The 72,089-nt window shown below is 35.3% G+C and overlaps 2 protein-coding genes and 1 non-coding gene across 3 annotated transcripts in view; all 3 read left to right on the top strand.

The window, feature by feature from the left end:
* LOC140854105 (uncharacterized) overlaps positions 1–153 on the top strand; it is a gene marked incomplete at its 5' end in the record, with an annotated part of 4,758 nt that extends 4,605 nt beyond the window's left edge. Inside the window, 1 exon segment of the mRNA XM_073249535.1 lies at positions 1–153. This exon segment is cut by the window's left edge and continues 94 nt beyond it. Coding sequence (XP_073105636.1) covers positions 1–153 — 153 coding nt within the window.
* Positions 154–28,652: 28,499 nt separating this feature from the next.
* Positions 28,653–30,774, top strand: LOC105035362 (cytokinin riboside 5'-monophosphate phosphoribohydrolase LOG8). The gene is made up of 7 exons (XM_010910908.4): positions 28,653–29,003; positions 29,399–29,496; positions 29,630–29,660; positions 29,734–29,833; positions 29,918–29,988; positions 30,084–30,289; positions 30,452–30,774. Exons 1-6 carry the CDS (start codon positions 28,869–28,871, stop codon positions 30,285–30,287), a joined length of 639 nt encoding a protein of 212 aa, XP_010909210.1. The 5' UTR covers positions 28,653–28,868; the 3' UTR covers positions 30,288–30,289; positions 30,452–30,774.
* A 10,714-nt stretch (positions 30,775–41,488) lies between these two features.
* On the top strand, positions 41,489–41,595 carry LOC114913297 (small nucleolar RNA R71). Its single transcript, XR_003799305.1, has one exon. It is a non-coding gene; the product is annotated as a small nucleolar RNA R71 (small nucleolar RNA).
* The last annotated feature ends 30,494 nt before the right edge of the window (positions 41,596–72,089 follow it).

Below are 72,089 nucleotides of genomic sequence, written 5' to 3'. Positions count from 1 at the left end.
GTAAAAACTTATCCACGTGATGCTTATGATGTGCCATCTGTAGATAATGATGCAGATGATGATGATGATGATGATGATGATGATAGTTTGATCGAAGATGATGTCTACCAACAAGAGGAACAAGAACAAAATTTCAATATGGCCAAGTCATGAACAATGATGAGTTGATAGGAGTGCTACATCGAGATGATCTTCAACCACAAAGCTTTTCACCCAATAATGACACAAATAGAGAGAATCTGACATTAGATGATTTTATTAATGATGATGAGATAGAAGAAGAAGCTGAAAGCAAAATAGATGATGATCAAAACAACCATGATGAATACAATTCTGATGAATATAGTCCTGATGATTAGCCTATTTGTAATTAGAATTTTATTTTTTGTCATGTTGGAAGAAGAAACATTATGTGATGACCAACAGGTATTTTAATTTAAATCATTTTATTGTGTTCATGTTATTTTTGTATCTTCTGATGGCATATTCATATTTTTTTGTGCATTTAGTAGATGTTGCTGATAATTAGTTGAACTTTTACTAAAAAGCTTGCTTATTATTTTTATTAGGAAATGGTTAGATGTAGAGGAAGAGGTGCACGAATTGGTAGACGAGGACAACGCCCTGTTATTGATATAAGATTTCAAACAAATGAAGTTACATCACCTCATCGAGAAAGGCTGCAGCGAAATCAATCACAAGAAGAGGCACAACTTTGGAACCAACAAAATCAGCAGACAAATGAACACCAAGATCAGATGCAGATGCTTGAATTGCAGCAAAGTCAATCCCATGGACAGCAACTTCAAACTCAACCAAGAGTTTCTAGTCATTGTAGTAATGCTGGTATAATAATATTTTATTTATAGCTGAAACTTTTAATTTATTCTACTTAAATTTAGTTATACTAATTGTAATTTATTTTCTATAGCAACTGTTTCAAGTAAGAATGTGCGTCGGCGTTACAAATGTATTAAGGTTGATATGAGAACAAAGAATGGACCATTGAAAGTTAGCATCCCTCATGATATACTGAGAGCAGTAGGAGAAAATGCTAGAGATATTGTCAATTTTTGTGGTTATGTTGTCAGGACACAAGCTCCATTAACTGCAAAAAATTGGCCAGATGTGGCAAATAGAGTAGGTGAGCGAATGTGGCTACAAGTAAAGATAAATTAAATATTTATGATTAATTTTAGTATCTTGTTTATTTCTATTTATATATATTAACATACAATTTACATTGTTTGTGTCTTCTAGGAGAAGTTTAAGATGGAAGATGATAGGAATGAATATCGTTTATGTGCTTTTATCTTGGCCACCATGCAACGACTTTATAGAGGTTGGAGAAATCGCTTGCATGATTTATATAAAAAATTTAGAACTGATGAGGAGAGGTTGGCTAATATTCTTGAAGATGTTACTCCAGAAGATTGGAAATATATGATGGCATACTTCAGCTCTGATGCTTTTCAGGTTTTTGCAAATTAAAATTTAATTTATATTTAAAATATATACATCATCATTTTGGATTTATAGATGATGTTAGTTGCATGTATCAATTGTTTGTAGAAAGTAAGCAAGCGAAATGCAGCAAATAGGGCAAAGCTAGTTACTAAGCATACATGTGGCACCCGATCTTATGCTGAAGTTGAAGAATCAACTATAAGTTTTTAGAATAAATTGAAGATTTAACATAGTTTTAGGAACTTCTAAATAAAATACTTATTTTTTTATGATTCATTTCAGAGGGACCCAGAAACAGGTGAAAAAGCACCACCAGATCAGGTTTGGTTGATTCAGCACACTAAGAAAAATAAAGAAGGAGAATTAGTATGGTCTGACCCTAAATCCAAGGAGATCCATGTTAGTTAAAAAACTTTTCTTATTGTTCTTAAATTCATTTTGCATTATTTTGGCATCTAATCTTTGATAATCTATTGCAGGAACAACTTGAGGAGGTTGTTCAACAAACACAAGAGAATGAATCCCAAATGACTCGTGATGACATATTACTGCAAGTACTTGGCCAAAAGTCTGATTATTTTCGTGGCAAAGGTGCTGGAAAGAAGGCACCATCTAAGAGAGTTAGGTATAATAAAAATATGCAAGAAGAGGTACAAAGAGCTGTCGAACAAGCTAAGGAATCATTGGTGGATAGCATTAGAGAAGACGTTCGAGCTCAATTGCAAGATGAGGTTAGAGCTGAGATTCAAGCTCAAATGGAGGAACAAGTTAATGAAAAAGTTAATGCTATGATCCAAGCTCGCTTTGCTGCCTTTTTTGAAACTTTCTCCCAATCAAGAGCTTCATCTTCCTCAATGCATGAACCTTGACCAAGTAAGAATTTTTTACTTTTAAGAAAGTAGAAAAGTTAAATATGATATTTTTTTTTTCTTATTTTCAATGATCTATAAGAGAGGAATATAAACAACAACCAATCAGCTATAGTATACTTAGGTACAGTGCTGCATTCTAAGAGTGTGAGATCCATAATTTTTTATAATTCTAGGAATGGCAACTTTGAATTGAGATTCTTAATATATAGTCAATTCTTTTTTTTTTAATTTTTTATTTTAGAAGTTTAATTGCTAACATGCCTGAGCTCATTTCTTGTGTAATCCATTGAAAACATGGATTGAAAACCTTTCTTGTTGTCTCAACTTTTCAATATGAGATATAAATTTACAAATTATATACAAAAAAAGTTGCTTTATTTTTTTTTTTTAATTTTTAGTGGATAATCTGTTGCTTATTGTTGGTGCAAAAATCCGCTTGCGTCGGAGAAGCTGGAGTCGGGGAAGCCGTGGTCGCCGTCGGGACCTGCAAGGGAAGTCTAAACCGGAGGTGGGGTTGCTCCTGCAAGACCCTCCGACGCTCAAGTCAGTTTTCTGCCTCAACAAGAATGGAGTGCTCGAACGGAGAATTTAGCAGAGTTTTGAGATAAGGAAAAGGAGCTTGGAGAATAACGTATCTGGGTCCCCCTTTTATAGACGGGGGAGGCAACGGATTGATGGCGACGTTTGTAACCGCTTGGTAGTGGGCCACCCATGGTCAGGGGAATTGATTGCGAAAGATAATGGAGCAGACACGTGGCCATCACCTCGACCCGTCACGTGGAACCTGTTACGAGGGGTGGAGCAGCGTCCGTTGTCAGCGGACAGGAGAATCGCATGGTATCCATCGCAGGAGGTGGAGCAGGTTCGTGGCCGTCACTGTGGCCTGCCAGGGGATAGTGGAGCTGTGCGGAGTCCGCCACAGGAAGTGGAGCAGGGTCGCGGCCGTTTTGAGGGCCTGTCAGGGGGCGTGGATCTGTCGATTGAAGCTCGGCAACGGCCGGAGCCCAGTTTCTGTTGAGGTCCGGGTGAGGTCCTCCTGGCGGTAGGGGTCGTGAGCGGAGCCCGACTCCCGGGGGAGTCCGGGCGGAACCCTCTCGGAGCTGAAGTTGTGGGTGGAGCCCGGCTCTCGTAGGAGTCCGGGCGGAGTCTGCTTGCGGCTGTAGTCGCTGGCGTCAGAGATGAGGCTCGGCTCCCTTAAGGCTCGGCTCCTCCAGCAGTTGGTACCGAGAGCGGAGCCCGGTACTGAGAGCGGAGCCCGGCTCCCGTAGGAGTCCGGGTGGAGCCGTTCTGATGTTGGCGGTGGAGTCTGACTCCCGTAGGAGTCCGGGCGGAGCTGCGCTGATGTCGTCGGTGGAGCCTGGCTCCCGTAGGAGTCCGGGCGGAGCTACGCTGCAATCAAAGTTAAGGGTGAAGTCCAGCTCTGGCAGGAGTCCGGATGGAGCTTACCAGCAGTTGATACTGAGAGCGGAGCCCGGCTCCCGTGGGAGTTCGGGCGGAGCTGTTCTGATGTTGGCGGCGGAGCCCGGCTCCCGTGGGAGTCCGGGGGGAGCTGTTCTGATGTTGGCGGCGGAGCCCGGCTCCCGTAGGAGTCCGGGCGGAGCTGCGCTGATGTCGTCGGTGGAGCCCGGCTCCCGTAGGAGTCCGGGCGGAGCTGCGCTGCTGTCGACGGTGGAGCCCGGCTCCCGTAGGTGTCCGGGCGGAGCTGCAACTGCTGTCGGCGGTGGAGCCCGGCTCCCGTAGGAGTCCGGGCGGAGCTGCACTGATGTCGATTCCGTTGAGGGTTTCGGCTGTGGGTATTTTATACCCAACACTTATCTAGAGGTTGCTAGACTTTAATTACTCAAAACTTTATTCTAGCCAATCATTTACTAATCCAAACCTTGTTTATATGCAGGAATAATATGGGCAGCTACTTCTGTTGGCATTATGGGAGTACATCAACTAGCTTCAACTTGAAAATATGGATGTCATAGGCTGTTAGTTTTGATTAGTTAAGTAGAATGTAGGGTGCTTATGAACTATAGGTACTAGTCAGTGTTTTTTTTAATTAATTTTGGATGTCCTGTCGAATTTCAAACAGTGAAATTGAAAATTCCTTGGATGTCTTGGATCATGTACTGTTGGTTTTGATCAATTAAATAGCATATGGAGTGCTTATGAACTACTGGTACTATCTTGTGATTTTTATTTTGGATATCTACTGAAATGCAAACATTGAGAAAGATGTATTTGGATTCTTAGTTTGCTTGTGAATGAGATGAATTTCTGTAGTCATATACACTAAATTTTAGTGACAATAACAAGTTGTCACATATCAGATTTTTCATGACAATAAAAGTTCTTGTCACTTTAAGCTATTTCAGTGATAAGAAACTTTATCACTAAACAGAGTCATTATTGTCCCAAAACCAATTTACGTTATTGCATTGTGACAAGAATGATTTGTTTCTGTGACAAGTTAAGTTGTCACAAATTTTATTTTCAGTGACAACAAAAGTTCTTGTCACTTTAAGCTATTTCAGTGACAAGAAACTTTATCACTAAACAGAGTCATTATTGTCCCAAAACTAATTTACGTAATTGCATTGTGACAAGAATGATTTATTTCTGTGACAAGTTAAGTTGTCACAAATTTTATTTTCAGTGACAAGTGAAACTCTTGTCTCTGTAAGATTTTTCTGCAATAAGAGAACTCATCTCTAAATAGATTTACTATTGTCACAAGATCCTTCAAGGCATGCCTATTTCATTGTATTGGCGACAGCAAAAAGTACATTAAGTGACAAGCTCTATTGTCACAGAAAAGAAATGATTCAGTGACAAGAAATTTAAGTTGTCATAAATGGTTTTAGCGATGAAGCAATTGCGACCGGCTAGTGACAATAGTTTGTTGTCAGAGAAATTCATCAGTGACAATATTTCAAGTTTCAGTGACAACATTGCTTGTCACAAAAAACTAAATTTCTTGTAGTGTGTCCTACTGCAGCCTTTTTGTAGATCTGTTGATGGAGATCTCACCCGTATCTCAAACGACCTCAGATCAACTCCAGATCTGAGATAAACTTGTACCAACCTCTTCTCAAGAGATTTTAGATCTTGGACCTGGTGTTTGGGCACCTGCAATAGAGGGGAGAGAAGAAATGGCTGGCGGCTGCAAAGGGGGGAAGGGGCTAGCGCCTCCCTTCCTTTCTTTCCTTTTATGGACTGGCGGCAAGAAACCCTAGGGTTTCTTGCTCCTGGTGCGTGGAAGATTGCTGGAGAGAGAGGGAGAAGAGAGAGAGAGACTTGGAAGAAAGAGTCTTGTATTTTCTTGGCTTCATCAAACCTATACAAGTACATGTATATATAAACATCGGGTCAAGTGACCCAAACCCAAAACTCCCTTGACCAACTCTATGGGAGATTAGGTTAACCCAAGCCCATGTACACCCATGACTCGACCTAATCTCACCTCTCCTGGGCCCAGACCTGGCCCATAAAGAGTTGGTCCCTTGAGGCCCACATAACCTAGACCTCAAGAACCCGAAAGGCCCACAGCCTTTCAACCTAGGGCCCAACTAGCCCTAGAGTCTCCATGAAGCCCTCATGAATGATGGACCTTGGCCTTAGCCTTGATCCCCTGGGCCTTGGGCACACCACCTGGATCATAACAGCTCGTGCAAGAGAAAGCCCAGTTTACTTAGGCACTCAATCATTTCGATCATGTACAGTACATGATCAGTGATTGAGGCCCCATCCCTCATCCGAGCATTGAAAATGGCACAACTAGTTTTGTGCCTTTCAACGTCATCAGGTGTGCTAAAGGAGTCGTTCAACATTTGAAGCATCTCCTGTGGTTGGGCGTTCTCGAACCTGCGGCTGAACTCATCATTCATTGCTGCTAGCATTATGCACCGAACGGTGGTGCGGTCGTTGAGCCACTTCTGATAAGTGTCTCAGACCATCTCTCTAGCATTCGGGGCTGGCTCCTCAGGTGTCGGATCCGTTACTACATAAAGGACCCATTCATGTTCAAGAATGATTTTCAATTTTTGATACCAGCTATCGAAATTAGATCTCATGAGCTTGTCATTATCTAATAATGACCGGAGCAACAGGGTAGTGGCCATAGCTGCATAAAGAAAAATCAAACCTTTATTAGTATATAAATTATTAATACTAAAGACTTGGACTTTAGTCTAAAGTTTCTTCCAGTATTTTTACGAACTGGTAGCCTCAACCTTCAATTCAAGGAATTACTTTAATTTCTTAGTGGGTACTAGAATCCACACAGAGTACACACGAGCCCAACTTTGGTTGGTCAACCCATGTGCATCTATGGATAGGTTCATAACCAGTTGTTTCTCTAAACAACTTATAGTAATTAATTTTATCCCATAACCTAATCAGTAGGCTTTGGCCTCCACTGAAAAGATCTGGTTAGGTCCAACCATTAACATAACTTGATTTGGTGAATCTGACCAATAAATGATCAGACCCGACTTTAGCCGGCCAACTTGACCACCATCAGAAAGACTCAACCAAATTATCATATTATGAATGATAATTCCATTAGTCAATAAGCACCAGGCCTTTGGGCCTCTAGTGATTATTAAACTAATGAACTCATTATCACTCACTTAATGGGAGGCTATGACTTAGTTATCATATAACATAATCATTTTTAGGGACCTAATAATTTTTGAAGATTTTATTAAAGGATAGAAGAGAAAAAATTGACCAGCCAATTTCAATCCTCTCACTGACTTCACCAAGTCAGATTAAAAAAGATTTAATTAAAGCCGGCATTAGGAGCACCTAAATCAGTCACACTGATTTATCTAATGACATGGGTGAGCCCTAATCACCAAGTGATCTAATCAAAACCTAACTTACCAGATTGGCCAGATAAGTGAGATCAGTGGAAGGGATATGCCATTAACTCGTCAGAGATCGAATCAATGCGAGTAGCTCCCAGTTAAAAACCACTGGTCAGACTACCGAATTTACCTTAGACACTAACCGATTCATTAGTTTTAATTTGATCAACTTAGTAAATAGGGTTTCACCGCGTAGCCATGAATTAAGTCCATCTTGGTCTAGTTAAAGACATGGACCCATTCAACTACAACTATTGAAGTTGAGTCTAGAGTGTCTTCGACCCAATCTAATTCAATTTTTGATTAGATTTGACCAATTACTCTAATTTAGTCTATTTCTTTAAGCTAACCTTAGGTCTAACCCAATTATGAATCTAATCCATCTAACCCATTGACCCACAAGTTTATGCAATTGTCTTAGGTCTTAATTCATAATTCTAGACCAACTAGACAACACTTAATTCTTTTAATTAAGTATTTGGACTGATGGGTCAGGGTTTGGTATTTCAAAAATAATTTTTAAATTTGAAAGGTTTTATTTTCTGTTCACCAAATATGTTGACTCATTTCACAAACTGATCAGCACATTTCATAAACAGCAATTCTATTGCTAATTACATAACAGAAAATAACTCAATCAAAATAAATCATGAATATTCCTTTAGATCTAATCTAACACATTCTTGATAAATTCTACAATTGAACCTTTATATTTAAGTCCTTTCGCTGCTTTGTCTACATGGGATATAATCACATCGGCACCCCTACCGTCATAGGAGAATCCCATCGAATGGGAGGAGTGGGCCTTTAAACCCTACTTTTCTCCTATGACCGGACGACCATGACAACCAACCCAATTAGACTACTTGCTACTTGGATCAAGTATATCTAAATATACCAATTTTAAAATTTAAATTTTAAATTTTAAATTTCAAATTTTGAATTTCAGATTTCAAATTTTTGAATTTTAAATTTTGAATTTTAAATTTTAAATTTTAAATTTGAAATTTTAAATAAATTTTAAATTTTAAATTTTAAATTTTTGAATTTTGAATTTCGAATTTCAAATTTTAAATTTTAAATTTTAAATTTTAAATTTTAAGTTTTAAATTTAAATTTCAAATTTAAACTTTTAGATTACTACTTAATCTACGCATGCAAATGTATATCATATTTTAGAACCAGCTCTGATACCATTTGAAGTGAAATTTTAGAGCAAGGGTAAAACGGTAATTTTAAATTTTTTTTAAAATTATAATTTTACAGTAGAAATTATTAATTAATTTAATTAATTAATATATATTAATCCTACACAAGGATCTAAATATGATATATATAGCATACATTTAAATTTAAAATTTAAACTTCTATAGTAAACATTTTACTATTATGTGTTCAGAACACATTACCTTCATGCAGGTAGTCGATCGCTGCAATCTGATTACCGTCGGAAAGGTCTGATCATCGTAATACAATCACACAGTATATCTGGCCTCTGTGGATCGTCTACATGAAGCTCTTGGTCTGATCGACTCTTCACGAATGCTAGTTCGTCGTAAAACTTTTTTGACGGCTGATGCTGATCGAACTCCTTCGATCGATGTCTATCGATTTCTCAGATACTTTGGATTGTCAGCAGAGATAGTAAAGAGGTTGATGAAGCTCTCTGTAAAGTTTGGTGGGCTCATGACACTTGTACCTCACCTTCTCACTTCCCGAACCCTAGGCAGAAATCCTAGGGTACTCTCAGGAAAATCTTGCGCCCACTTTCTTTCTTTTCTTTTCTCTCGAAAGTTTTTTGAACTTTGATCTCATGCACAAGGCCTTCTCACGCCACTCATTCTTTCTCAGATAAGATATGTGCATGCCCCACCTTCTCATCTTTTTAAAAATAGTGCAAGATGCATCTTTTCAGCATTTTCACCGCGTGAGAGGATAAAGCTAAGTGGTTGCTCACTTGAATTCAAATCGAATTTGAATTCAAATGCCAACCAACCTATCCTTATCCACTCTTGACGTGAGAAGGGAGGGGCATGGGCTTCTTTGTGCATGGAGAGATTTCATGAGAAACCTTTTCTCGTGTAAAGTAAGTGGCGCACAAGTGGATAAGGTGGCGCATGAGATTAGTTACCCATTCAAATTCAAACTTCATTTGAATTTGAATGGCCAACCAACCATCTTTATCCATCCAAATGGTGCACAAAAGAGGGGTGTGGGAAGACTTCTGCATGGGAGAAAATGCATGAGAACTTGTTTCTCGTGAATTTAAATAGATGCAGGTGAGGTGAGGTGGTGCAGGGAGATTAGTCAAGGTGGTTTCAAATCTAATTGAACCAACCTTATTAAAATAGGTTAGGCACAATTAGACTAAATTAAACCCAACACAATTAGACTTAATTAGGCTCAATACAATCTTAATCAAATCAGGAATTGACTAAGCCCAATCTTTGATCAGATCAAGGATCTAACCACCTTGACGATTAGGTCGACTCTTAACCTAATCGGGTCAAACCCAACTGAATCCAATTCAGTTGGACTTGATCCAAAAATAATTACTCAATCAAATTGAGTTAATTAGTAATCAAATTACTAATTAAATCTCTCATAAATACTGAGTCCAAATTCAATGGGCAATCGGACATCAAAGTCCATCGATATGAAATCTTGATCGAAGAGTCCCAAACCAGTGGGACTCTTGACCCCGGTACCCAAAATGTGTGAAACTCATGATCAGAGAATCTTGATTCTCGATCATAGAGTTTCAGATACATAGGACTTAGAGTTTCCAAGTATTAAGACTCTTGGTCGAAGAGTCTCAGTCCAGTGGGACTCTTCACCAGCCATCAGATCAGATAGGAACCTCTAATGTGTGTGACCCCGCAGGTTCGAACCTAAGCCGGTAGCACAGAAACTAATTTCTGTACTAATTGAAGTGACCATCTAGCAATGGTACCCGACGTCTGAATATAGTCGCAATCGCAACATTCAGAACCTACGCGAATATGGTTACTGTATAATTCATCTCTTTTGACCCCTGTGTATAGGATGACTCAGGATTAAACTGTCAACCCTGATCAGATCATCCGAATCATGCTCAACTCAATCAGTCCTGTGACTCCTCAGTAGGACTACCTTGGCCAAGATTTTGCTAAATTAAAACATGACTGTACACAACTCCTTAAACTAGAGTGGTCAATCCCATCTTGACACACGCACCGACAAGTCAAGTACTTGACTACACCCAGCAGCCTTCCATCACTAAATTTGAAATTCAAGTAGTCCAGTGCCTAAGTACAGTGAGTTGCTTGCAAGTCACTGTGGCTGTCTCAGATCGGAGGGACAGTTATACCCATATTCCATCGGAGCAAATCTTGATAGTAGAAAAAGCTTCAGAGTCAGTCACATTCAGTGCAGATGTACCCTTACATCTCATCTGTATGTCATACCAGTGTCTCCACACTCCTTGATTAAGAGGACAACCAACCCATATGGCACACAACAACCTATACTTGATAAACATTGTTGTCCTTGGTAACAACGTATCATTTGGTCGTGAATAAATTTAAGGACTAAACGACAAATCCTCCTTTGTCGAGTCTAAATAGTCCTAAGGACTTCACCACAACACAGGAGTTCATTAGAAGATGAAATAATTTGTGATGAAAAATACCAAAATAATTTTTATTAATTTATAATTCATATACTAATACAAGAAAGAGCATAACTATCAACAGGCTGATGATTGGCTTTAGGACACTATTCCCAACAACCATGTGATGTAACAGCCTCATCTCAATAGAAAGAATCTTTGCCTCTAATTTATTTAGACTTCTAGTAAAGGTTCTCCCTAAGATAACATTGATTCCTTCTTCTTTAATAGGGAGTTTCATATTGGTATACCCTTCACAAGGCAAATGTAGGATCTGTCCCAAAAGCACTGGATCTAGGCTAATTTCTACATTCTTTAATGTAGATTTTACTGTTTTATTACTATACCCCAAATTTAGGTAAAATTCTCTGACTAGATCAACATATATATTTTCTTTTAAAGAGTAGTAAAATTTTCATCCTTCATCCTTAATCTTTGATCCAATAGTGAACCCTTCTTTTTCAAAAAATTTGAAATCAATATTTTTCTCGGGTTCCACTTTCCTATCAGAGAGGGGTACCTTGTCTGGGCTGATTGGAGACTGAGTTGAAGCTAAAGCAAGATCTGGAGCAGAGATTGGAGCAGGAGAGGGTTCGACTGCTAATCTCTTTCTACGCACACTCTCTTCCAATCCGTGAATGAATTTTCTCCTCTATGGAAGCTTCATCTTGGGAGCCATTTGCACAAGAAGGACTTGCACAGAGCTTAGGAGACTAGATGAGAGGGAGAGAGGAAGAAATTTTAGTGGAAAGGTAGAGATTTTGGAGAGGAGAAGTGCCGATTTGGAGAAGACGGGTAGAGTTTAGGGTAAGCTCGAACCATCCCAAATGAGGAGGGAAGAGAAGAGGAACTTGGTTCCTAAATGGTCAATTTGAGGGATGAAAATGAGTGGGAGAAGAGATTTGAGAGTAATCTAGGTTTGAGGGAGAAGAGATGGAGAGCCTTAGGTTCGGAGGGAGGAAGAAAGTGGAGAGTTGGGTCGGCTCTAGGAGAAATTTCCAACAAAAAGAGAAGCGTCCGAAGGATTTTGACATAATTATAAGTTTGCCCTAGGATCGACCCTGGGGTTCGACTCATGGCATACAGAAATTCAGAAAAATGATGAAATAATTTCGAAAAAAAAATTTAAAATTTTTAGGAGAAAGATGTTTACCCAAATATTGATCATGTGAATGATAATTTGAGCTTTTGAGCTCAAAACAAAAAGAAATTTGAGCTCTCAAAAATTGGTTCAATGAATTTTTATCATTAAGAATTTGGAATTAGAAAAATACTTAAGCTGATGGATCAAGGATTCCTAATTCTCTTCTAATTTCACAGAATCTATCTTCACTTAAGGCCTTGGTAAAGATGTTAGCCAATTATTTTTTAGTATAAACATAATCAAAAATTATATCTTTATTTTGGACATGTTCGCTTATGAAATGATGTCTTATCTCAATATATTTTGATCTAGAATGCTGAATTAAATTTTTAATTAAGTTCATAGCACTAGTGTTATCACATCTTATGGGAGTTTCATTGAGTTTGATGCTAAAGTCCTCAAGTTGTTGCTTAATCCATAAGATTTGAGCACAACAACTTTCGACTGCAATGTACTCAACCTCAGCCGTAGACAGTGCTACTGAGTTTTGTTTCTTGCTAAACCAAGAGATTAAGTTAACTCCAAAAAATTGACAAGTTTCGCTAGTACTTTTTCTATCTAATCTATATCCAGCAAAATCTGCATCTGAATAACTTATTAAGTCAATTAATGAGTCCTTAGAATATCATAATCCTAGAGTTTGTGTACCATTTAAATATCTAAGGATTCTTTTAACTGCATTCAAGTGAGATTCTTTCGGATTTGATTGAAAGCGAGTACAAAGACAAACACTAAACATAATATCTGGTCTACTAGTAGTTAAATATAATAGAGAACCAATCATGCCTCTATAAAATTTAAGTCTACATTTTTACCTCCTTTATCCTTATTAAGCTTACATGATGGACTCATGGGTGTACCAATTGTTTTGGAGTTCTTCATTCCAAATCTTTTGAGTAGTTTTCTTATGTACTTGCTTTGGATGATGAAGATTCCTTCCTTTGTTTGTTTGATTTGGAGTCTGAGGAAGAATGTAAGTTCTCCCATCATGCTCATCTCGAACTCCCCCTGCATGAGCTTAGCAAAATCTTGACAAAGAGTTCCATTAATAGACCCAAAAATAATGTCATCAACATATATTTGTATAACTAATATATCATTTTGATTTTTTTTAATGAAAAAGGTTGTGTCTATATTTTCTCTAGAAAAATTATTATTAAGCAGAAATTTGCTTAGCCTTTCATACCAAGCCCTAGGTGCTTGTTTCAAACCATATAATGCTTTGTTTAATTTAAAAATATGATTAGGAAAAGTATGATTTTCAAAACTTGGAGGTTATTTTACATAAACTTCTTCAGCAATATATCCATTTAGAAAAGTACTTTTGACATCAATTTGGAATAACTTAAAATTCATAAAGCAAGCATATGCAAGTAGAAGTCTAATTGCTTCTAATCTAGCAACAGGTGCAAAGGTCTCATCAAAATCAATTTCTTCTTCTTGATTATAATTTTTTGCAACTAATCTCGCTTTATTTCTTATCACATTTTCATGTTCATCCAATTTATTTCTATATACCTATTTTGTGTCAATTATTGAATAATTTTTAGGTCTTGAAACTAAAGTCCATACATTATTTCTTTCAAATTGATTAAGTTCTTCTTGCATTGCATTTATCCAATTATAATCTTTTTCAGCTTCATCTATGATTTTAGGTTCAAAATGAGAGACAAAAGCAAAATGATTGAATGCACCTTTAAGTGAAGAACGAATTCTTACATCATGTGTAGGATCATCAATGCTTAGTTCTTTGGGGTGATTGTGATCATACCTCCATTCTTTGGGTAGATCATTTGTACTTAGAGGTTGTTCTTGTATTTCTTCACCTTTCTCATCCTGTTTGTCTTCATGTTCTTCATCATCTTGAATGGTTGAGTCTTTTAGAGTGATCTTCTTCATCCCTTCTATAAGAGGATCTGCATCATCAATACCTTCATTCTTCCTCGAAGGAAGATCATTAATTTTATCAAAAACAACATGTATTGACTCCTTTACTATTAAAGTTCTTTTATTGAAAACTCTAAAAGCTTTGCTAGAAGAGGAGTAACCAAGAAAAATTGCTTCATCGAATTTTGCATCAAATTTTTCTAGTCTTTCTTTATCATTATTCAAAATAAAACATCGACAATCAAAAATATAAAAATATGTAATGTTTGATTTTCTTTCTTTCCAAAGCTCATAAGGGGTTTTCTTTAAAATTGGTCTAATTAAAGTATGGTTTAATATGTAACATACCGTGTTAATTACTTTTGTCCAAAAATATCTTAGAATGTTGCTTTCACATAGTATGGTACGGGCCATTTCTTCAAGGATTTTATTTTTTCTTTCTACTACCCCATTTTGTTGGGGTGTCCTAGGTGCTGAAAAGTTGTGGTCAATACCTTTTTCATCACAAAATTTTTTCAAATCTTAATTTTCAAATTTGGTTCCATGATCACTTTGAATATTTTGAATTAAAATTTTTTTTTCATTTGTGACTTTTCGATAAAATTTTGAGAAAACATGAAAAGTTTCATCCTTATGTGCCAAAAGAAGACCCATATAAAATGAAAGAAATCATTAATAATTATAAAATCATATCATTTTTTACCTAGACTAGTAGTTCTAGTAGGTCCAAATAAATCCATGTGCAATAGTTCTAATGGCCTAGAAGTTGAAACAATATTTTTAGATTTGAATAAGACTTGTATTTGTTTATCCATTTGGCATACATCACAAATTCTATTCTTTTCAAAATTCAATTTGGGTAAGCCGATAACCAATTTCTTTTTAATAAATTTTGAAAGTGAATGCATGCTAATATGTGCAAGCCTACGATGCCAAAGCCAACTAGTCTCATTAATCTTGGCATTCAAGGCTACTAGGCATTGCATGTTTATTTTAAAAAGATTATTCAAATTTATCATATAAATATTATCATGTCTATGCCCAATAAATTTAATGCCTTCATTAATAGGACTAATTACAATGCAAACTAGTTTCATATATCAAATATTTGTAGTTTCAGATCTAAATAAAAATGCATCACATATACATCAAATTTTAGATCTAAAACTAAATTTACACATATCAAATATATATATTATTAAATCTAAAATAATAATTAAAATATTTTAAAAATATCTTTTTAAAAATTGATTCACATCAAACTAGGACAACCTTTACAATATAGGAGGTAAACCCTATATCAGGATAACTTTATATCAGTTTGATGTGAATTTTTAATCATTCTAATTTTAGAACTAAACTTAAATTAAACATATCATATATGCTAATTTTTAGATCTAAAAGATTTGATTTAATTATAAAGATTCAAAAATGACTTTGTATCCTTTATCACAAATTTGACTGATACTTAATAAATTATGTTTTAAACCATCTACTAATAAAATATTTTTAATATATTTGGAGGAAGTGATATCAATGTTACCTATACCGATGATCTTTTCTTTGCCATTGTCTCCAAAGGTGACCATCCCTCTATTTTTAGCAACAAGTGTGATGAATTGAGATTCATCACCAGTCATGTATCTTGAGCACCCGCTATCAAGATACCATCTCCGATTTGCTCCTTGGGATGCAAGACACACCTATACACAAGAATTAAGTTTTGACTTTTGGTACCCAAGTTTTTTTGGGTCTTTTTTGGTTAGTCATAATGGTTCCTTTTGGAACCCATATTTTCTTCACATTAAAATTTTTAGATTTGTTAAAAAAATATGAATAGGATTTTTGTCCTATTCTACCATATTTAAAGCAAGTTATATTTGAAAATTTATTGTATGATGAGTTTACAAAGATATTTTTCAAAAGTTTTTGTTTCTTTAAAGGGTTATATCCAAGACCGACTTTATCATAAATGGCTTTTTGATTGTCAAGTATCATGTGAAGTTTATTTGAGATTAAAGTAAATTTTTCAACCATTGATTTCAACTTGGCAATCTCATTCTTTAAATTTAGATTTTCTTGAGACAGAGTAAATTTTTCATTTGAAATGCTCTCAATTTCTTTTAGTAAAGATTGATTTCTTGACTTAAATTCTTTATTCTTTACCCCTAGCTTCTTTAGTTCATCAATTAGATCAAAAAAGCTTCATGAAATTCTTCAAAGGTAAAGTCAATAGGAGTTTCAATATTTACCTCATTTTCATGTGCCATAAGGTACAAGTTGGCTTGTTCATTTGATTCTTCTTCTTCGGAACTTGACTCATCACTTCCGCTCCATGTAGCCATCATGGCCTTCTTCTTGTACCTTTTGGGACCCTTCTTCAGCTGTGGGCATTCAGACTTAAAGTGTCCTAATTTTTTGCATTCATAACAAATAAGAGGTTGGTCTTTATCCTTCTCTTTGCTATGTTCTCCTTTTGTAGGTGGCCTCTTCCTCATTCCTTGTCTCTTTTTCTTCAAAAACTTCTTAAACCTTCTAGTAATGAGAGTCATTTCTTCATCTTGCTCTTCATTTTCTGTATCATCAATTTTTTCATCAGGTTGAGCAGTTGATTTGAGAGCGATTATCCTCTTCTTTTTGACATCTTCTTCTTGATGTTGTTTCATGCTCAGCTCGTAAGTCATCAACGATCCTAGAAGCTCTTCCAAAGGTAGGATGTTTAGATCTTTGGCTTCTTGGATTGCAGTCACTTTGGCCTCTCAAGTCTTTGGTAAAGATCTAAGAATCTTTCTCACGAGGTCACTATTAGAATAAGACTTATCAAGAATTTTTAAACCATTAATAATATCAGTAAAATAAGTAAACATTTCAGTTATTGACTCGTCAAGCTCTATTTTAAAAAGTTCATATTTATGCACAAGCATGTTGATTTTTGATTCCTTCACTTGGTTAGTTCCTTCATGAGTTACTTCTAATCTATCCTAGATTTTCTTAGCAGACATGTATGTTGAAATACGATTGAATTCATTAGCATCTAGAGCACAATACAAAATATTCATGGCTTTTGTATTTAGTGGAGCCATTTTCTTATCAACCTCATCCCATTCTCTTTTGGGTTTGATTGATTCCATACCATCAATTATTTTAGTGGGTATATGCGATCCATTTATTATGATACTCCACATATCATAGTCAAGTGCTTGAATAAAGATTTTCATCTGAGCTTTCCAATAGGTATAGTTTGACCTAATAAAAAGTGAAGGTCGGTTAGTGGACTGCCCCTCAGCTAGTGAAGCACCAACTTGAGTTGCCATAGATCTTTAGCTCTTTGATGGCTAAATCAAAATAGGGCTAGAGCATCGAGCTCTGATACCACTTGTTGTCCAACTATGCAACCCAAGAGGGAGGGTGAATTAGATTTTTGAAAATTTTAAACTTAACTTACAACTATGAAGAATATTTAACAATGAGCAAGATAAGTATGGATAGTGTAATTTATGCAAGATGTAGAAGTTGGATGCAAGAATACAAGAGGATAAAGAAATTTAAAAGGAGAGCAAGTAAGCACAACACAAATAAGAAGATTTATAGTAGTTCGGTGCCAACCTTGCATCTACATCACTTCCCAAGCTCCTACTTAGAAATTCAAATTCACTAAACTATATTCAACTCGAATACAACGTTGGAACCTCCGACTCTAGCTATTCTAAGCTAGAATACTTATTTTTTAGATACAAGCCAATCCAATATAATTCGATTCAAGATTCGGATCAATCTTTCCACATTTTGAAATCCTTCCAAAATAAAAATAACAACTCAAAAGGAGTATGACAGTTAATTGCACAGAAATATAGATGTAGCTCTTTTAATGAGTGAATAAAGCTTTAAATACACTTTACATAATAAGAAGTAAGCTTTTCTGATTTTTCTCAAGATGGTTGAAGACTTGAGTGAGCTCTTGAGGGATTGGTGAATTTGAAATAAAAGCTTCTTTAACTTTAAAAGGACTCTTTTGTTAGGGCTGAAATGGATGCTTGAAGAATCTTTTTCAAAACCTCTCTCTTATTCTTGATTTCCTCCTTTAAGTGTCTTTTATAACTTTAAATGATGGTGGAGAGTAATCTGGACTGAAATAGAGCCGTTAGAGCATATTAAATAGGCATTAAATGCAGCCAGAACGAGCAAAAAACTAGCCGTTGCGGAACTTTTCCGTCGCAGGGGTCGACTCATGCTCATGAGTCGACTCATGGGGTCGACTTCTGTGGCACAGAACAGAAAGTGACTTCTATAAATTTGGCTTATACTGCAGTAGAGGTCGACTCATAAGATCGACTTATGCATAGGGATCGACTCATGAGGTCGACCTCTGTGGCACATAACAGAAAATAACTGTTCTGTAAGTTTGGCCTGCACTGCTGCAGAGGTCGACTCATAGGGTCGACTCATGCATAGAGATCGACTCATGGGATCGACTCATAGGGTATGCCAGCCAAAAATTCAGCGTGCTGTTCAGCTTCTTTTGCCATGAGTCGACTCATGGGGTCGACTCAAATTTATAAACATATTTTTTTTCAAAAATATACATCTAAAAATATTGAAATTACCTCCAATAGATTACAAATCTTATGTTCTTGCTCTTGAGACTTCCGAATCAGAACTTGATAAAATTACGATTTTGCCCCTGAAATACAATAAATCTTTTTTCAAGCCAAAATCATTAGTAACCCCCTCAAATACTTTGTAATCATCAAAATCAATTCAAGGAGCAACAAATTGGTTGGTATACATGAAGTCTATTTCGAATTTCATGGCATTGAGCCACTTGTCAGAGTCACTATTCATGACAGCTTCTGAATAGATCGTAGGCTCATCATTCTCAATAATGTGGGTTGTGTTGTCATTCTTAATGACAAATTCATACCTGAGTGGTACACTACATACTTTACTCGACCTTCGGAGAGAATATATGTGTAGTCGCTGTGCCTCAACAATAGACATATCTGGTTGAAAACCATCTGGTGAATCTTAAATGGATTGTAGGTTTTGAACTTTCTTAAGTTCAACAGACCTCCCATTGTCTCCTTCTTGGATAATTTTTTTCTCCAAGAAAATGGCATGCCTACCAACAAACACCCTTTGTTGAGTAGGGTTATAGAAGTAGTATCCTATACTCTCCTTGGGATAACCTATAAACCTGTATTTTTCTGATCTAGCATCCAGCTTATGTCCATCAATATTTTTCACATAAGCTAGATAGCTCCAAATCTTAAGATGCTTCAGATTGGATCTTTTTTCTTTCCATATTTCATATAGAATGCTAGAAACAAATTTTGAAGGTATTTTATTTAAAATATATGTTGTAGTCTCGAGGACGTATCCCCCAAAAGATAATGGAAGATCCGTGAAACACATCATGGACCGTACCATATCTAATAAGGTGCAATTCTTTCTTTCAGTAATTTCATTTAATTGTGGAATATAAGGAGGTGTCCATTGAGAGAGTATACCATTTTGTTTCAAATAATTGAGAAACTCACTAGACAAGTATTCTCTTCCTCGATCCGATTGAAGAGCTTTAATACTTTATCAGTTTGTTTCTCGATCATTCTTTGATACTCTTTAAATTTGTCAAAGGCTTCGGATTTGTATTCCATTAAATACACATATCCAAATCTAGACATATCATCAGTAAATATGATGAAGTAAGAGTATCCACCTCTGGCTTGAATCGATATTAGACCACACACATCAGTATGTACAAGGTCCAAAATATCACTCACCCGATCTCCATGTCCAATAAATGGAGTCTTGATCATTTTTTCCATAAGATAAGATTCACAAGTTCTATATGATTCATAATCATAAAGATCAAAAAAATTATCTTTGTATAACTTATTAATCCTCGACTCATTTATATGATCAAGTCGGCAATGCCAGAGGTATGTGATATTTACATCCTCTCTCTTTTTTTTCTTTATATTATCAACATGAAGCATATTATCATTAAGTGAAAGAAATATAAGACCATTATCCATAAATATGCTTTCATAATATTCATTAAAAAATATATAAAACAATCATTATTTTTTGTAATTATTTCAAAACTTTGTTTCAATAACAATGATAGAGAAATAATATTTCTAACAATATTTGAAATATAATAACAGGCCTTTAATTCTAAAATTTTTTTTGAAGGCAACTTCAAAACTCCGATTCCTACGACTTCGACTTGAATAGACTCTGTACTTGCATCGAACAGCTCGAAGTCACCTTTATTCAGATTTCTTATTTCTTGTAGACCCTGCAATGATTTGCAAAGGTATGAACCACAGGCGGTATCCAATATCCAAGAATCTGATATTAAAGTACTTAATGATAAATTAGTTTGTATCATATACAAATCTTTAGCAACATTTATTAATTTCACGATTGCAAGGTACTCCTTACAATTTCTCTTCCAGTGGCCCTCTTTGCCACAGTGATAACAAATACTTTTGGCGGAGACTTTCTTCACCTTCTTCTTGGAGATGCCAGCCTTAAGGTTCAGCTTTTTCTTAGAATCTTTCTTCGCCTTCTTCTTGCTGATCTTATCAATATGAAGACCTGAGCCTTTTCACCCTTGAAATGGCTCTCTACTATTTTTAACATATTCAGCAGTTCAGACAAGCTGATGTTTAGTTTGTTCATATGATAATTAATGACAAACTGAAAAAAAGAGTCAGGGAGAGACTGCAGGATCAAATCCTAGCTTAGTTCACCATCCATAGCAAAATCCAGCTATCCTGGATGAGTGATCAAATCAATCATCTTTAAGATATGCGTTTGCACGAAAGAGCCTTCAGTCATACATACGGGCACGAAATAACTGCTTCGATATCTCATATCGAGCAGTTTGATTTTGCTTTCCATATATCTCCTTAAGATTAAGAAGAATAGAGAGAATATCCTTGTCCTCATGCTACCTCTGGAGCTCATTGCTCATAGAGGCAAGCATGATATATTTGACAGTCACATTGTCATCTTTCTACATCTTGTATGTGGCCCTTTCCTCCTCGGAAGTATCTTTTCCAAGAGAATCTGGAGCAGGTGTATCTAGAATGTAGGAGATTTTTTTCTAAGTGAGAATAATTTTCAAGTTTCTTAACCAGTCAATATAGTTGGGTCCGATCAACTTGTTAGTATCTAGAATACCTCTAAGGGATAGTGAGGATGCCATAAGTGTACAATGACAAGAATACAATATAAGTGGACAACTTATGAAGACATTCACAACTAGACTAGGACTTTTATCTAATTGTGTCTCTCACTATTTTATCAAACTTCATAGCCCTCAAATATGAAAATTGAGAAATATACTAATGTTTCTTAGTGGGGTTGAGATTTTTATTCCTCACAAACACCTTGTGGATAGCATAATAAGTATTCATAAGTTCAAGAGTAGGTAACTCTTTACTAATTATACCTTTATAATTTTCAATATCTTTCATTCTGACCTCTAGATCACATATAATCTTATGGATAGCACAACAAACTATAGTATTCTAGTTAAGTTGACCCTTCAATCCTATATAGTCATACTTAAATAATGCTGTCCTTATGGATAGCACAACAAAACAACACTATTCAAATATGCCATAAGCATCAATATGCACTTGATCAACATTATGTCAATTTCTATAGTAAGCCTTGTAGATAACACAACAAGCTCACTAAGATCTTGACATACTCTGTCAACCAAGTTTGAAAAAAAGCCCTTGTAGTGTCTACATCACTAATCAATCTAAGTTCAAAATTCAAGAAGACCAAATTGGCCAGGTAAGCAGGTGGGAGGCTTCCCGTAGCTTTTGTAGACACCAACAGAGTTGGTCAGGCTAGCATACGGACTTAATTAAAAAATTATCTTTTACACTTTCTTCGATACCAATTGATCTTAAGAATTTAACTTTTGATTTAAAAGTGAATCCCAACATTACAACTTAATATAATTTTATGAGAGACTTTAAACTGGTCTTGACACATCCTAACTATATAAGTGCATAAAATATACACTACAAATTATGCAAATTTGTATGCTTCTACTATTCAAAATAGCAATCATATTATCATGCCAAAAAATATATCAGGGTGCAATCAAAGTCATAACATATGACAAACAAATTCATATAATATAACATACTCTAATCTAATTAGGCATGCATAACACCCTTATTAGCTATACATCGATTTAATCATCATGCAACCATGATAATAAAATTTTAAATTATCATAAATTTATAATTTAATAATTAAAATTTAAAATTATGATTCATAAAAAGTTAAAAATATATATATTTTTTTGAGTTTGAAGAATCGATGCAATATTTTTAGCAAGATATGAACAAGAATAATTCTAAGCTACTATATTGCACTTGTTTGATCGAATGAGACAAGGATGGCTCTGATATTACTATTGAATTTCGATCATGTAGTGAAAAATAATTTTTAAAATTTTTAAAATACTCAAATCAATAGCTTTATCAAATAAAACTATCGAATCAAACCCAAAAATCCTAGAATCATCTTGTCGAACATGATTAAAGTAAATTCAAGCATGTAAAGAGATAGAATATTATACTTTAATCAAAATAAAAAAAATAACATGTTGGTATTCTCCATAAGATCCTAAGATAGAAGTTCTCTAATGGTGATCCACACAAAAGTTGGCCAAGGTCCTTCCAAATCGGTGCGCAGCCGGAGCCTTGTCTTCTCAAGAATACTACTGACTTCAAACTTGCGTCATAATCGCACTAAAGTTCAGTTGCTTTTGATCTTGCCACCAAAATGACACCAAGAAGACACTCTTTAGATGTCATATAATCTAAGATTTAATTTTTAGCTCTAACATATGAAAAAACCAAATCCTAGGACACTCTAACAACACTTGCTGAAAATCTCACCACCCTTGTAGCAACTTTTGCCACTCAAATTTTTCTCCTTTTAAAAAAAAAATTAGATTTTTTTCTATGATTTTCACATTCTTTTTCTCTAGTTCACCCAAAAATCTCAATCAGAAGCCATCTAAGGTGTCCCCTATAAATAAAGGACCAAGGGATGTTACATGGGATGAAGGGGCGCCAACTTTTGGCGCTCCAACTTCCCACACACCAAATAAATTCATCGAGTGAATTTTTAAAAATTTAGATACTTGAAGTAGAAGGACTCTTCCTTCTCTATGTGTCATAAAAATTTTATTAATTTTTGGTATTAAAACGTAGGATTTCTGATTTATCTTCTAAGGCAACGCGTTTAATAAAGAGCCTTCTTTAAGAAGGACTCTTTATTTCTCTCGTTGATTTGAGGTGGGCGGCAATTATATTTTTGTGTAGCTTTTAGTGAACATGGAGGAGTCCTTCTCTACTTGAAACTGGTCTAAGTTGGATAAGGATCCAATCTAAATTGGCCCAATCCCATAAGGTCAAAGCCAACTGGTCTAGGTTAGCTCAAATACTTTGAACCAAACTAATTTGGGAACTTGGGTTAATACAATGTGCTAACATATCAAATTAACCCATAGAATTTATATTAAACTCTAATTAAATCAGATCAAGATCAAATTTCAAAATGTGTGACCCATTGGGTTTCAAATCTAGCCAGCAATGGATCCAGACTTTTAATGTAACCCTAATCTGATGAGATTAGGTCACCTGAAGAGTCTCAATCAACTTGGACTCTTCCAAATTGATTTCAGAATCAAATTCTTTCAATTTTTGTCAAGTCCACAAGTCAAGATTGATGTCTAACAACATGTTATGACTATCCGAAAGATTTAAAATTTTGATGAAAAATTATCAAAATATCCTTCAGTGGCAAGTTCTGTGTAATTCAATTCTTCAGTCAAATAACATTCCAGATGAGCTATGGACATGAAAATATATCAAACCCAATCACTTATCTTTATGTATTTTAATCTGAAGATGATGATTCAGTTAATGATACATTAAAAATTTTTTTCTAATTATCACCCTACTTTGGCCAAAGACTTCCAGAATCACCGTCCAATGAGATCACATAGGATGTTCGCTCCCTTTATTAGGAGTGACTGATCCTTTATTGATGACTTACAACCTTCATGCACACTTCACTATATCCAGAACACCCCATACAAAGATCAGAGAACCAAGTTAGGTAGTGAACCAAAATATGGATCCATGTACATAAAGTACCATGGTGACCTCAGGTCAAAGGATCACTTATACATCTCCTACTAGAGAATTATCAGTTGACATGTAAATAAAACTCTATCTAATTATTCTCTCGTAAGTCAATTCAGTGAACTCATTCTCTAATAAGCACCCATATCCTTGTATTAGTATCACCACACAAATGGTTGTGAGATCAACTATCCTCATTTCTGAGCATATATAGGACATGCCAGTCTCACCAGTATCATTGATCCCTAACTCAATGTACTAATGACTAGAAATGTTTTAGATCAGGGCTATCAAGGATTTAGATCTCACTGGCGTGATCTCATCATGGTCCTAAAATCATTGTCCAGACCTATGGGGTTCATTATAATCTTAAAATTAATAAGATGCAGCATATAATGAATCAAAAATATCAATTTTATTAATAATATTGATGTCAATTATATGAGTTTGAAAGATAAATTACAATAAACACCCAATTCCATCCCATATCCGATTGGCTTATAGGACATAATTTTTTCAAATAGTTTATTTATGAAAATTTACGCTCGACCTTATTATCATCCCCATAAATTTATATTATTTGAGTTTTCTATTTTTCATGATCAGATTGGCTTGCTGGATCTTGGAATGAATGAAACCATACTCACGAGAAGAAAAAATTTTCAACCTTTTGCTCTAGGAAACAAATAACGGCATAAATAGTTGTAAGGTGCTTGATGCGTAGCAGCAAATTATTAATAAATCCATGCTTACATGATTAATATGGCTTGTTGTATCTAATTGCATGCTTACTAGAATTACTGCACCAAATGCAGATCTGTGTCTAATAAAAATGTATGGCATCCATGCAGACAAATAAGATGATTAAGAGCCTCTTGTGGTCCTGTTGCGTCAAGGTCAATTCAGCTCATGGAAGCAGTGGGACCAGCAATAAAACTTGTGGTTGACTGTTTCCGAAGCATGATAAGGCTTGCCCTAGCTGGCCTTTGTTCGGCACCAATTTGGTGGGTATGGGTGGCACCATAGCCAAACAGCAATTGCTAGGCCGTGTAATTTTATGACTGCATTTGAGCTTTCCCAGGTACTGTTTATGCTTGTGATGGACATGAATAGTCTCAGTTATCGGCATATTCTCAATATAATCTCTCTCTCTCTCTCTCTCTCTCTCTCTCTCCTCCCCCGCCCCGTCAAATAGCTTTATTCTACTGAGTTGGCCTGAGGCCATCTCAGGGAATCATAAAAGCCACTAGCCTTCAAATTTTCAAACTTAGCCTGGTAGGTCCCAACTCCTAAATCATGCATGTGAGTATCTGTGGGGCTATTGAGTGAAACTCTATGGAGAGGCTCCAAGTACTAATTATTGGTTGACCATATCTACCGTTGAGCCGGTGGACCAATCCAAGCAATATGCACAACTGCATGCATATTGCATGCTTTTATATTCTGTTCGACTGTATGCATGTGGTTTCGGATCGATCCATCAGCTCAGTAGTGGATCTAGTCCAATCAATAAGCACTCATCTCTAAGACCTACCACCTCAAGAATTTGTGTTTAAGCCTCTTGGCACTCATTTAAATTAAAAGGATTAATCGATCAATTAGCCTTGACTTCCTAGTCCAAGCATACAGCATAATCCCCTCTTTAACTGCCACACCCTTCTGGAGCCTACCCTTCATTCTCATGTCCTTCCTCCCATGTGTTCCAATGGACTTAGTTAATGCACTTTGTTGCTAAACTGCACCTTTCTCACTGCTTAAATAAGATTGCAGGATCTATGACAACGGATGCTCTTCATAGAGGATGGGACCCCTCACAAATCAGTATCAGTTGTGGTGGGTAGGCCTCAATGGCCGGCCAAGATGACCCCCCCATTAGCACACGCAAATTAAACCACCTTTATGTGGCTCTTGCCACCTATCTCAAGCCACCGCACATCAAATGACACGTAAAATTGTTATCATTATGATCACTATTATAGCTTCATTGGCATAAGAACAACAAATCAAAATTAAGTGATGGCGTATGAGGTGACGCTTATCGTTAAAATATAATAATACATAGTAAATATATCTCCAAATCTTATTCCGTGGCAAATCTTTGCAAAAGATTCTCTTGAATTCTTTAAAGTGATGGCTATTTAATAGTTATAAGGTTGGTATACTAGATGTGTGTAAGGTTTTCTCCAACCTTTAGCTGGGGGAGGGGGATAAAGAAACAAACAGCAGATTAATTGGAAACTAAAGGAATTTAATCAATATAAACATGAGTAAACTGATAAACGAAACAAAGAATGAGTCACAAAATCTACTTGCATTTTGATAATATAAAACAGCATGGGAGGAGCACTCTGTTTTCCTTCATTATCACATGATGCTAGCATTACTTGTTGGTTCTGAGGCAAGCGTACGTTATGGGATAAAGGAAGAACCAGGAGTGCAGCAACACATTCTCTTCTAAGAGACCTACCAACAAGGCAAGGTGGCAATTAGGCATGAATAGGGACTATTGGTCTTTTAAGACTTTTGCTCTAAGACTTTCGCTCAGTCCAGCAAACAACATTTTTTTTATCGTGGTACAGGATGTCTCCGTAAGTAATTTCGCATCATACCTAAGACTCCCGGGAATGTTCGCATGCATGAATTAATTGCAGGCCAGATTGTTTTATGCTGCAGCATTCATCCTAGGAAATCATCCAGTAACAATCTAAGGATACGTTTGGTTAGAGGTAGTTCGGTGCTGGAAGAGGAACGTGAATAAATAATATCCATTTCAGTTGTTTGGTTGAAAAAATTTAATTTTTATTTTAATTTTAAATATAAATAAAAATGTTATAATTTTTAAAACTCAATCATTATTTTAGGATTTAAGTTTTATTTTAATTTTGATTTTGAATTTGATCATAAATTAGATACATCAAAAAAGATATGATCATTTTAATTTTTATTTTAATTAATTTTAATTTTAATTTTAATTTTAATTTTTAAATTTTATCGCAAACCAAACATGCCGTGGGATCCCTTGGCTTTATTAACTAGAGATCAAGACAATCAGTCCTTGCTAATCACCGCTATTCCAAGCACCAGTTATCCAGATTGTCTGTAAAATTCAAAAACCATATTCACATTAAAAGCAAAGAACAATACGAAATAGTTCAAAACTATTTTAAAAAGAATAAAGCATAGTTGATGGAGTGGGTGATTCAGCGATGCAGTACACCTACGCGCTATTTTTAAATAGTTAACTGGTCTGGAGCTGTCGATAACGCCAATTGATCTTTGTAGCAATGGCAGCGGCCGTCATTTTGGGGTGGGACCAGTAGGTATCGATAAATGGGCCTTACCACGGCCTCCGTATTGCATGCACCAGGTGCAATTGGACCGCGCCAATCCCACGGTAATAACACGCCGCACGATCTCTTGTATTCCATCGATTTTTGATTGCGTGCTGCTCACTTTGGGATTTGATCAGATTCACTTGCACCTGATGCATGCAATAATTTCTTCTTGCCACGCAACAAAAATAAAAAAAAAAAAATTTAGATAAAAAACAGAAAAAATGAAATAAAAAAAAAAAAGATAAAAAAAAATAATTTAAAATTATTTTTAAAATTTTAAATTTTAATAACACAAATTTATATTTTTAATTATATTAAAAAACTCTGCATTGAAACAAATAACTAAAATTTTTATAAAATTTTAATCCTAAATTTCAAATAATAATAAATTTTTTTAATTTTAAGATAAAATATTTTTTTAATTTTAATATTGACGCCTGACAGCGATCGTCTAATAGCAACAACTCCTGAAATGCTAAATCACTATTTTGATATAATTTTAATTTTTTTTTTATAAATCAAATGAATTAAACTATTTGGAAACTTATACATCTATAAAAATCAGAAAATAAAATATTTAATAATTATATTAAAATTTTATTTGAAGAATCCTAAAATGTAGATCTAAGATCGTTGGCCATGGAAGATGCTATTGCACTATTAAATTTCTTTCAAATAGGTGTTACTTCAATGGAAAGCAATATACACATTATCCACCAATAATTTTGTAAAATTACAATTCCAAACCTTTAGAGAAACATTATTGTGGATTTCTATAACAGAAAAAAAAAAAAAAAAGTATCAGAACATGCTAAATCTGAAACTGAATTCCATTCACCTCTAAATTTTTATAAGTGAGCAGCTCTTGCTCATATCCATTCTTATTTTAACTGCAGAAGAACAGGGTAAACAAGGCTTGAGGCGCAATTGGATAAGCATTCTCTCACGTCTGGAAAGTACTCACGTTTAAAGGACAGGTAAAAGCAAGAAGAGGCAAGGAAAGAGTAGGTAAAAGAACAGTGCCAAATTAGAGATGTCAGGCCCCGTGGGTCGGTAGCTGCCAAAGATGTGGATGGGGTTATTTATAAAGTCAGTGGTAAATGGCAGTAAATGCGCCCAAGGAAGGACATGTTCAAGTATATTTTAGTAGGAAATGCCACCACCCAAGGAGTGACTGGGTGAGCACAAAAGCAAATATATTTGTAAAAATAACCCCGGGGGGAGGGGGGAGACAGGCGTAGTACTTGGAGTTTGAGCAGACAAAAGGAAGTATTAGGGATAAAGAAGAGAGGGAGATTCAATAGGCAAGGTGTCAGATTCTTTTATTTTTGGAGTGGTTGGAATCCATTCTTCTTCTTGGCTTTCATTGCCTCTGCCTCCTCTCTCTCTTTTCTATCTTGTGCCTGTGATTGCGAGCATTGCTTCTTTCTTCTCTTGTCATAACCACCTTCTAATTCTTGAGTGGATGGAAGCAAGACAACAGGTGGCAGTCGAAAGTGAGAATAGAAGTAAGTTTAGAAGGATATGTGTCTTCTGCGGTAGTAGGTCAGGGAACAGGACTACATTCAGTGATGCAACTCTTGACCTTGGGAAGCAACTGGTGAGAAAACTGGAAGGCAAATCTGAAAGCAAACTACCACCTTGGCATAATTGAGTTCTACGAAGCTATCTTTATGAAGAAACGCCCCTTTATTTTCTCATTCTTATGTTGCTTTCCATTTTCTAGTGAAGTTTGTCCCTCTTTTAATTGTTTTGTTTGAAGATTAAACAAAACTAATGTGATATGATTGTTTGAAGAAAAAATGTTTATCTTTCGTATTCTTCTTTTAGTTTGTTTTTCTCTTCTGGTTACCTCTGGGAAAAATAATAATGGTGCATCCATGTGAAGAATGATTCTTCTCTGATAGTCCTTTCAGTTGTAGTCTTTGTAATAAAATAAGTGTATTCTTTGCTATAGAAAATTAGTTCCTTTTAACTTGCTCGTTTGTCTTTCAGGTTGAGAGAAAAATAGACCTCATTTATGGTGGTGGAAGCGTAGGTCTGATGGGCCTGATATCTCAGACTGTTTACAATGGTGGATGTCATGTTCTTGGGTAAAGAGTATATAAGTCCATGTTGTAGCTCTTCTACTTTGCCTTTTTGTTACATGTAATACATTTTTGTTAGACTTTCATGATTCACATAAGAAGATCATAAGTTTCTTGCTGATCCATTCTTTCATCACAGAATCATTCCTAAAGCTCTCCAGCCACATGAGGTAAGTTCCAAGTCCTCTACTCTCTTGTCTCTTATCTTCTCTTAAAGTTCAGCAGCAGTTAATTGCTTTCCAGATATCAGGAGAGACCATTGGGGAGGTGAAGACAGTAGCAGACATGCATGAGAGGAAGTCAGAAATGGCTAAACATGCTGATGCCTTTATTGCCCTTCCAGGTGAATCCCAAGTCAACTCCTACTCCAATGCCAACTAGGCTCTAAAACAGTCATAATTGTATGTTTCATTTCAAAACTCTTTAGGTGGTTATGGAACCATGGAGGAACTTTTAGAAATAGTAGCATGGTCTCAGCTTGGAATCCATGATAAACCAGTGAGTTACTGTCTTACTTAACTGCATTCCAATTTAATATTACATTTGGGAGGTCAAGCTTTATTAGGTCTTTGGTTTTTGAATTTTTTGGGCAGGTGGGGTTGCTGAATGTGGATGGGTACTACAACAGTTTGCTTGCACTGTTTGACAAAGGGGTGGAGGAAGGCTTCATAGAGGAGTCAGCAAGAAATATTGTGGTTTCAGCAGAGAGCGCAGAGGAGCTGATCAGGAAAATGGAGGTAAATGAGGGAGGGCAAAGGAAGGGAAACACAAGCCTAAAGAGGAAGCGGAGCTGCTAGAGGTGAATTCATTTGTTTGATGGCTTCATTCTCTTCCTTTATTTGTTTATGTTCTCGCTTACATTTGGTTGGTTGCTGAATTATTGAGCTGGGGGTGACAGAGACAAAGGTTCCCGGGCAAAAGCAGGGAATGATATGTTTTTGGTTTTCACTGTTACTTGCAGGCTATGCGCCACTTGATGACAGGGCTGCACCCGGACAAAGCTGGATGGGGACCAATTATTAGAGTCCGCTACAAGTGAGCTTACTCAAATGTCCTAATAATAAGCCTAACTCCCTTATGTGTGCATGTACGTCAACATATTCCCTTCACTTTTCTACGTAATTGTCCTAAATCTCTCCCTCTCTCTCTCTCTCTCTCTCTCGATGTGTGTGTGGGAACCCCCCAGTGAATACATCGATGGAAAGAAACAGGTGGCCAAGGAAAGAGCCAGGAAATTATATTGCCATTTCTCCCTTTTCTGTGATGCTGTCACTTTTTTTTTTTGGTGGGTTATACTTTGCGGATGGGAATGTTTTGTTTTATTTGCTATATCACGGTATCTGTTTTATGTAGATGGCGCCGCTAGAAGGTGGTTGTTTTTTTTTCTTTCTTTCTTTCTTTCTTTCTTTTTTGAGTGGCAGATAGGATTTTTTGCTTCCTTTGTTGCTTGCCGGTTTTCTGTCTACTTGGCATTTGGTCCAATTGCAATGGGAGCCATCCCAGCAATTCATTTATATTACGTCATTTTTAGGTATTAGGAAACCTGTCAACCAATTCTACCTGACTGTAGAATGGAACTAGGCATCTTGAGTAAAATCTTCACTAAGTTTTATACAAAGTTGAAAGGACCTTGTTCAGGCATTGCCATAACTATGAAAATGACTCTTTTCACATGGTTGCAGATATGCTACATTACTGGTTTTTTTTGCTTTTTGGACAATTGATTAATTTCTTTTAGGGTTGCTTGATTGTCCCGGACCAAAGCCACTTTAGTGAAGTATGCCTCACCAAGGCCCTCCGAGACAAAATCAAATGAACCCTTGGTTAGGCGTATCAGATTGGAGGACAACCCAACATCATAGACTCACAAATTAAGTTGCTAGGAGGAGGACCGGCATACTTCTTTTATTATTCAACTAGCCGGAGACCCATGCGTTGCATGAGACTAGACGTACGAAAATAATTTTTTAAATATTATTATTTTATTTTTAATTATTTAAATATTATTATTTATAGAATTATAATATATAATATTTGATAGTTAGAAATATTGATGTGCTTATACTGATAGAAAAATAATGTGATGTAGTCGGTATAGAATTGATCAAAATATAATAGAGAATTCAACATAATGAAAAATAATTTTATCAGTCTTCATCAATGATTTGAAGCTTTCATTTTTTTCTTGGGAGTTAAATATATCAATAATTTATCCAATTCATTTTTTCAAAAAAAATTAATTTACCTCCAACAATTTTTTCGAAATAATTTTTTTGATGAGATCCGATAATAATTCTTCGACTTTTATTTCAGGCCATTGTGCATTTTGTTTGCACCACCAAATCTCCTCCCCTCCACTTCTCCGGCTCCGACGCTACCAACCCCCCTCTCCTCTCCTCTCTCGACTCTGACGCTACCAATCCTCCCCCGAAAGGCATCCAAAAAAATTATAAATTATTTTTACCTAAATAAATAAAATATAAATTATTTTTTATCGAATATAAAATATTTATTAACTTAATAAAATTAATAAATCGACTATCTTGCATTCCATAATTATAGATTGATTGCTTATCTGTTAATGTTTTTATGAAAAATTAAATTTTGATTGCTTTTGGAAGCAGGGCATCACTTGGTTGACAGAGAAAAAAAAATGTAGCCTTCAAAGGGGAGTAATTCACATAGGCAACGATCATATTTCTAGGGCTTCAAGTCAAGAATAATAACAATATTCCATTCTCATATATCATCAATAGTAAATACCACTAAATTCAATTTTTCGGCAGATAAATTTTTATAGAATTTTGCCACTATAGAAGTGCAGATATATAAATAGTCAAAAAGAAAATTTTACAGCTAACAAAGGCAATAATGAGAACAGGATGATGATTCACGGAGAATGTATCTTAGTTCAGAAAATAATTGGCAAAGTAAATAACATTCCAAGCCTTGCAATTCTATACAATAAAAAAAAGTGAAAAGAAAAAAAATTATATTTTGGAGAGGAGGAACTCATCAAGAACAACTTTGGGAGGCTCATCCTTGCTATCAGCTGAGTACATATACCTTTGCCCCTTGTACCAAATAAGATGTGGCAGTTTTAGAGCATACGAAATCTGATCTGGAAGGTTAATGTAGAACCCAATCACATCCCCCTCACTGTACCCCTCCTCCCTACTCTTCTTCCTAAAGGCCTTGCGAATCTTGGTCCCATCTATATCTCTATACCCCAAGCTACTCTCATCGTACCCTACGGGAGCCTGGAGGTTGACTTCTTCGTGGTCCACCCAAGCCTGATGTGGGGAAAATCAGAGTAGGGGGGTTTTGGGAGGAGCGGTGGCATGGGTGGGAGAAGCGACGGCATGAGTGGGAGAGGCGGGAGAAGCGGTGGTGTGGGTGGGAGAGGCGAAAAGGCTGTGGTGTCGGTGGGAGAGGCGGCAGCATACATGGGAGAGGCGGTGGCTGGGGAGGGGAGGCGAGGAGAGATAGTGCCGCCAGAGCCGAGGGAGGGGAGGGAGTTTGGAGAGGACAGTGACGGTGGGGACCTACAGAGAGAGGAAAAAATCTTTGAGAAGCTAAGTTGGTAGCATACGTGTGGAGAAGCTAAGTTGCCGACATCATAATATTTTTTCATAAAATATATAACTATATAACTATATATATATATATATATATATATATATATATATATATATATATATATATATGGGATTATAACACTAAACAGCATTCATCTTTGAGACTCCTAATCTATGGCTAGCCAAAGGAATAAAATACTTTGAATATTAGAAAAGACATCTGCCTCCCACTTCTGCAGACTCGATTAACTGTATATTAGGTGCTTGTAAGCTTCTTCCTAATCGTGATGCAAAAGTACAAATATTGCAGACCTTTAAAAATATTTGTAACATACATTTTCAAATATTGTAACGGTAGGTACAGACTGATTATAATATCTTAACTAAAATATTTTATGAGTTTATTTTAACATTCATATCTTTTATAAATGAGTTTTCATACGTCATATGTGGTGCAATAAAATTGACATAGAACACACCATCCAATCATATAAGAGTACATAGTCGCTGCTTTTCAATGCGTATTTAATACTTGTAGTTTTATATTTTAATTTAAAATTTTAAATGATAAAAATATCTCTCTTGCTCTGAAAAGTTTATGATATTCTGTTACCATATTATGACATCCGTGATCAAATTATGACTTCTGTACACAGAAAGTCATAATTTTTTTAAAAACTATATATATATATATGGGATTATAACACTAAACAGCATTCGCCTTTGAGACTCCTAATCTATGGCTAGCCAAAGGAATAAAATACTTAGAACATTGGAAAAGACATCTGCCTCCCACTTCTGCAGACTCGATTAACTGTATATTAGGTGCTTGTAAGCTTCTTCCTAATCGTAATGCAAAAGTACAAATACTGCAGACCTTTGAAAACATTTGTAACACACGTTTTCAAATGTTGTAAGGATAGGTACAGACTGATTATAATATCTTAGTTAAAATATTTTATGGGCTTATTTGAGCATCCATATCTTTTACAAATGAGTTTTCATACGTCATATATGGTACAATAAAATTGACATAGGATACATCATCCAATCACATTAGAATACATAATCACTATTTTTCAACGCGCATTTAATACTTATAGTTTTATATTTTAATTCAAAATTTTAAATGACAAAAATATCTCTCCTGCTCTGAAAAGCTTATGATATCCTGTTACCATATTATGACATCCGTCATCAAATTATGACTTCTGTACACAGAAAGTTATAATTTCTTTCAAAAGTCATAAAGAAAAAATGATATTTTCGTCATTAAAAATTTATGAAATTTTTAAATAATAAAAATATCTCTCTCTTCTTTATGATATCTTACGATCAAATTATGAATAAGAAGTTATAATTTGACCATAGGATATCATAATATGACCACAGGATGTTATAATTTTTTAAAAAGATGAAGAGTATTTTTGTTATTCAAAATTTTAAATAAAAAAATAAAATTACAGATATTAAATGTGTGTTATAAAGTGATGGCTATATGATTCAATCAGATGGAATAGTATATTTTTTCTACACTACATGTAATGTACAAAGAATTACTCCTTTTATGATGCCTGCCTGATTTCAATGGGCCAGCTTTTAGGGCCAACGCCATTCTCGTGGCTACTGCTTCTTCACCTTTTTCTTTCTTTTCCGCCATCGGTAACAGAGGATGGAGAAAACTCACCATAGGCTAATAAACGTGATGCCCCTGCATCCACTCTAACGAAATAAGATAGGATAGGGAGAAGGTCTTCTAACCAAGCCCTTTTAGCTTGATCGATGCTTACTATGTTGGCCAAATAGTCTACTACGTGATTACCTCCCGAAGAACGTGGAGACGAGAATTTGTAGAACAAAGATGCTTGATAGTTCTAGGTGGTGCCAGATGTTGCGAACATTCCTTGCTACTAATCCATGTGACAACAGTTTTAAATATCCCTCCAAGATATGATTCTGGAACATAGTTACATCTATTTCAAGTTCATACCAAATAGCCATTAATTCAGCCATAGGAGCGGAGTTAGCAACGGTCGGAATAGGCGCAATACATGGTACTCAACTTATTTGATTTCGCATGGCAAATCCAACACGGCAGAATTAGGTTGAATCAAACTATTGAAATTCACTTTTCAGATAATCTGGTTGTGGGGGCTTCTAGGAAACAATTGTTTGTGAAGAAAGATCCGCAAACTCCTTTTGTATACGGTAGCCCTAGATCACCATATATTCTTGCTTGCTTCCTGTCCAAGCACAATCCCAAATGACTCAGCTCAGCCCACTGGGCCATCTCAACTATGCTTAGCGCTCCACAGATGTCCTTCTGTAGTTTTAGTTACTAATTGGCATCTCTGCAGATTTTCAAGTGTACAAATTATACTTTATGCTGTTGTCAGCCACCTATAAGAGACTATCTTGTTGTCTTGCCTAAGCCAATCACGGGAAAAGGTACTGTTCTTAAGAATTTTGCAAGGTGAAAGGAAAAATTTTTGGTAAAGACCAGAGTCAGAATAATGAAGCATTTGCTCCCAAAAACAAAAACCCATTTTAAGTTAATTTGGCTAAATTAGAAATATAAGTATTTCAGATGCCAAACATAAAATTTTTGTTCAATCACTCTCAAAAATAATGGCATGGTAACCTTGGAATGGCCTGTTTCTCTGAATGTATAGACAAACTGTGCTATAAATGTAAAAATTTGTTTTGAGATAGTTTATAGATATTGTGTTATGAGATGCAAAGGATGAGAACCTGTTTCAAGATCCCTGTAATTATGCCAAGATGTTAGTCCATGACAATGGAACAGTTGACTGACAAGAAGATTTGATCTATAAGTTTGACTGATTAGAAGATTTGATCTATAAGTTTCTGTAAGAGAGCAGCCATGGCAATAGAACATCCCAACTTTTGATTTCCACGGATGGACGTCGCACTTTAGTATAATGCAACCAATTTGTAAAATCAATTAGTTAGACAAGTGCTACTCATGCTAGAGGAGACTTGTAGAATGCTTGGACATAAGTTTCTAAAAACCAACTCTAAATCTTTAGTTTTTTAGGTCTAACTGTCTAAGTTTTAGACTACGGAAGCAAGCCTTGGTCCATTATATAGTTCTAGGAGGCTACAAGTTGTAGGATTGATAGTAACATAATTGAACCTGTTGGTGCAAGATTTCGTCTGGCGTCGAGATGCTGAAGCGGACGGTGAGATGGATCTCCCAGGGACATGATCTACACAAAAGTCCAAGCTAGAAGTTGCTCTGACGGAGATCATCCAATACTCAAATCAGAATTCCTATTTAACAGATGGAAGAGTGTGAGAGGCAGAATAATGGTGTACTTTTGTTAGGACCCTCTTTGGGCCTCCTTTTATGGACGGAGGCAGGAGCTTTGGTTGGTAAGTTGGTTGGCACGATCTCGTCCGGCCGGAGCGTAATTTGTGCATAGTGGTAGAACTATCGTTCGAAACTCTCGGAATATGGTGGTTATGATTGTTTTATCCATTTTGTGATAGCTGTCATCTAGCAGGTGTTGAATTTTAAACTGGTGTACCAAAATGATATCTGTGAGCCGAGGACTGATCGGTCACGATTAAAAGTCAGATACTCTGTGCCGTCCTCAAATGAGGAAGTCCAAAGCTGGGGGTTCGTTCGACAATGGAAAGCCGATCGGTCGGACGTGATCGGTTGAAGACCGTTATCTGGTCAGACTAAGCTAATCATTCAAGTGCATCAATGACTCTTCAGCCAAACTATAGAGATTGGCCATCAAGGAAACATTAGCAGTCTCGGGCGAGGGTTATCGAGTGTCAGTTGATGGATCTTTATCTGCTCAAGCTGTGGAGCACCGACGAAAAAGAAGTCGAGGACTAGTCAATGATAGAGCGATGAAGGTTGTGGCCGACGATAGGTCGGCGGAGGCTTAGCAGGCAGGCTTACTAAGCATGGATATCTTGGGCCTTGGGGTTCTTTATATCATCGATCCGTACAAAATTTTCTCCTAACACATACCTCCTACTCTCAAGTTTGAGCTTTAATCGGGCGAAGGGAGTACGCCTACCTCCTTAAGTCGAGGATATAAAGAAGCTTTTCAGTTGATGGGATGTTGATATCTTGCGATATTGTCGTTAGGGCATTGTGATTATCAAAATAATTTTAACTATTAAAAAAATATTAAAAATATATAGAAAGTAAAGAGTCGGATCGAATCCATAGAGAAGGCAGTGTTGATTTGAAATCTTTAATTATTTTTTTTTAAAAAAATTAAAAATAAAATTATAAACAGAAGATAGAAATTAAATGATGTAGAAAAATAAACTTGAGATCTACTATTTAGATCCTAGCTTCTACTTACAATAAAAATAAAAAATAAAAATTTAAAGAGCATAAAAATAAATTGATACTAAGATCGACTAATTAGATCTTAGCATCTACTTACAATAAAAATAAATAATAAAAATTTAAAGTGCTACAAAATAAATTTTATATTAATTAAAATTAAAATTTAATAATAAAAAATTTAAAAAAATAATAAAATAAAATAAAATTATAGCAAAGATCTAAAGTTGATCAGTGCAGCCTCATCGGAAAGATGGTTGATGACCTCTTTTTCTTTTTTCATACTCTGTGAAGCAAACTAAGATTCTCTTCTTTTTCTTTTTGGATACTTACACTTCTTCTATTTTTTTTATTTTTTATAATTATTTTTATTTTTTTCTACTGCCTCTACTATTTTTTCTCTTGTGTCATGGCCCCCTTTTATAGATGAATTTTTCTTCGAATTCTAGTAGTAAACGGAGTCCCAAAATCCTTCCAAAATGTGTCCAACCCATGTCCTTGCATTCTAGCCATCAGATCTGATCCAACGCACGAGATCGCATCAAAAAATCAAAGACCAGTGCCTAATCTCAGTCGGATTCAATGTCAGTCACTGGATCAAGATCAACTTTCATTCTAAATCATCAGATGGCACAAAATCCCTCTTCTCTGGTTTAGTTCTCAATCGGCAATGAATCCCCACCATCTAATCAACCTAACACGTGATATTGGTCGTTCAATCATATAAAAGATGTGGGCCACCACTGCTGGATATGGATTAGAGAGCTGCTGGCCATCTGATCAGGTATAAAAATCAACTTGGACTGTTGATCAGTGCCAAACTCACCTGCTCGATAAAAATCGAAGACTACCATTCCCATAGACCGTGCGTGGACCTGATGTTGCATGGTCTATGACCATCCTGTGAGCCGCACCCTATTCTGTGGACCGCTTATGGACCGAGCAGCCAATCCACTATACACCGAAGGTTTTTTAAAATTAATTTTTGGATATTTTTGCTTGATTTTGCTTGGATTTTGTGCCTACAAAATTAGAAAAAAAATATAAATTAAATTTTTTATTAAATATCTAATGAGTGTGAAATTATTTTGGTACTTAAATTGATCAATCAACTTAACATCTATTTTCTATAAATATGCTCTAATTTTATATTTTTTAAAATTATTTATTTTTACAAGAAAAGTTAATTTAATTATGAAATTAATTTTTTTAGAAGATAATAGCATCATTAATTATCAAAAATATCTAAAATAAATATAAAAATATATGACTTATCACACCCCCCAAGTTACTCATTGCTAGTCCCTTAGCAATGTAATAAAAGTATCACCATGTTTCATTAAGATTCTTCTTTACAGAAGTAGATCTAGGATTGAAAATCAAAAAGTTTAGCAAGTATTTACTAACTAAGTATTGAGGTTCAGTATCAAATTTCATAGTCAGTATAATTAAAAACTTTCTTAGAATATATCTAAAGATCTACAGCACTTATGTTTGTAATGATTAACTTGGCATTTGGGTGCTATTTTGTAAAGGATAAATGTATCTTCTCTATCACCTATATTGGTTAATTTTTTATACACCCCCAAATTAAGCTCATGAACTAAGGTAGCTTTCACACTGGTTCTTTTCTTCTTTTCTTTTTTTTTTTAATAATGCTGAGCATCCTGACCTTCCCTCCACTGTTTGACATGAACCTCTACACTTGACTCAAGTGTAGAGATCCAGTTATTAAGCTTAAGACAATTCATATATACTCTGTATTTTATACTTTTATTTTATGCAGATAGCTTTTTCCTTAAATTTAAATTTTTTTAATTGGGTTGTATATCAATCATCAATTTTAAGTGATAATTGAATTCTCAATTGGCCTTACAGTCAACACCTACTTTGCCTCGTCAGTGTGCATATGCAATTGGAAGTGATGATAGTCTTTAGGTGACCTAAGTGGACTCCTAAAAGTCTGACTGACTAGTCTACTCTTTGACTTACTATAGTCATTAGCAAATACTCTTTAACTTTTATCATTTTTTTCTTAGTCTATTTTGCTTAGAATTTTTTTTCTTAACACATAGTTTATTCAAAAAGTTTTCTTTTAAATTTCAAAAGATTTTTGCAAAAAAAAATTTAAAAGAATTTTCCAAAAAAATTTTAATTTTTTTTGAAAAAATTTTAATTTTTTTTTAAAATTTTAAGAGATTTTTTTTACCTTCCAACTTAAATACCATTATCTCTAATGGTATAAATTAAAGAAATAAATTCAAACCATGAGGATAAATCAAAAAATATAGGGAGAGAAATAATCTGAGAAGAGGAGCTTATCAACAATATAAAGGCTATAATTTTTTTTTAAAGTGCATAAAAATAAATATTGGTCATCTCCTAACAAGTACTAAATTTATCATCTTCAGTCAGACATGAATCGGGTTCCTAAATAAACTAAAATAAAAAATAAAAAAATCTAGATTATCTCTCAAGAAGTGCTAAGTTTACCATCTTCAGCCAGACCATGCTGATTCTCTCAGCTACCCCATGTTGAATATTGGATTGATAAATTTCAATGATTTTGGATTGCCAATCTTAAGAAGATGGCCTACGATCTCATTATTGATAAATTTTAGTATTTTATTATCAATTTTCAAAAAATAGTTCACGTTCCTATTCTTTATCATTTTTATCTCTCTAATTTTAAGAAGATAACTTACAAACCCATTCACAGACTCTTGTTTGTTGAGAATTTCTCCTATTTATTTTTTTAAAATACTCATGAATTAAGTTTTTGAGTTAGAAGTTGAGTTTGATGCAATAGATACCAGAAGGGTGTCACTTGATTCTAAACATGTGTACTCAAGTGTAACCAAGGGCGACTTCAGTTTTGGAGGAGGTGATGATTCTAGAAAAGAAGAATCGGCTTCTAGGACTGAAGGAAATGAGACTCTTGATTTATATGTCTTGGGTAACTCATCCGTTCTCTTCTTTCCTTTGTCTTTCTTACTCAGATTGGAACCAACATTAATACCAGTTTCGGGCTCAGATTCTTCTATGTGGTAAGTCTTAGTACTAATCTCTTCTTTTATGTTCTTATTTTGGCTAGCATCAGTACTAACCTCTCTCATCTGATCTTGGTATGGGTCCTTAAGAATCCTTTTACTTCTAAGCTCAAAAATTATGTTGGCATTCTCAAATTGAGGATCTTAGATGGGACATTGAATTGATGATTAGATCCAGGTAGTTGGTGGATAGCGGATGGGTTATTCCTGAGATTTGTGATAGGCTGGCTTGATAATTAACCTGGTTCTCTCCTTATGGTGGACTCAGCTATCTATCCGATTTGTACTTATAGTCTAGTGATAGATTGCTGTTGGGTATAATCAGTTGTTGAAGTTGATTAAACCTATCATCGGCTAGATTGGTCTGTTGAGGAGATGGATATGATGGTTGATTGTAATAGGATGGCTGGGTTAGCTGACTAGCTGACGTTTATTACAGACATAGTTTGGATACTGGGACCTATTTTGAAAGTTTGATATAGGAGAAATTTAGGTCTGAGCCTAAGTCTATTGGGGTCTCCAAGAAAAATTAGGGTGGTTCCTCCAATCTAGATTATGTGTTTGAAAATGAGTCATTAATAAACTTGTTCTTAAATAAAAGGTAAAACCTATGTAGCCATGGAACATTTACTCGTATGATGGGCTGGGCTAGCACAGATAGAACAAATCTCCTAAAAATTGAGAGGTGACATATATTGCACAAGAGTTTGTTGACCTAGGGCTATGACCTGATCTAACTTCTAAGCAAGAAGATCGATTTTATCTAATTTCTGAGTTATCAAGTTCAAGTTGACCTTAGGATTAGAGTTTGTATATTTAATTTTATAAATTTTTGTCTATTTTTGGTGAGGAATCGATCTTTCATAAGAAGATAGTGAAGCATGATTGATCGAGTTCTCGCTCAAAGTCTCAAATAGGGCATAGGCTTCATCTTCACTCTTGCTCATGAATGTACCTCCACAAGATGTATCAACCATCTGTCTATATTGATCACCTAAATCTTTATAAAATTTTGGATAATTTGCCACTTAGATAGACTATGGTGTGAGCATTTTCTAAGATGTTCCTTAAGTCTCTCCCATGACTCATAAATCTGTTCTCCTGGAAGTTGAGAAAATCTAGTGATAGCTCGTCTCATGGTGTTGGTTTGACCTATGGGATAGATTTTTTTTAAGAAACTCGTGCTACATTTCAGCCCAAATTCGGATTGATCTCCCTATTGTGCCAAGCCAGTACTTGGGTTTGTCCTTAAGTAAGAAGGAGAATAGGGTCAGTCTAAGTGCATCATCAATAAAATTTTGAATTTTGATTATGAAGCATATTTCTAACAATTTATCCAAATATTTATAAGGATCTTCATTGGTGTTCCTATAGAAAGATGGGAGCATCTGGATTGTGGTAGACTTGATCTTATAATGACTCACTGGGATTTCAGATAAGTGAATACAAGTCGATGGGTTATAGATGGAAGGAATAAAATATTTTTTCATCTATCTAGATGGTTCTTTCAGATTTTCAACCATTTAGTTATCGAGTTTAATATGTATCAGCTATTCAATTTTAGGGTTGGGTTTAACTAGGTCAGGACGAAGTGATCTCCTACCGTGCATATACCAATACAAACCCTAATGTGTAGTTTAGATTTTTTTTTCTTATTTTTTTTTTCAATCATAAGCAAGTTAGCAAACAATTAAATCGAGACACCTACGGGTTACTTAGATCCAATAGTTTGATGTAATGTGAATCAGTCTAGATGCAAGTTGGATCTGTTCTCACTTTCTTCAACTAGCCAAGTAAGAGATGGGATTGTGGGAGTCTCCTCATTGCTTACTTTAGATACCAATTGGATTAGCCAGGTAAGCTAACAGAACCAATTAAATAACTATGAGTCCACTTAAGGTTAGTCTTTTAACCTTTTGCCTTAGATACCAGTTTCAATGGTGAGTTCAGACTTACTTTACACTTGACTTCATCATAATACTCGAATTGAACTCAATTGATCCTAGGAGTCAATATTTACTGAATTTTAGTTAGACTTGGGTTAATGCGAGATGCTGGTTGGTTATTTTTGGACTAAAAAAGAGTGATGAAATCTTCATCTTATCTTGTTAATGAGTATTGCTCTTAAATTAATTTGAGATGAATATGCACAACTAATTTTAAATAAGAGATTCTATACAATTAATTTAGATGCATGAAACTAATTAAATATGAAAGCCTACCTTGTCTCCAGTAATCACTAAATAAATAAATAAATAAATAAATCTAGATGATGAATGCTTCTAAACAATTAGGATTTTTATTCTTGTCATGAAGTTTTATTAGGTTCAAATGGGTTATTTTTAAATTAATTTGAAAAGAAAGTAAATAATACTAAAAAAAAAGAAGTCTAGGGATAAGATTGATCTCACCAAGCAAAATTGAAAATTTTCTATCTCTTTTTTGATTTTTTTATTTTTTTTATTAAAAAGAATAAAAAATATTAGTAAGTTATATTTATAAAAAAATCAAAAAAATTAAATGTTAAAATTAGTGCTTTTTCTGACAATGGTGCCAAAATTGATAATCTGACGATGTTGTCATTAGGACACCATAATTATCAAATTAATTTTAATTTTTAAAAAAATATTAAAAAAATATAAAAATAATAAGTTGGGTCAAATCCATAGAAAAGATAGTGTTGATTTGAAAATCTTTAATTTTTTTTAAAAAAAATTTAAAAATAAAATTATAAATAGAAGATAAAAATTAAATAGTGCTGAAAAATAAACTTGATACTAAGATCTACTATTTAGATCTTAGTTTCTACTTATAATAAAAATAAAAAATAAAAATTTAAAGAGCATAAAAATAAATTGATACTAAGATTTACTAACTAGATCTTAACATCTACTTACAATAAAAATAAATAACAAAAATTTAAAGTATAAAAAAATAATAAAAATTTAAAGTATAAAAAAATAAATTTTATATTAATTAAAATTAAAATTTAATTATAAAAAATTTTAAAAATAATAAAATAAAATAAAACTGTAATAAAGATCTAAAGTTGATCGATGCAATCTCGTCGAGAAGATGGTTGATGATCTCTCCTTTTTTCTTCATACTGCATGGAGTAAACTGAGCTTCTCTCTTTCTTTTTAGATCTCTATATTTTTTTAATTTTTTTAAATTTTTTATAATTTTTTTTTCTATTTTTTTTAGCTATCTCTACTATTTTTTCTCTTGTGCCATGGCCCCCTTTTTATAGATGAATTTTTTCCAAGTTTTGGTAGTAAACGGAGTCCCAAAATCCCTCTAAAATGTGTCCAACCCATGTCCCTATGTTCTGGCCATTGGATTTGATCCAATGCATGAGATCGCATCAAAAAATCAAAGACCAGCACCTAATCTTAGTCGGATTCAATGTCAGTCGTTGGATCAAGATCAACTTTCATTCTGGACCGTCTGATGGCACAAAATCTCTCTTCTCTAGTTTAGTTCTCAGTCGGCAATGAATCCCCACCATCTGATCAACCTGGTGCATGATATGGGTCATTCGATCATGCAAAATATATGAGCCACCGCTGCTGGATATGGGTTGGAGAGCTACTGGTCATCCGATTAGGTGTAAAAATCAATTTGGACCATTGATTAGTGCAAAACTCACCCGCTCGCTCAATCTGCTCCCCTGCACTGCGATAAAACTAAAGACTACTATTCCCACAGACCGCGTATGGATCCGATGTTGTGCGATCTATGAACCATCTTATGAGCTGCGCCCTGTTCTAGACCGCTCGTGGATCGAGCGGCCAGTCCACTGTATATCGAGGATTTTTTAAAATTAATTTTTGAATATTTTTGCTAGATTTTACTTGGATTTTGTGCATGCAAAATTAAAAAAAATATAAATTAATTTTTCACTAAATTTCTAATAAGTAAAATTATTTTGGTGCTTAAAGTGATCAATTAGCTTGACATCTATTTTCCATAAATATACTCTCATTTTATATTTTTTGAAATTATTTATTTTTATAAAAAAAGTTAATTTAATTATGAAATTAGATTTTTTAGAAGATGTTAGCATCGTTAATTATTAAAAATACCTAAAATAAATATAAAAATATACGACTCATCAGACGTGCATGACTTTTTAGATGGATGTGAAGCAACATAACCAAACCATCATGACTGAGTTAAATGAGCATCGATTCGAAATCTCTCTTTTGGAGCATGATATCAATTTGGCCAACTAACAGCTGTGGCTAACAAACAGGGAGGCACCATGTGCCGTAGGTCGTTTGATAGGAAATGATTCGATATCTCTAGAAATTATTTTTCTTCGATCGTAAATAGGAAAAAAGTCTTTTCTCAACTCTTCGATTGTTTCTAGTCTCTTTTGTTCTCCCTCTCTTTTTTTTGTCTTCTTTGTCCAGGTCATCACTATGTCATCTTCATTGCAGTCTCTTGAAAGTATTTTTGAATACTATGCTAATGCATGGTTAAACCCAAATCCTCTTTAGACTTGAATTTCTATAAGATGAGTATTGGACCAAGTCAATTGCATGCAATATGGGCAGCCAAGAGTTGGTTTTCCATCATAATTAAAGTTGGAAGAACTTGAGCTCACACCCAAATTGGATTGGATCCATGGGGTGCCAACATGAAGAAATTAGGCTCTCACCCAAATTGGATTGGATCCATGGGGCGCCAACTGTTGGTGCCCCTTGACCTTATGCGACAAGGATTGGGAGACTAAGATGGGGTGCACGCCCCATCAGGATTTGACACCAATTAACGTAAGTAGAAGGCACCTAAGAGTCCTAGTATGAGTTGATTATGGATTTCTTATGAGATAAGGATCTGATTTGATCAAAGTCCTAAATCAAATAGGACTCCTTTTGGCCTATAAAAGGATCTTGAGATGTGATCTCTAAACCCTAAGCAATCCAAGGTTCCAAGCCTCCATGCCTCCCCTCTCTCTTGGCCTTCATGCCCTCTCCCTCTCCTCTCTTCCTCACGCCTCCACACCCAAGGGTTGGGTGGGTTTTGGCTTCCATGCCCAAGGAGTTGGGCGTCCCCCTTTCTACACGCCAAGGGTTGGTGCATTGCCTAGAGAGAAGGAGTTCTCTCTTATTCTCCTATCTTCCATCAAGTTGCATGCTGTTTTTTTGAAGAGAAAATAAAGGAGGAGAGTCCTAAACTATTTCCGTGGATACCTATAGAGGTCGGACACTTATGCAGCTCTAAAAAGAATTAGAAGAGATATCCACAATCATCAAACTGTGATGAATATCTATTTATGTTTGACAAATTTTATTTGCTGCTATAGATCCTAAGAATATGATAGGGATGATCTCATGAGATGAGATCTATAAGTTTCATATTAGATAAATTCACTTCTATTGCATGTATAAAATTTTTTGTTATTCTAGCATGCATACTTTGTACGATTTTTTCTTTAAGGTGCCGACATGCTGTCTGATGATCATGGATTAGGATCCTCTTTAATAAGAAAAGATCGATAATCATTGAAAAGAAGTCCTTCATTGGACTAATCTTAGAGACAAAAAAACTTCATAGAGAGAGATATGGTTTAGAGAGAGAAAATCTATAGAGAGAGAAAAATGGAGAGAAAATAAATTTTTTAAAGAAAGAAAGTGAGAATTCAAGCTCAGAGAAGGTAGAGAGGAAAGAGAGAAAAACTCCATTTCTTCTTTTTTCTTTTCTTTTCTTTTTTCTCTCTTTTTCCTTTTTCTTTTTTCTTTTTCCTCACGTTTGAGGCGAAACAAGGGATCTCCTCCCCTTCTATTAATGAAATAGGGGACCTCTTGATCCCCTTAGATCTTGAAATGAGGGAGTCCCTCAATCGATGCCCCCTATGGCCAAAAGGGCAACCACGATGGCGAGACCCCAGACCTTGGTCCGATGATTGCAGCAGCAAATGGTGCCGAAAAGTCAAGAACAATGCGTGAATAAAATAGGGAAATACAATTAGATTTTTGAGAAAAAAATCTTGACACTAATCGGTTAAAATCCATGGTTTAACAACTATGGAAGATTGAGGAGAAGATGTTTAGAGGATTTACTTGATCTTCGATAGGAACTAGTATGATTGTCAATGGCCAAATCAAGATTAACCACCAACAAATCAAGAAGAAAATAAAGAGGAAAAGAGCAGCAAACTTTGATGATTTTCCGATGAGGAAGAATCAGAGGGTTGAGGCCTTTAAATAGGTCTTAAGGGAAGATTAAAGTTCAATTTCCACTCTATTATGTGGATTTAAGACTTTGAATCGGAGAATCCTTTGGGAGTTCTTCCATGAAATTCGAGATCCCATCGAATTTCCAACGCATGTGCTAGCTTGTTTCTCTTTTTTGTTTTCATTTTTTTGTTTGCTATTTCTCTTGGTGGGTTGGGTCAAATGGGTTAGTCTGATTGAGCTGGATATTATAGTGCCTAATCTATCTTCATCGATCCTCTTCAACCAACATCCTGATGGAAAAAGTGTAGGGGTTCATGCATGAATTTTAAAATATTTTTAAAATATAATGCAGTAAAATATGTAAATTAAATAATTTAATATATAAATGTATATAATCAAACAACTAAACCTTATAACTAGGACCTATAACATGTCATGTTGCATTTATAAGTCAGAAAATAAAAGCTTTGGTATTGATCAAATCAATACCCTAGATCTAAAATAGTTTTAGATTTAAAACCTAGATCACATCTAGGTAAGAGAAGAGATCAGATCTCTTACCTTCGTGTGGATTGAGAACTCCACGATTGATTTTCTTTGTTGCCTTTGGTGCTGCACACGCATCCGATCTCTACAGGTGATCCACACGAGGCTGCAACAAAATCGAAGGTTCGTCGAACGAAGATCCGCTCGAAGTGCTAGCTTCTTGCGGATCCCTCCGGATGGTTAATCTAAAAATATTCTTCAGATCTTTTGGATATTCCAAGAGATGAAGAATATGAGGAGGAATGAGGAGAAGTCAAACCCTTTGATCTCCCTAAAATCAGAAATAATATATAATAGAAAAGGTCCTAAGAGAAGACAGTTCTTCTCTTTCAGGACATCAACAATTGATGTCCTGAGAACATCTCTATGCTAGGACATGAGGAGACCTTCTTCTCTAGATATTTTTTAAACTTTCAGATCTTATGTTATCTAATTTTTCTAATAAAAAAAATCTCATGATTGATGGAGAAGAAGGGTTCTAAAAGAAACCTTAAGAGAAGACCTTCTTTTCTTCTTCTTCTCTCATCAGGACATGATCAGATCATATCCAAAATTAGATCACCATGCCCCAACTCATTGGAGCATAAATTCACCACACCATCCCTCTTTCTCTCTCAGATTTTTATCATATAAAAAAATAAAAGTAAAGAAAAAATAAACAGAAAAGAAAACAATAAGAGAAGATAATCTTTTCTCTTACCTTTTGTCTCTACAAGACATCAACTTTTGATGTCTTGATAGAAGACTCTCCTCCAAGAAAATTAGTGCCTCAAAACACCCATGCCATCCTCTTTCTTCTCTACTTTTTTTATGAAAAAATCACAGATTTTTGACTCTCTCAAATCATCATATAGGAGGCACCAATATATAAGGTAGACTAGGTCAAAAGACCTAGTCAAACAAGGAAACTATGGGGCATCCAACTCTTGGACGCCCTTTCTCTTATTTTCTACGTGGAGAGCAGGAAACCATGCACAAAAGAGGTGTCATAAGGAGAAGGTAGGTATGGAGAAAGTTGGCGCAAGAGAGGGGAGAGGAGTTCTTGTGAAGAGAGACTTTTTTAAAAGGAAATAAACCCAAACCACTTTCCATAATAAACCCAATCACTTTCCATAATGAACCAAATCAAATCTGATTCTAATCTCTAGAATAAGTAGTGTGAGATTACTTTATTTAGACATGAATATCACATAAAAAATATCTAAAAATAAATATGTGGGTATGGGCTTTCTTAGGTGGCGCAAGGGAGAAGATGGAATCCTAGTCTAACTAGGATTCTCATGTAGACTAGGTCAAACTCTTTGAATCCAATCTAAATTAATTGTAACCTAATTAATGATGATCCTAGTCTAACTAAAAGTCTAATTAAATCAAATTAAATTATATTTAATTCTGATTTAAATCCTAACTTAATTAGGAATTAGGTGCAAACAAATCCTAGTCGAACAGGGACTTATTCTCCCTTGCAACCGGCTTATCCAATAAACCAATTAGACTTAATCCAATTAAGTCCATATCAATTCTAATTGAATCAAATTCAATTAGACTTGATCTCAGCCCAATTGCTCAATCAGATTGAGCCAATTAGCAATCCAATTGCTAATGGATCCTCCTGCAACACTTGCATTAGGTCAAACATCAATCACATTGATCGTTTAACCTTAGAACGATTCTCAATCATCGATTAACCATCTGATTAGGTTACAACCTCTTATGTGTGTGACCCTATAGGTTCAAACCTAAGCTGATAGCACAGAAATCAATTTTTGTACCAGTCGAAGTAACCATCTAGCAATGGTTCCCGACATCCAGATAGGTCAAATGTATGCAAAGCAACATTCTAAGAATCCTGACCCATGGTTATCGTATAATTCATCCCTTTGATCAATAATGCTCAAGTCGACTTCGAGTATGTTGTCAACACTCATACAAGTCATCTCTATTGTGTCTCAAAATTTTGCAAATCCCGTGACTCCTCACGAAGATTACCCAGGCCTAGGTTTTGCTAAACTGAAACACAACGAGACATTCTCTTCCTGAAGTTAATCAGGAGTGGTCAATCCCATCTTGACTCACACACTGACTTCACAAGTACTTGATTGTATCCAAAAATTTTTCGAATCTATATTAAAAATATAGGTAGTCCGGTACCAAAGCATAGTGAGTTGCTCGCAAGTCATCATGGTGATCTCAGGTCGGAGAGACACTTATACCCATTGGCCTTAGCTAGCTACTCTTGATAGTAGAGTGTTACATTGGTCAAATTCAGTGTAGATGTACTCCTACATCTCATCTGAATGCCATACCAGTGTCTCCACACCACTTAATTATGAGGACAACCAACACATATGGCATACAGTGACCTACATTTGATAAGTTATCGTCTTTGTTAATAACTTATCATTTGGTCGTGAACAATTTAAGAACCATCCGATAAATCCTCCTTTATCAATTGATTGTGGTTCTAGGGACTTCATCATAATTTAGGAGTTCAATTAAGGAAAATAAAACTTTTACGATGAACCTGCCAAATAACTATTATTATTAGATAATTCATATACTAATTTCAATCATCTACCACTTAGATGATTAGCTTTAGGATATATTTTTCAATAACTCCTACTTGTACTAAAGCCAATCAGAACAATATTAAATATCCTATCTTCCACTTGAGTTCGTGGAACTTCTTAGTTCTGAGGCCTTAGCAAATGGGTCGGTCAAGTTCTTCTTTTTCATCGATCTTTTTAAAATCAAAAGTGATAACAATACAGAGTATGCTGGTCCTTTGATTCTTTAGCCAGAGCTATGGCTCTAGTGCTATGATAGGACTGGACCATCGATGGAGGATGTCACTCCCAACCTGCTAATGAAGCTCAGTAACTACACAGCTTACATGGCAGCATCATATGCTACGATGTACTCTATATCACTAACTGAGTAGGCTAAAGTATCCTACTTGGAATCTTTTCAGCAGATTGCTCCTACAATTAGGGTATGATTCGATACTTTCTTGTTGTCATCATGATCTGACTGAAATCGAAACATCCACATGTTTAAAGTTGGTATTTTCATATATGAGTCACTAGACCTTAGTATTTTTCAAATATTTAAGGATTGTCTATACAATCTTCCAGTAGTTCTTATTTAGATCAAACTGGTACTACTCACTACCATTAATGAGTATACCATATCTAATCTTGAACATGGAAAAATTAGATGACACCCAAACCTTTATTCCTTACAATGCTGGAATGCCATTCTCGATTAAGAAAATTTCATCCACAGATAACACAAGGAATAACACTACAGAACATTTTGCCCACTATAAATGCAGGGTTCCTCTTTGTTCATAACAAAGACATATGTTCAAAATGTATGTTCCAACTCTGGGATAATAGCGAAATGAGCTTTATAGGTCTCCACCTTTCCGTCTACGCTACTCTGATCCTTTTGAAAAATTCATTCACACCCAATGGGTTTTATCCCTTCAGGTGAATCATCTAGTATCCATACACTATTGATTTTCATAGACTTCAATTTGGATTTAATGGCTCCAAGCCACTTCTCAGAGTTAGACCACTGCATTGCATCCCTATAGGTGATTGAATCCTTGTTAATCTCATCGAGCTCAACAGGATCGCTGTCCCAGACTTAGACACTGAAGTGTCTGTCTGGCTAATGCGGTACTCTACCAGATCTCCTTAAAGGTGTTACTTTAATGGGTTCCGAGTTTGATCTAATCAAATCCGATTTTATAGGTTTACTAGATTATATCGATTCATTTTCTACCAGTCAAACTTCCAAGTTCAACTTGATAGGCATCAGTTCCTTCTCTAAGGAACTCCTTTCCAAAAGGAATGCCCTACCGCTGATGAGCATCTTATGTTCTTCAGTATGTTAGAATTAGTAACCTTTAAACACCTATTGGACCAAGAACCAAATTTATCTGTATGCAAACCTTTGACATAGGCCGATCAACTCCAAACCCAAAGGTGAGAGAGTCTAGGTCTATGCCCGATCTATATCTCATATGAAATCTGCACAACAGACTTACTAGTATATTTTCAGAGTAAAACAGGTAGTCACACAAGAGCACAATCCTGAAACAGGCAGAGAAGTGAACCCTATCGTGGATTGAACCATGTCTAACAAAGTTCAACTTCTCCTTTCAGATACACTGTGTTCCGAAAAAGAATTCACTGAGAGAAAATCCAATTTTCTCCTAGATATGTCACAAACTCACTGGATAAGTATTCGCCTCCTCGATCTGATCGAAAAGTTCTAACACCTTATCCAGTTTGTTTCAATCTTTCATTATTGAATCATTTGAACATTTCAAATGATTAGGCCAGACGCACCCATATCCAGATAGGTCGTTTGTAATAAAATATTAATATCTTTCTCTGACACTTAATTTTACAGGTCTACATACATCACTATGTATGAGATTTAGAACTTTATCAGCTCCCTCATCTTTTTCATTAAAAGGTGACTTTGTCATCTTTTCAAGAAGACAAGACTCACAGGCTATCAATGATTCACAATCATTGGTGTCGAGATTTTTCTCTCAAGCTAATCCATTTATCCTGTTCTTGTCAAGGTGACTAAGCCTATAATGTCAAATATAGACATCCATGACATTATCTAACTTCGATGTGTACATTACACTTAATAGGCTGTGTAAATGTTAAATGTCATTTCTTTATTATCCATATATTATTGTAACATTATTCATAATAATATCATAATAATCTTCCTTTATTAATGAATGATGATCATGTTTGGCCAAAAGGTCAATAAAGATTACATTCATCATAAACAATGGACAATAGTAGTAATTACTCTAAATAACAATATTTGAAAAAAAGCTCTACAATTCTTAAAGTTAGGATTGGAATAAGACTTCCATCCCTAACATTCAAGAATTTCTCACCATTTTCAAACATTTCACTTACTTGTAGTCCTAGTAATAAATTGCATAAGACCATGGTATCTAATATCTAGGTAGTAGAATTACATAGAGAAACTTTAAGGTGTTGTTATATAACATCCTTGATGAGCAACTCTTGCTCCTTTCTCTTGTTCAGCCTATTATGGTCAAGAAAAGCAAGACAATTCTTCTTCCTATGATCCTTCTTCTAACAGTAGAAGCAACATGCCTGATTTGGATCAATTTTGGACTAATTATTTTGACTGGACTAAGAAGCCCCAATATGAACCCATTCATACTGCTGAATCAAATTCAACTTTTGATACTAATTAATAAAGTTGGGTCCCATAAGTCATCCCTGTCTAACATCGATCGGAGCAATTAAGGTTTAGCTTTATTTTGAGAAAAGAGAATAATGACCTAATGTATATGAATTATTTTAAGCCTAGATATTTAGATTTTAGTCTCAAGGTTCTCTCACTATTTTATTCAAATTGGTAGCCTTTACCTCCAATTCGGAGAATTACTTTAATTTTTTAGTAGGTACTAGAATCTACATAGACTACACATAAGTCCGACTTTGGTCGGCCAACCATCTGCATCTACGGGTAAGTTCATTAACCAATTATTTCTCCAAACAACTTCTAGTAATTTAATTTTGCCCCAAAATCCTAATCAGTAGGCTTTGGCCTCCACTGTAAGGATCTGGTTAGGTCCAACCATTAACATGACCATACTTGGTGCATCTAACCAACGAATGATTAAGCCTAACTTTGGTTGGCCAACCTAACCACCATTAGAGAGATACTTTCAAGTCATCATATGATGAGTGATAATTCCATTAGTCAACAAGCACCAGGCCTTTGGATCTGCAATGATTATTGAGTTAATGGACCCATTATCAAACACCTTAATGGGAGGCTATGACTCAGTTATCTCCATAACTTTATTATTTTAAGGACCTAATAATTTTAGAAGATTTAAAATTATTAATGATTTAAGGATAGAAAGGACATGGACCAATTTGCTCCCACTAACTTCACCAAGTCAAGTCCTCCCACTGACTTCTCAAGTCATTAACAAGGACTAGGATCAAATTTGATCCATGGGTACCTAAATCAGTCTCACTGAATGAAATCAGACTCACTGATTTCCTATGTGACATGGGTTAGCACGAATCAATGAGCAACCAAACCAAGACCTGATTAACCACATTGGCCAGGTAAGTTTGATCGGTGGAAAGGTCTGCCAAAGCTTGCCTTAGACACCATAAGAAATGGTCAAGTAAGCGGACTGTCAATTAAAAACTACTGATCAAATTTACCTTAGACACCAACTGGTTTATCAGTTTTGATTTGGTCTGCCTAAAGACTCGGGCTCAGCCGCTGAGCCACGATCAGTATCCATTTGTTAGATATATGGACTTTGATTAACTATAACTATTGAAGTGATTTATAGAAATGACCTAATTCTAATTAACTTTTAATTAGATTTGATCAATTTTTTAACTTAGTCCATATTTAATCTAACCCTAGGTCTAACCCAGTTAATGACCTGATCAAAGCTAACCCATTACCCTTTAATTCATGTTTTATGAAATTATCTTAGGATCTTTAAATCACAAACTTAGATCCTAAACAATCACTTAATTCTTTTAATTAAGTTCATGACTGAGGGTTGGGGTTCGGCATTTCAAAAATTATTTTCAACTTTTGAAAGGTTTAATACAATCTAGTGTTGTTTCACTAAATAGATCGACTCATTTCAAAAATAGATCGACTTATTTCACTAAGAAACACTAATTATAGGTTAAAATAATTAAAAATAGTTAAAAAAATAATTCAGACAACTTTTCAGTCGAGCTGGTATGCTGGTTGAGCCGATCGAATTTATGAGAGCGCCAGCTCGATCAGCAAATAGAACCTTCGTAAGATCCTGTTCTTGGCTGATTTTAATCAATATACATTACATAAAAATTTATGAAATAAAATAGACTTAATCTAAAATATTTATGATAAGATTTATTTAAACCTTTTAATTTTCTAAATCGCAACGTACTAGGACAACCTTTGCACTGTAAGGGATAAATCTTACAGCGAGACAACCTATAGTCCGTGCGATCATTATTTTATGTTTTAGATTTATTTTAATACAATCATGAACATGTTATAAAAGAACCTAGATGCTCTGATACCACTAATGAAAAAAGTATAGGATTTCATACATGAATTTCAAAATATTTTTGAAATGTAATGTTGCAGAATATGTAAATTAAATAATTTAATATACAAATGCATGTAATCAGATTACTAAACTCTACAACTAGGACCTATAACATGTTATATTGCATTTATAAGTCAAAAAATAAAAGTTTTGGTATTGATCAAATCAATATCCTAGATCTAAAATAGTTTTATATCTAAAATCTAGATCACATCTAGGTAAGAGAAGAGATCAGATCTCTTACCTTCGTGTGGGTTGAGAACTTCATGGTTGATTTTTTTTGTTGTCTTTGAAGTCGCACACGCATCTGACCTCTACAGGTGATCCACACGAGGCTACAATAAAATCGGAGGTTCATCAAACGAAGATCTGCTCGAAGTGCTAGCTTCTTGCGGATCCCTCAGGATGGTTAATCTAAAAATATTCTTTGGATCTCTTGAACATTCTAAGAAATGAAGAATGTGAGAAAGAATGAGAGAGAAGTCAAACCCTTTGACCTCCCTAAAATCAAAAATAATATATAATAGAAAAGATCCTAAGAGAAGACAGTTCTTCTCTTTCAGGACATCAAGAATTGATGTCCTGAGAATATCTCTATGCTAGGACATGAGAAGACCTTCTTCTCTAGATATTTTTCAAACTTTCAGATCTTATGTTATCTAATTTTTCTTATAGAAAAAATCTCATGATTGATGGAGAACAAGGGTTCTAAAAGAAATCTTAAGAGAAGATCTTCTTTTCTTCTTCTTCTCTCATCAGGACATGATCAGATCATTCCCAAAATCAGATCACCATGCCCTAACTCATTGGAGAATAAATTCACCATGCTATCCCTCTTTCTCTCTCAAATTTTTATTACATAAAAACACAAAAGTAAAGAAAAAATAAACTGAAAAAAAAATAATAAGAGAAGACAATCTTTTCTCTTACCTTTTGTCACTACAAAACATCAACTTTTGATGTCTTGATACAAGACTCTCCTCCAAAAAAATTGGTGCCTCAAAACACCCATGCCATCCTCTTTCTTCTCTACTTTTTCTATGAAAAAACCATAGATTTTTGACTCTCTCAAATCATCATATAGGAGGCACCAATATATAAGGTAGACTAGGTCAAAAGACCTAGTCAAACAAGGAAACTATGGGATGTCCAACACTTGGACGCCTCTTCTCTTATTTTCTACATGGAGAGCAGAAAACTATGCACAAAAGAGGCATCATAAAGAGAAGGTAGGCATGGAGAAAGTTGGCGCAAGAGAGGGGAGAGAAGTTCTTGTGAAGAGAGACTTTTTTAAAAGGAAATAAACCCAAACCATTTTCCATAATAAACCCAATCACTTTCCATAATGAACCAAATCAAATCTGATTCAAATCTTTAGAATAAGTGGTATGAGATTACTTTTCTTATATATGAATATCACATAAAAAATATCTAAAAATAAATATGTGGGCGTGGGCTTTCTTAGGTGGCGCAAGGGAGAAGATGGAATCCTAGTCTAACTAGGATTCTCATGTAGACTAGGTCAAACTCTTTGAACCCAATCTAAATTAATTAAAACCTAATTAATAATGATCCTAGTCTAATTAAGAGTCTAATTAAATCAGATTAAACCATATTTAATTCTGATTTAAATCCTAATTTAATTAGGAATTAAGTGCAAATAAATCCTAGTAGAATAGGGACTTGTTCTCTCTTGCAACTGGCTTATCCAATAAATCAATTAGACTTAATCCAATTAAGTCCAAACTAATTCTAATTAAATCAAATTTAATTAGACTTGATCTCAGTCTAATTGCTCAATTAGATTGAGCCAATTAGCAATCCAATTGCTAATGGATCCTTCTGCAACACTTGCATTAGGTCAAACATCAATCACATTGATCATTTAACCTTAGAACGATTCTCAATCATCGATTAACCATTTGATTAGGTTACAACCTCTTATGTGTATGATCTTATAGGTTCAAACCTAAGCTGGTAGCATAGGAATCAATTTTTGTACCAGTCGAAGTAACCATCTAACAATGATTCCCGATGTCCAAATAGGTCGAATGTACGCAAAGCAACATTCTAAGAACCCTGACCCATGGTTACCGTATAATTCATCTTTTTGACCAATATTGCTCAAGATGACTTCGAATATGCTGTCAACACTCATACAAGTCATCTCTATTGTGTCTCAAAATTTTGCAAATCCCGTGACTCCTCACGAGGATTACCCAGGCCTAGGTTTTGCTAAATTGAAACACAGCGAGACATTCTCTTCCTGAAGTTAATCAGGAGTGATCAATCCTATCTTGACTCACACACTGACTTCAAAAGTACTTGACTGTACCTAAAAATCTTTCGAACCTATATTAAAAATATAGGTAGTCTGGTGCCAAAGTACAGTGAGTTGCTTGCAAGTCACCATGGTGATCTCAGGTCTGAGGGACACTTATACCCATTGGCCTTAGTTAGCTACTCTTGACAGTAGAGTGTTACATTGGTCACATTCAGTGCAGATGTACTCCTATATGTCACCTGGATGCCATACCAGTGTCTCCACACCACTTGATTACGAGGACAACCAACGCATATGGCATACAGCAACCTATATTTGATAAGTTATCATCCTTGTTAATAACTTATCATTTGATCGTGAATAATTTAAGAATCATCCGACAAATTCTTCTTTATCTATTGATTATGGTTTTAAGGACTTCATCATAATTTAGGAGTTCAATTAAGGAAGATAGAACTTTTATGATGAACCTACCAAATAACTATTATTATTAGATAATTCATATACTAATTCCAATCATCTACCACTTAGATGATTGACTTTAGGACACATTTTCCAACAGATCCGATGATGGGTTCTCCAACTTTATGGATCTGACGACTCCAACTTCATTTCTCTGAGATAAATTTGTTTCTTATTTTCTTTGCACTCTAACTCTCTGACAATGTTGTCAGAGCACAACCACCCCACTTCCCTGATCAGACTATTGTCAGACCTTCTCTTCGCCAACGGCCATGTGTTTCTTCCCCCAAACCCTTGCTACCACTTTAGCTCCCCCCCAGCAAAAAAAAAGCCAGCTACCATGTTCTCCATAGTTGGGCCATTGGTCCAACCCAAAACCCACCATCCTTCCATTTTTTGGTCCATTCACACCTCTCAGCCCCAATCATGGGCCTTAGTTCATGTTTGGCCCAAGTTGTAGCCCAGGTCCTTTAATCTTTAGCCTAGTCCATCTTTACCTTAGCCTGTTTTATTGAGGCCTGTCCCATCCTTGGGCCTCAATCCAAACTTGGTTCAAGATTCAGCCCAAGTATTGGACCCAGCATCGGCCCAAGCTCTGGCCCATGCTAAGGCCCAAGTCTCAGCAAAGAACCTGGACCACTGCCCTAAACCTTGGATCGAGACCCACAAGCCAGCTTAGCCCATTTTATACCTTTTTTTTTATTTTTTTTCTTGCCATCTCACCTACACCTGGTCTGGTCTCAAGCCTTGGTCCAAATGCCGGGCCTCGGTCTATTTAGGCTCATCCCACCCTTGGGCCTCAATCCAAACTTGGTCCAACATTTGGCCCAAGTATCGGGCCAAGCACCGACCCAAGCCTTAGCCATGATGCTGGGCCTTGGCCCTAAACTTTGGATTGAGACCTATAGATCCAGCTACAGCCCATTTTACCCTATCTTTTCTTTTCATATTTCTTTTAATTCCCATGCTCAGCTACACCTGGGCTGGCCCTAAACCTTGGTCCAAGCCCATTTTACATAGTCCATAGGCCCGATCCATCTTTTCTTTCCCCAGCCCATACAGATCCACCTATCTGTAAACATGTTTCTATTTTTTTTGGGACACATATAACCCACATCTGATACCCTCTCTAGACCTCTTTTATACTTGTTTCAAATGATGTAACATTAGCTGCCATCCACTAGCAGCAATGCGCCAATATTTTGATGAATCAAATTGGTTGACGCTGCCATCCACTACAGTAATGCGCTAATGTTCTGATGAACCAAAAAAAAAAGATATAAGAAGAAACTTACTGAGAATGCTTGCTACCCAAATGATGTGGAACGGGAAAAGAAAGGCTATGGCTCCCTGCAGCAACCTTTGGTTAGTTTTTCTGATGGGTATCTAAACAGGGGATAAAATAACCCACCATAAAAGCTTACATTGATTATTGACCAAAATGAAGCCTGATTGATACCACACCCAACCAACCTTTATATATCGCTCGGCCATGCTAAAATGTCTAGCACCATCTTGAAATGACCAGAGCACCCTACGGTGCATATTCACTGCCGTCCATCCCTATCTTCCCGAACAATCCCTCCATCATTTCTATTTTCTTGTAGTGTTCAATGGTAAGGGACACTGATCGACATTAATTTTTATCTCGAACTACTCTACAAGCCCTCATTTTTAAGGTTTGAAGCTTGTTGTCCTGAACCATCCCCTCCATTGTTTCCATTTTCCTACAATGTTTGATGGTAAGGGACACTAATTGGCATTAATTTTTGTCTCGGACTACTCCACGACCTGTCATTTTTAAGGTTTGAAGCCTGTCGTCCCAATCCATTGCCTTCATCATTTCCATTTTCCTACAGTGTTTGATAGTAAGGGACACTGATCGATATTAATTTTTATCTTGAATTACTTTACAACTTGTTATTTTCAAGGCTTTTTTAAATTTTTTTTGGTTAAGGGACACTGCTGCTTTCCATGGTAAGAGACACTGCTGCTTTCTTAGACTTTCCATAATCAATATACTACTCTATGGTGGCAACAAGCCAATGGTCCGATAGATGACACATGGCAATATCTATGCTTTTGTTTGTTTCATTTTAAGGCCCTTTTGTTTATTTATATGTTTGTTTTTTGGCTTCTTGCTTCTGACTTCATTGTTTGATGTTTGATATAGCACATCATACCACTGAAACAGTAGATTCTATATTGACACGTGGCACACCACATTTGTTTTCTGACTTCTAGCTTCTAACTTCATTATTGATGTTCGATATAGCACAATATACCACTGAAAATAGTAGGTTTTATATTGACACGTGGCACACCAGACAGTCAGACACTTGGTGCACCCAACACCCGACAAATGGCATCCTAGGAGAGCCTTTGGCTCTCCTTTAATGTATTAGATAGATAAAACCTACGGCACACCAGACAGCCAGACACTTGGTGCACCCAACACCTGACAAATGGCATCCTAGGAGAGCCTTTGGCTCTCCTTTAATGTATTAGATAGATAAAACCTAGAAGTCATAAAGGAGTAGAGAGGAAAGGAGGCTGCAAGACATGAGAGAAGAGAAGAGAAGATGATACCGCCAAATCAAACACCAATATCAATAAGGTGGTAAAGAAGAATATTTGAAGAATAAACCAAGGATTCATGATCTCCTACCTAGATATATAGGTGGATGAGACCAGTTGATGCCACCAACTGCCTCACATTGCTACTTGTTGCTGAAGTGGATGAGACCTATGGTGCCTCCAACGAGCCTGACAACCATCATAGTTGCTAGTCATCAGATGAAAATAAGGCATCGAAGTTGGGATTCTAACTGCTCAGAGAAGGATGAAACGAGAGGAAGTTTGATATCTCTGTTATATGGATATCTGTATCCAAATAAGGAGAACTATGTGTATCCAAATAAATATTTGTATTCAGCAAATTTTTAAATTAGATATCTAGAACCCTGTTTAGATTTGATTGAACCAAGAAAGCAATATGCGAATCCAACCCAAACCGGATATGAAAATGGATACAACTAGATATAATCCGACCCACTTTTAGCCCTAATAACTTTAGTAAGATAAATGATATAAGGACTTGCAATGGTTTATTCAAACATTGTGTATGCATTAAGTGTTTTCAAAATTAAAGGCACACATATTGCTAATATCCTAAAATGCAATACAGTGCAATATAAATTTAGATCCCAAACATTTGAATTGATCTTGGCAAATTTCAACAACAATTGAACCTTCTAATTAATTAACAAAAGGTCAAAATATTGACATTATATGTATTATATGTAATATTCAGAAAAGACTTAATGTACAGACAATAAACCTTTGAAAAAAAAAAGAATTAGAGTTTGTGGTAAGTTTTGATACATCAACATTCAATAGTTCAAAACTGTGTTAGATTTTCCATCTTCAAATTGATGTTTCCATACCTGGCCTCAACTTTGGTCAACCACAAATAGAGATTCCTTTTGGTAAAGAAATGAAATAGATAGAAGGATGGAGGAACCATTCATATTATAGTTTCTCAAATTTAAATACTTGAGGATGCACTATTCAATATGTGAATAGTAATTGATAGCTCTAGAGGAACCATTCAGCATGAGTCAACTCCTTAGCCCGATTGTTGACTCCCTTGTGCTTGAAGCCAACTTAAACATCCCCCTTAAATCAAGCATCATATAATTATTTGGAACATAATTTCTTATGAAATTATGTTTGATCTTAATGTGCTTAATTCTTGAATATTGAATTAGATTTTTGGTTAAGTTAATTATACTTATACTATTACATCATATGGGTATTTTATCAAATTTTATACTATAATCCTCAAGTTGTCCCTGAAGGAAAGGAAAACTATTTCTCGTGGATAATCAGGGTTGCATCTAAAGTTTTTTTATAAATCTATCTGAATAAAGATCAAATTTCTATCTAGATTGCAGTAGAATTGGAGATCAAATCTCCAAAATCTAGATTCAACATTCGTATAGGCCTGGAATTGCAGATCCTCTACTTCGCGCACACGCCAGACAATGCAGGAAAGCAGGATGAACCTTTGATTAAAGCACCTTCGTAAGGCAACCAAAAGAGAGAAGCTGGTGTGATGCCTCACACCAACAAGGGGGGATGCCCAAGGAGGGCCCACGGCTTGGAGGAAGAGGATGGCAGCAAGGGGACGCACAAGGGTGGAGCACACCTCTCTCTCTCTCTTTCTCTCTTTTCTCTCAATCTAATTTTTATGCATCCATAGGTAGAAACCCTCTCTATTTATAGATGATTCTCATGACCCAATAAATATAGGACTCTTAATTCAAATAAGTTTTGAATCAATCCACTACTTATGAAAGAAGGACTCCTACATGAGAAAAGATTGGCACCACTTATGGTGCCTTCTTTGCACCCACTCCCACACCCATGTGGAATGCCCACAACCAGTACCATACCTAGTGCTGGTTGGCCAAGGAGTGAGAGAATCCTAGTATAATTAGGATTCCAAGGATCTCATCCAAAAAGAATCCAATTCGAATCCAATTCGAAGCTGGTTCGAAATAATTTCGAAAGACTATCAATTCTAAATTATTTAGAACTTTTGGACCAAGTCTAACTTAAAAATTTAAATCCAATTAAGCCTAATTAATTTAGATCTAATCTAAAATTAATTAACACTTAAATTTAATCTTTCATAGACTTCTTGGATCATATATTAAGAACTGATCATCTCCAAAATTAAACCTGAACCTCATGTGTAGTGCTAGCTAGACATAGTCAACTCTTCAATCTCATTTGATCCATAACTTAATTCTCAATCAAATTTATCTATATATTCAATCAAGTCAAGTACTTTCAAATTGGATATATAAATATAAGTCAATACTTTCCTACTTTGTCTGACTTATATGCGAACTCCATAGGTTCGAACACTAAGCCGATAGCATAGAAACTGATTCTGTACTAATTGAAGCTACCATCTAGCAATAGTTCTCGATACTCGGATAGATCGAATTATCGTAAAAAAATATTTTAGAACCTATACATATGGTTACCGTATAATTCATCCCTTTGACCTTGAATATTCTAGAATGATCTAGGTTTTAACTATCAACCCAGAGTGTTTCATCCACATTGTATTTCAACTTTTCAAATTTATCTCATGGATTACCCTAGCCAAGGCTTTACTAAATTGAAATATAGTGATACATCAGCTCCTACAATCCGAAGGGGTCAATTTCATCTTGATCCACACACAGACTTTATAAGTACTCGACTGTACCTAGTAGTCTTCCGTCACTGCATTAAAAATTCAGATAGTCTGGCATCAAAGCACAGTGAGTTGCTTGCAAGTCACTATGATGATCTCAAATTTGAGAGACACTTATGTCCATATGTTTCACGAGCAGCTCTTGACAGTAGAATGCTCAGCAGATGAGTCACCTGTTCAGTGATGATGTACTCCTACATCTCACCTGTATGCCATACCAGTATCTTCACACTCCTTGGTTAAGAGGACAACCAATTCATATGACACACAATGACTTTCACTCGATAAATATTATCATCCTATAATGACGTATCATTTGATCGCAAACATGTTTAAGAAGTATACGATAAATCTTCTCTTTATTGTTCACTAACATAGTTCTTAGAACTTCATCACAACACAAGAGTTCTACAAGAAAGATGTAACTTTGTGATGAAAAATATTAAAATAATTTTTATTTATCAATGAATAATTTATATACAAAGAGAAACTCAATCGTCATACGATTGATTTTAGGACATAATTTCCAACAACTCCCACTTGGACTAAAGCCAATCGAGGCAGTATCTTATACCGATCTTTCATTTGAAATCATCGAACTCTTTGATCTTGAGAGCTTTAGTAAAGGGGTCGGCTAGGTTCTCCTTTCTATCAATCTTCAAAAGCTCGATGTCATCTTGATTCATGATCTCTCGTACCAAGTGATGGCGGCATAGAATATGCTTGGTGCACTGGTGTGATTTTGGTTCTTTCGCTTGAGCTATGGCACCAGAGCTATCACAATATAGCAGGATAAAGCCATCAATAGAAGGTATAACTCCCAGCTCGATGATGAATTTTTACAACCATACTGCCTCCTTTGCAGCATCCGATGCAGTATTGTATTCTACTTCACATACTGAATCGACCACAGTATGTTACTTAGAACTCTTCCAGCAAATAGCTCCTTCCTTCAAGAAAATACGTAGTCCGACACGCTTTTACTGTCATCATAATTTGACTAAAAACTAAAATTAGTATATCCCATAAATTTCATATCATTGTCTCTATAGATAAGTCATTGGTCTTTAGTATTTCTCAAATACTTAAGGATTGCTTTCACAACCTTCCAATGTTCTCATCTAGATCAAACTGGTACCTACTCATTATTCCTAGTGAATAGGCCACATCCGATCTCGTACATGTCATGGCGTACATGATAGATCCTACTATCGAAGTATATAGTATTCTACTCATACGCTCTTTCTTCTTAGGAGTTGTTAGACAATCCTTCTTGGAGAGAGTAATTTCATAGCCTATCGAAAGATAGTCGCTCTTGAAATTCTTCATGTTGAATCGATTCAACATGGTATCGATGTACGTGGATTGCGTCAGTCCAAGCAACCTTCTAGATCTATCCCTATAGATCTTCATCCCTAGGATGTAGGATGCTTCTCCTAAGTCCTTCATGAAGAACTGTGATAATAACCATAGCTTCATACTCTACAAAATCGGGATGTCATTTCTATTAACAGTATGTCATCCACATACAATACAAGAAAGATAACTACAGAATTGGTAGCCCACTTGTAGATGCAAGGCTCTTCTTCATTCCTAATGAAGCCATATGTTTTGATCACCTTATCAAAATACATATTTTAACTCCTAGACGTCTGCTTAAATCCATAAATAGATCTATTTAGCTTGCACACTTTCGACTCGTCTGTGGATGTGAACCCTTCAGATTATATCATATACACCTCTTCTTCCAGCTCTCCATTAAGGAAAGCAATTTTGACATCCATTTATTAGATTTTATAATCTAAGTGTGCAGTGATAGCAAGCATAATTTGGATGGACTTAAGCATTACCATAGGAGAGAAAGTCTCGTCATAGTCATACCATAATACTGACGATAACCCTTGACAAGTAGATGGACTTTATAGGTCTCACCTTTCTGTCTGCTTCTCTTTTTTTCTTGAAAATCTATTTACATCCTATGGGTTTTATCCCTTCGAACGGTTCAACTAGTGTCCATACACCATTGATCTCCATGGACTCCATCTTGGATTTCATGCCCTCAAGTCATTTCTAGGAGTCGGGCCTTTGCATAACCTCCATATAGATGATTGGATCCCCATCGTTCTCATCAAGTTCGATGGGATCACCATTTTGAATTAAAAAATCATAGTATCTGTCTAGCTGATGCAGTATTCTACTGGATCTCCTTAATGGTATCTCTACTGACTCTGAATTTGATTCTCCAATCAAATCCAATTCTGTGTGTGTCGGTGCTTTCATCTCTTAAACTTCATCAAATTCAATTTTATGGGCATTAAGCTCCTTCTCCAAAGAACTCCTTTACTAAAAAGACTATCTTGTAGCTGACAAACAACTTTTGCTCTGCAGCGAGATAGAAGTAGTACCCTTTAGTTTCTTTCAGATATCCTACAAACAAGCATCTATCAGACTTAGGTCCAAGCTTATCTATCTTTAAGCCCTTGACATAAGCTGGACACCCCTAGACCCTAAAATGTGAGAGCAATGGCTTACACCCAGTCCATATCTCATATGGAGTTTTATCGATAGACTTGCTCGGCATCTTATTCAGAATATAGTAGGCAGTTTCTAGAGCATATCCCTAGAAGGAGATTGGCAGATTCGTAAAGCCCATCGTGGATCAGACCATGTCTAGCACGGTTTCCTCTTTTCAGACATCCCGTTATGTTGTGGTGTTCCAGGAGGAATCCACTGTGAGAGAATCTCATTCTGTTCTAGATATGTCAAAAAGTCACTGATGAGGTATTCACCTCCTCGGTCTGATCGAAGGTCTTAATACTCTTCCCAATCTGTTTCTCTACTTTAGTACGAAATCGTTTGAATATTTCAAATGATTTTGATTTATGCTTCATAAGATAAACATATCTATACCTTGATAGATCATCTATAAACATAATAAAATAGTAGTATCCTCCTCTGATACTTATGTTCATAGGTCCACATACATCAGTATGTGTTAGACCTAGGACATCATTGGCTCTTTCACCTTTTCTCTTAAAAAGGTGACTTAGTCATCTTTTCAAATAGATAGAATTCACAGATAGGTAATGATTCACAATCATCTATATTAAGAACATGTTTCTTCATCAACCTGTCAATCCTATTCTTGTTCACATGACCTAGCTTACAATGCCAAAGGTAGGATTCACTAACGTTATCTAATTTAAGGCATTTACTGAATGTATACATTACACTAATAGGTCGTGATATAATATGTATATGCCATGTCTTAATTATCCACATATAATTATAGTATCATTTATAATGATATCACAAAAATTATCCTTTATTATAAACTTGAAATCAAGTTTGGCCAAAAGACCTACAGAGATGACATTCATCAGAAAGGAGTGATAATAATGATAATCATCTAACATGATACTACTGGACTCGAAGATAAGCTGCAAAGTTTTTAAAGTCAGGACTGGACAAGGCTTCCATCTCCAACATTCAGGAACCGCTCGTCCTCTCAAAACTTTCTACTTACCTGCAGTCCCTGCAGCAAATTACATATATTAATTAGACTTTCGGTATCCAATACTCAGGTAGTAGTATCACAAACAAAGAAATTACAAGGAGTTATCATATAAGTATCCTGTGAAGCAATTGTTTGTTTCTTTCTCTTATTCTTAGGCCTGTTTGGATCATGGGTGGCTATGTAAGTAGGACAATTCCTCTTTCAATGACCCAGCTTCTTACAAAAGAAGCATTCTACCTGGCTCTTATCAACTTTTGATGTTTTGCTCTACTTGAGATCGACAGCATGAGATTTCTGCACCTACTTCTTCTTTCCTCTCCTAGAAGATCGACGATCTGCAAATGAACCTCCCACAACATGCATCAGCTCCTTCTGGAGCTGATGATCTTTCTTAAAAGTCTGCAGTAACCCTAATAAATCATGATAGTTCACTGCAGGCTTCATCATTCTGTAATGACTGAGAAAAGATAGGTAGAATTTTGGTAGCAAGTTGAGGATAGCATCATTGTCTAACTGTTCATGCAATGAAAAGTCAAGTTTGCTCAAGCATTCAATCTACTCAATCATGTACAGTACATGATCGGTGACTGAAGCTCCCTCTCGCATATGGGTATTGAACACTGTGCAGAAGATTTTATATCTCTCCACATCCTCAGGGGTGCTGAAGGACTCATTCAAGATTTGAATGATCTACCCAGACTGCACATCCTTGAACTTATAGCTAAGTTCGTCATTCATCAATGCTCTCATCACACAATGCACAGTCGTTCGATCATTGAGCCACTTCATGTAAGTATCTCTCATGGTATGAGGAGCATTGACAGTAGGTTCTTCAAGTGCCTCATCCGTAAGGATGTACAGAATCCTCTCATACTCCAAGATGATCTTTAACTTTTGATACTAGCTATCAAAATTGGATCCAATGAGTTTGTCACTGTCCCACAGTAAACGGAGGGTTAATGTGTTGGCCATAGTGGAAAGAAAAAATAGAAGCCAATTAGTATATGAATTACTTTTAATCCCAAAGATATGGACTTTAGTCTAAAGGTTCTTTCATTATTTTCTATGAATTGGTAGCCTCTACCTCCAACTCGAAGAATTATATTAATTTCTTAGTGGGTACTAGAATCCATACAGACTGTATTTGGACCTGAGTGTGGCTCAACCAATCTTAGTGCATCCATAGATAGGTTCATAACTAATTGTTTCTCCAAACAACTTCTAGCAATTAGGTTTTACCCCAGGCATCCCTTCAGTAGGAGTGTGGTGCCTTCACTGAAAATCTTGATTAGATCCAACCATTAACATGATAATATCAAGTACATCCAACAAATGGATGTCCAGATTCGAGTGTGGCTCAGCCAACCTGAGCATTGATCTGAACATATAATAAAATGATCATATGATGAATGATAATTCTAATGTCTAATAGACATCAGGCGTGTGGTGCCTCTAATACCTATTTGAAATATTAGACTCATTATCACGTACCTTAATGGAAGGCTATGAACAAGTTATCACCATAACTGTATTATTTTATGAACCTAATAATTTAGAAAATTTGATTTCATTGACCTGAGAATAAAAGAAAAAGTTGACCTGCAAGTTGTAAATCATTCCACTAACTTCAAGTCATATAGAGGATTAGACACAAGTTAGTCAGAAAGACACCTAAATCAGTCACACTGATTAACTTTGATGGCATGGGTCAGCTTGAATCAACTAGTGACTGATAAGTGATATATTTTTATATTTATTATAGATATTTTTGATAATTTATGGTATTAACATCTTCTTAAAAACCTAATTTCATGAATTTATTAATTTTTTTTGAAAAATAAGTAATTTTAGAAAAAAATATGAAATTAGATATATTTATGAAAAATAAGATATTAATTTAATTAAGCATTTTAAGAAGCAAAATAAAGAAAAATTTTTGAAAAATTTAATGCATATTTTTTTCAATTTTTTAAGTAAAAATCAAAGAAAAAATAGAGCCAAAATACCTTAAAATATCTTAAAAATAGCCTCCGATGCATGGTGGACCAGTCGGTCGGTCCATAGAGCTAGAGCACGGTCCACCAGAAACAATACGTGGTTCACAGGTGGACAGAAGCTATTTTGTACAATCAGACGGCTATTATCGAATTCGACCCTGATAAGGAGTAAAAGGCTGATTTTTGGGCTGATCTGGGTGGTCCAAGCTTGATTCGACGGCCAGAAAAAGTTTTAAGGATTTTTATATGATTTTTAAAGATTTTAGGACTCTTTTTCCTATCAAAAAAATATAAAAAATTCACCTATAAATAGGGAGTCTGGGAATAAGCTTTGGGAGGAGAAAAAATCAAAGAAAAAGTAAGGAAAGAATAGAAAAAAATTCAAAGAGCTTTAGGGATCAATTATTGGGAGATTATGGAGCTAGAGAGCTTGATGTGAGGCTAAATCCCTTCAATCCCAAAATATGGTGAAGCCTGTAAATGAGTTTTTATTTTTTTTTATATTTAATTTTTATACAATAAAATTATGCTTTAATTTCATATCTTTTTATTTTTTTTGGTATTGATCTAGCCTACACGACCTATATCCTCTATTAACGTACTGTGATCTCTGGATACGGTACGTGCTTTGGAGAGATAGATCGTAGTATGTTAGATTGAATCTTAGATCTTGTAATTAAATTTAGATAGTTTATACTCTAACAGGATGAGCTGTAATCTACTGATACAGTCCGTATCTCTTAGAGATAAACTATACTAATACCATAATTATAAGAATTAAATATTATAATATATATAAAAAAAAAAATAAATCTCTTTGCATGGTGGATTCAAAATTTCTAGATTATTTCTCTAAATTATTTTTTTTTATAATTTAATTTATATTTTTTAATTTCTTGCTATTCTATTTCTTGTTAATCCTTCCGCTATCAATTCTCTTTTTTTTTCTTCATAAAAAAAAAGCGATAATCACCCTAGATCCTCATGAAAATGATTCCTACTCACCTTATCTATATAGTTTGAGTTGATTTTTATTCTTGACCGCCTACGACAGCGATCAAATTTTGGCACCGTTGTCGGAGATCTAGGCACGATTATTTTTTAAATTTTTTTTTTCTTAGTTTCTTTCTAACTTGCTTAGTTCCTTAGTCAAACTTACTTTCTTAAAAAAAAAATCTCTACATTGACACCTCATAATCTACTTAGAGAATTGGATACTTAATCAAAAAATCTAAAAAATAAAACAAACCAATTTACTCTTAACTAACTATCAAATCTGATCACCTTTTTTTTTTGCATTGCATAATTCTATAAAACATGTTAAGGGCACAAACCCTAAACAAGATAAGGTGAAAATTTCATCACCCTTCCTCGACCCACAAACCACCATCCTACATGTTGCATTGACCTAAACCTTAACTTAAAATCAATTAGACGTTGGCCCCTAAGGACTTTCGAGCTCAATTAGATAAGGAATCTTAAGAGTAAGACCGGGTTAGGGTTAGTCAGTTTGACTGGTGTCTAAAAAAGTGGTTCAGAGACTACGTCCTAAAGGAAAGTGGTTATTTAATTGATTCTGTTTGCTTATCTGGCCAACTCAGTTGGTGTCTAAGAAAAGTAACGGGGGCACGCCCACCGACCTTACACTTACTTGGCCAGTTGAGTGGCTAATTTTTTACCTAGAGTACTCAAAGGCGACCTTGGTAGTTAGGAGCTGTCTAGATCTAGGGTTATCCTTAGTTAGGATTGATTGTATAATATGATTACTAACCTACAAATTTTAACCCTAATTAAAATACTCTTCTCTATCATCTCTAGATTTAGGACTCCTTAGGACTCTCATCTCTAGAACTCTTCTTCTTCTCCTCTTTTTCTCTCATATATTAAAATTAAAAAAAATTAAAAATTAAAAAAATTAAAAAAAGATTTCTAATGGGATAAAACAATGATTGCCGGACACAATCTAAAACCTACAAGCCTATAAGGTCACTGAGGAAGAAATGGATTCCAATAGACAACCTAGAACCCTGCTGGATCTATGTTATTCGATTAGCTCTATTCAACCATCTAGAATTAGATCCTCGACTAATAATTTTATAATTAGTTCTCAAATGATTAACATCCATCCTACATTCACTGAAATTAAAAATGCATACATTTATTCAAGGGAGTTTGAAGATATTAGAGTTGCAACTTTAATCAATAGAATTGAAGCCTTAGAATTCAAAAGACATATCCAATTTAATCAAGTGCTAGCACCCATGTGTGTTGGATGTGATGCACCAGATCATGTTATGGAAGAGTGTCCTTATTTGATGAACCCAACCCAAACTAAGCTCATACAGGAGAGTGCATTCAATGAAAGCTACGTAAATGAACCTTATGCACCAATCTATAACCCAAGGTCAGAAAGTCATCCCAATTTTACATGGTCACAAGATGAAACACAAGGAGCCCATAATTTTTATCAACCCTATCTAAGGCTCAACAAAAAATACTAAATGATCAACCAGATTTAGATCCTGAGGAAGGAATTAACACATTAGAAAAGAATCTAGATGTTTTAGTACAATCAACCTCAGACATTAAAAATACTCTCAATAATTTCATGCAAACTACTGACCAGTTATTTAAACAATTAGGCCAATCAACTATAACGGTTAATAAACTAGAAGAGAGTAGATTATCAAGCCAACTAAAGGATGATCCTAGAGCTCAGAATGGTCTAGAACTTAAAGACCAGTTCAATCTATTGAGAACATTCAGGTCTGAGGAACTAGAAGAGATACCCGAAGTTGATATTAATAAGGTATCCACACCTAGTGACCATTACACTCAGCTAAACCCAAAATTAATTGTTGAACCCCTCATGACACTGGTTGAACCTTTGCTTAAAAAGGAAGAGGCAATAATAGGAGATCCAGAAATACTTCCTCAACACATCGAGTATATAGATCTAAATCTCTTAAAACTCCAACTAATACTTCAGTTATATCTAGATCTAAGTATAAAGAAAGAATTGTTAGTTATTAGGAGAATGAGTCATATAATGGTCCCAAGTAGAAAATACCTTGAGGAAGAGCTTGAATCACGTAGAGAATTACAGACTCATATTAAGATTCGGACAGAAATAGGATAGACACTCTTTTAGCATCTGGCTGAAGATGTTAAACTTAGCATTTTTTGGGAGGCAACTTAATTTTTTTTTTTTTTTTATTTTAACTGATCTTCATTCTTTTAGGAATCAAGGACCGCTCTGTATGGAAGAGCCTGTCAATAATCTGGTCTGGCTGAAGACTTAAAACTTAGCATTTTTTGGGAGGCAACTCAATTTTTAGTTTTTGCTTTTACTTTCTTTTGCATTATGTTCAGGTTAATCAAGGCTTGCTTTATGCAGATTTGAAGGCAATATTGGCTAAGATGGACGAAGCACCAATTTTGAAAAAAGCTTCTGGATCTGGTGACATCTCTTTTTTCTCTTTCTCTTTTTATGCACCCTTTATTTTTTCTACTCCATTGAGGACAATGTTGATTAAGTTGGAGAAAAAAAATAAAAAAAAAGAATAAAAAAAATTTAAAAGTCCTCAAGTAAGTTAGTATTTAGCATTTAAGCACTAGATTACATTTAAGAATTGAGTTAAACCAAGTATTTTTAAAAAAAATTGATATATAGATTAGAGAATTTGTGAGATATTGAGGGATCAAGTATTAAGAAAACTTAATAAGGAGTTAAGTTTAGAACTTAAACAATTTTTTTTGAGTATTTCTTAATTTTTCTACTAACATTAAAGAAGAGTTTACTGCTCATGGACTTGTGTAGAGCAACTATATGTTTCTTCATATATTTAAAAAAAAAAAATTTAAGTACTTCATGCTGAGTAATCGGGCCTCTTTGCCTAAGCAAGCATTGAGTTTCACAGCAAAAGGTATGAAGGGCAAAGAAGCTTTGTTGTAAAGCTAGTTTTAACTCGTAGTCTATTTGATTCGAACAAGTAGGTCCGAGGGATATTCTATACCTAATGCCCTAAAGCCATCTGGTTTAAGAGTCATTGGCTGAAAACTCACTACATGGGTCAAACAAAAAGCTTAAGGGGTTAAGACACTCAATAGCAGTACAATGTTAAAAAAAAAAAAGAAAAAGAGTTCAATAAATGAAGAATGGAAGTAACAATGTACTTATCCATAAGAAGGTTAATGATTTAGAGATAAAGGTAGAAAT

Source organism: Elaeis guineensis, chromosome 15 (assembly GCF_000442705.2).
Source record: "Elaeis guineensis isolate ETL-2024a chromosome 15, EG11, whole genome shotgun sequence".
Lineage (NCBI taxonomy): Eukaryota > Viridiplantae > Streptophyta > Magnoliopsida > Arecales > Arecaceae > Elaeis > Elaeis guineensis.
This window is presented reverse-complemented; position numbering and strand designations above follow the sequence as displayed.

Coding starts and splice junctions, on each gene's coding strand:
- LOC105035362 (XM_010910908.4), top strand. CDS start 28,869: ATGGAAGCAAGACAACAGGTGGCAGTCGAAAGTGAGAATAGAAGTAAG. Junction 29,497..29,629: donor GGTGGATGTCATGTTCTTGG/GTAAAGAGTATA, acceptor CTTTCATCACAG/AATCATTCCTAAAGCTCTCC. Junction 29,989..30,083: donor TTGGAATCCATGATAAACCA/GTGAGTTACTGT, acceptor TTTTTTGGGCAG/GTGGGGTTGCTGAATGTGGA.